The 72,089-nt window shown below is 43.6% G+C and overlaps 1 protein-coding gene, 1 long non-coding RNA gene and 1 pseudogene across 2 annotated transcripts; 2 read left to right on the forward strand and 1 right to left on the reverse strand.

Annotated features, from left to right (window-relative positions):
- The first annotated feature begins 502 nt into the window (after positions 1 to 502).
- LOC106006472 lies at positions 503 to 4,628 on the forward strand (annotated as a pseudogene).
- A 1,746-nt stretch (positions 4,629 to 6,374) lies between these two features.
- LOC106006473 lies at positions 6,375 to 31,088 on the reverse strand. The gene is made up of 3 exons (XR_001180525.2): positions 30,691 to 31,088; positions 23,986 to 25,047; positions 6,375 to 8,017 (listed from the first exon to the last, which is right to left on the reverse strand). It is a non-coding gene; the product is annotated as an uncharacterized LOC106006473 (long non-coding RNA).
- On the forward strand, positions 24,576 to 26,297 carry LOC101694231 (60S acidic ribosomal protein P1). The gene is made up of 4 exons (XM_004758593.3): positions 24,576 to 24,710; positions 25,541 to 25,615; positions 25,836 to 25,953; positions 26,179 to 26,297. The coding sequence occupies exons 1-4, from the start codon at positions 24,639 to 24,641 to the stop codon at positions 26,256 to 26,258; spliced, it is 345 nt and encodes a 114-aa protein (XP_004758650.1). The 5' UTR covers positions 24,576 to 24,638; the 3' UTR covers positions 26,259 to 26,297.
- Positions 31,089 to 72,089: the final 41,001 nt, after the last annotated feature.

Raw genomic sequence — 72,089 nt, forward strand, 5'->3', positions numbered from 1 at the left:
CTTTTCTAGGAATATCTCTCATAGATTTAGAAACCAAACTCTTGATTTCTTTCTTGACTTGTTTTCTGCTGCAGGCTGTCATGATTTGCTGAATAGCTATATACTGGTTAATAAAAGTTGATTTCACTGGTTATTTTGGAATTGGGGTAAACTTGGCCTGCGTGCTTTGTTTCCACTATTACGTTTAAAGCATTAAGAATTTGACAGTGCTGTTTTAAATAAAGAAAACTACATTCAAGGAAAACTGCATGAAAAAGAAAGGGTGATCTCAGGACAGAAATTGGAAATAGAATGACTGGAGAAGAAAAACAAAACTTGAGAGTATAAGGTTTGTTTTGGCATGATTTAGTGGATGTGCATGCTGGCTGGTTAGCACTGCTCTCTAACCTAGCTGTTCGCCCTCCCAGCCTTTCACTACTGCTTACTGGGGGAGAGGCAGCCCCAGCTCCCTACACCTCACCCTAGAAGAGAAGGGATGTGAGTGAAGAGCTTTAGAAGGGTAATGTACTCTTTAATTTTCAAAGGTAGGCTTTAGCAGTTGGAGAGAATGTTCTTGAACCAAACAAGTGAGTTTCTAGAGGGCTTTCATGAGTTTAGCTCTGGTTACAGCTTGCTTTTTGACTTAGGATGATAGGTTTGTTTTCTCTATATCCTTTAAAGGGTACCCATTCCTTCTGGACAGAAGCTCATTGCAACCAATATAGTGTTCTCTCTTCTGAAAACAGCCTAAAAAACAAAATTCAGGGCAAATTTTAGGGGAAAATCATTTTCACATGAAGTCAATTAAGTTTTGTCTTTTTCTGTGAGGCCCTTGTTTAGAAGTTCTCACTTCTAGGCATGGAAGTAGGAATTCAGATAACATTGTAGAGGGAACTGCTTTCTCCATGATTTTTCTTCCCACAGCTATACTTGTGAGCAAACCACCAAAGTAGTCAGTTCACAGCTACGTGCAGTGTTTACAAGCCAGATCCTGAACAGAGTGGTCTGCCTTCCCAGAATGATATTTTAGAGAAGACAACTACAATCTATGAAGACGACAAGCGTACTTTGCAACAGGAACTCGAGACTCAGAACCAGTAACTTTAGCAGCAGTTTTCTGACAAGCACAGACTAGAAGCCAGGCTACAAGCAAGGCATGGTGACAACCAACCATTAAGTGGGAGAAAGAATGCGTGAGTGTCACTCCTGCGGGACGGTGGCTGACTTCCACCCGAGCTGTTCCGAATCCATGTTCCTAGGCTTAGGGTTTTGGTGGTGGTGGTAGCAGGAGCCACCATTCAGTCCATTCTGTCTCCTTTCTCTGCCCTTAAAATGGCTGACCAGAGAGCTGACATGACAAGGTGTGCTTGACTCTGGGAAGACTGTCATTCTTAGGAAACGAGGCGGCTGTGTGGTCTGGGATGCTTGTTTGGTGTGACTGAATTAGCCGTGTGTTCCTCTTGTTAACCTAGGAGCACTGGGTGGCAGCCAAGCAGCTGGAGATGCAAAATAAACTCTGGGTCAAAGATGAGAAACTGAAACAACTGAAGGCTACTGTTACTGAACCCAAAGCCAAAAAGCCAGAGAGACCCTCCCAGGAGTGGGACCAGGGAAAAAGCCACTCAAAGAGCTGTCTCTCTGTCACCAGTACCTGTAAGTTTTTCATGGTGGGGTAGTCACTTGAACTAGAGAAAATGTGTTCAGATTAGGTAACTTTCTAGGATGCTCCATTTGTTTTATATTATTGTATTTCTCTAACTTCTATATTTAAATATTTCTGAATTTAGCATAAACACAAATTTATTGCAAATTCAGAATAAAACATGGAGTGACTCAGTAAAAATTATTCTAACGTGCTAAAATGATAGAAAAGCAGTGAATTGTTCCTGTGTTTCAGTCTTGCTTATTTCTCGTCCATTTTTTAGCTTTCTAGTAACTATACTGCTCAGCTTCCCACCAGCCAGCAGCTGCTGAACCAGCCACAGCTACATAGGCGCTCTAATTCTTGCAGCTGCATTTCTGTAGCCTCCTGTATTTTGGAATGGGAACAGAAAATTCCTCCGTATAACACACCTATCCATGTCGCTGCTATTGCAAGGCGTAGGCAGCAGGAGCCAGGACAAAGTAAAACTTGTGTCAGAAGGCAAGTGATGTACTGGACGGAAGGCAGGGAGGTGGTTCCCACATTCAGAAATGAGATAGAGCTAGAAGAGGACCACTGCTGCAGGGTCAGTGCCGGCATTCTCCTAAAGCCTGGTGGCCGTAGCGAATTGCGGGTTTGCTGGTGGTGGGGGCGGTTTGTGACTTGATTCATTCAGAAAGTTCAATAGAAAGATGGGTGAGCTCCAAATATAAACAAGGGCTAATTTTTCTGTTACTTACTGTGACAACTCACCCTGAGATTGAGGCCTAGCTCTTCATCTGAAAACACCTGGCCAATGTGTGCCCCAGAGTAATCTGGGCTTTCTTTTGCATAAGCTAAAAAGCAGCCACAAAATCAGCGAACAGTGTCTCAGAGCACATTTTCCATTTTTTTTCCTTCTTGTTTTTTTGCTGCTTCTGAACTTCTATTTTTTAAATTGTTTTCTCAAACTTATTTTGAATAGTTTCAAACTCAAAAGTTGAAAGAATGGTACAATATTTTTTCCCCTTACCTGGATTCACCAATTGTCATAGTCATTTTTTCCTTGAACTTCTGAAAGGAAGTCCCTATACTTTGTGACTTTTAGTCCTACTAAGGACACTGTCCTGTATAAACAGTCTATCAAACCTAAGAAAGTTAACATTAATTAAAATTAGCCTCTGTTTTTCATCTATGATCATAACAAAGTGAATGTGGTTATTCACAACGTGCATGTGGTTATTATGTGTCTTTAATCTCTTTTAATATAAAATAGTCCCCCCCCACTCTTTTTTTGATTATCATGACAGTGTTTTGCAATAGTCCAGGCCTATTGTTTTGTAACTACTGAAGGTTTGCCTGTCTAGTAAATTGCTTTTAATCTCAAGACCTTTATCTCAATTTATAAGGACTTGGCCTCAGTCAACAGTGTTTAAAGAAATTCGTGTTTAAATTTTCTTCTAAAAGATTAAGGTAAAGTTTTTCCTTTGACTCTGAATAAATGGACCAAGTTAATGTGGATTTATATTTAGTAAAATCTTACTATAGCTATTTTAGAATTTGTCTTTTAACAAATTAATCTAATAGTATTTTGCTTTGAATTTTCTTGTATAATTTAGGGTACAGATGAGTTTCATTTAGATGGCCCATACTTTTGCTTACTAAGGGATAGTGATGAATTGCAAGGTATTTACCAAGACAACAGATGACTCTAAAGATTAAGTTCTTTACAAATTTTGCTTGAAACCTACAAATTATGGTGACTGATTTTTCTGATCAACTCTGATAAATTCCCTTTATTTTTCATGAAACTTTAGAGAGTGAACACTATTCAAGGCTTGCTTATGCTTAGTTTAACTAATTCTGCTCTCAGATATTTAAGAGGATTTACTAGAGAGCCTTTAACTTCTCACTTGAAATCAAATCTCTTTAGAAGTGCAGCAAAGTTTAGGCTAGCATCTATGTACCCAGGTTTGTTGGCCAAAAATTATGTTAGGTGGGCTGAATTTATATTTCAGTGAAGATGAAAATATCTGATTTGGTAAATAGCAGATTGTAGTCATTTATCTTTCTGAAGCCAGTTTCATAATGTGCGTATTGCTAAATGTGTTCAGGAAAACTATCACCTTTGCTAAACAGTAGGTCACGAGAGCCTAACTTTGTTCAACATCAGGTCACTTTTTAAGAAGGGAAAATTTCCTGGGTTGCTGGCAGTGTGGGCATCTTTTGTGGCCAACTCTATGGCCCACGTTCTATAGTAACAATGACTTAGCACCAGCAGCTGTTGCTTGTGATTACATAGGGGAAATGCTTCAGTTCTCCAGACAGACTTCCTAAAGTTAGGATCTTTGTCCGTGACCAGGCTGGGAGGATTTGGCATGTGACAGACTTTAATTTGCTTTCAGCTACACAAACAGGAGACATCTCAACCAGTGAGTTGTCTTTGGAACTATGTCCTGTATGTGAAATGCATTTCCTTAGACTGAACATGCTAAATTTAACTTTCCCGGATTTACATGATAGTTGGCTGGAAGCAACAAGTTTTTAACTTGTTAAAGACTGATACAGACTGATTGATACTACATTTGGTTTGGTTCTTGGAATATTTATGAAATATTTGAGAAAAAAATAGTTGGCATGTTTTAGCCATTATTGTGTTTGAACTTGTCAAGAAGTTCTACTGGAGATTTTAAGATCTCAAAATAGAAGTATTTCATTTATAGTCAGTCTCTTAATCATTTTATACATAGGGTTCTTATTATATCTTATGTTCTTTAGCATTATGTACCATAAAGTCCATTAGTTTTTGCTTATTTATTGTCTTTGTATATGGAATGTTCTGTAGAAGTTTAGAGCTTTTACTGACCTCATCTGAAGTTTTTAGCATAGTTGTGGACCTAACAGATTACCTTAAAATAGGAGGCACAAATAATGGTTTTGATAGAGAATGTAAAACCACCTACACAAGAAAGCATAGCCAGTGGGGCGCCTGGGTGGCTCAGTGGGTTAAGCCTCTGCCTTCGGCTCAGGTCATGATCTCAGGGTCCTGGGATCGAGCCTCACATTGGGCTCTCTGCTCAGCAGGGAGCCTGCTTCCTCCTCTTTCTCTGCTGCCTCTCTGCCTACTTGTGATCTTTTTCTCTGTCAAATAAATAAATAAATAAAATCTTAAAAAAAAAAAAAAAACATAGCCAGAATTTTTTCTTACATTGTTTTTTTTTATTTTTTATTTTTTTATTTTTTTAAATTTTATTTTTTAAGATTTTATTTATTCATTTGACAGACGGAAATCACAAGTAGGTGGAGAAGTAGGCAGAGAGAGAGAGGAGGAAGCAGGCTCCCCGCCACACAGAGAGCCCAACGCGGGGCTTGATCCCAGGACCCTGGGACCATGACCCGAGCCGAAGGCAGAGGCCTCAACCCACTGAGCCACCCAGGCGCCCCATCTTACATTGTTTTGTTGAAAGGAGCGCTCCTTGGTAGAATGTATACTAAACAAGCAGTATTAAAAGATGTTTGTTGGTTGTGTGGTTAAATACAAAGAGAACATTTAAATTATCTGAATAACATATTTAGCTTTTGAAAAGGTTTATGCATTTGTTTTGATACTGTCATCAACTAATGTAGCCAAACCTGCTGACTTCTAATAATACCCTTAAATTAATTCTGGGTTATGCTTGTTTCTTGATTCCTCTTTCTGCCTGATCAGAACGCACCACCAGTTCACCTCTGCCACAGACGATCTCCCTCTGCAGGAGACAGATGGGTAGATCATAAGCCTGCCCCTAACGTGCAAACTGAGAGATTCATGCAGCCACAGGTCCGTCCTGCCATCACAGTATCTGCTGCAAATGAAAAGGCACTAGCTAAGTGTGAGAAGTACATGCTGACCCCCCAGGAACCAGTCTCCAACGAGGAGATTGAAACTAAACTAATCAAGGCAAAAACAAATCGACAGAGGACAAAAAACATACAGAAAGTCAGCTTTGCAAAAAAACCACTTACTCTTCTCCTCCTTTGATGACTCACAGGCAGTGTCAACAAAGATGAATGGGTATTGATAGAACCTTTTTGTCTGTTAGAAAACTAAAGGAACTGCTCAGGCTGTAAATCTGCTAAACTCTGACTAAGTCAGCTGCTCTCTAGTGAATGAGGCTCAGGTCCTCAGGATTCTGTTCAAGGAACTCCAAATCTATAACATACTGTAGAGTTAGTTTCAGCCACTACTTAAGAAGCAGATCCAAAGAAATACCATTTGTCAGTTCCAGATAAGAAGCCCAAGTTATGGGGTGCCTGGGTGGGTCAGTGGGTTAAAGCCTCTGCCTTCGGCTCAGGTCATGATCCCAGGGTTCTGGGATAGAGCCCACATCGGGCTCTCTGCTCAGCGGGGAGCCTGCTTCCTCCTCTCTCTCTGCCTGCTTCTCTGCCTACTTGTGATCTCTGTCAAATAAATAAATCTTTTAAAAAAAAGCCCACGTTAAAATGTGATCTATCAACATTTTATCACTGAGCTACCCAGATCCCTTTCCCTTCCCTAGCCTATAGAAAAATTACCCTTTGATCAGAGTCAGTGAATAATCAGAGAAAAGCCAATTAGAAAAAATTTAGAGGATGGTTCTTAATTATAACCAGAGTTACAAATAAGACTGTAAAATGAGCGGGGTGGTATATCCAGAGGAAAGTATAATGCCTTAGAACATTCAGAAATTTCTGGTAGATTTCTTAATCCTTGGTGTAGTTTTTAAATTATAGACTGAAAAAAAAGGAATACACATTTTTTTTGCAATTTGAGAATGTTACTGATTTTATTGCACTGGACTTCTTTTGTTTACTGAGAGATAATTTCTGAAGTACTTTAATAGGCACAGTCTGAAGCACTTGTGAATAGGACTTTCTTTACTGTTTCATGGAGAATCTTAAGTTCAGTTTGAAATACATGTTTATCATTCAGTTATATCAAAGTATAATGCTGATCTTTCCTGTCTGCTTCAGTGTGATGTCTATAAAACAAGAGGTGGTGGACAATCTGTTCAGGTTATGGATATTGAGACTTTAAAATAAGAATTGCCAACTGGGTGAGTGGCAGATGAATCTCTTCAGAGGGCTACAGACTTCTTTGCTGCTTCTTGCAGAACACAATATCCTATAAGATGTAGCATTAATTAACTGAAGGAATGTAGTGATGTCCTATTTCTAGTATTTTTCCTATTCTTAAATGCAAAAATAATTGTTGCATCATGTTTCCCCTTTTTCCACAGTCAAATGAAGAACTTCCATAGCAGCACATGCCCCACCAGATGGTAGAGTCTGAAGGGACTGATGTAGAAACCAGGGTAGGGGTAAAAATTAAATATGTCTGCTTCATAAAAGTTAAGGCAACCTATTTTAACCCTCCCGGCTCCAGCTTTTCCTGCTCTCAGAAGCAGCTGGGGTCTGATCTCACATTGCCAGTGCAGCCTATAGGCAGGCCTGTCTCCACAAACCTGCCGTGGTTCTCATGTTTGTTTGGGTCTGCTCCTTATAGGAGTTCTCTGGTTCAAGGTCCCTGGTTTCAGTGTAGAGGGAAAGGACCGGAGATTCAAGTCAGAGGGCATCACTGTAGAACAATTCACATCAAATTGGTGGGGATCTTCACAGAAGCTCAAGTTCCCTGTGGAACGGTTATTCAATGTTACTCTAGCTAAAGGGAGGCTCTTCTAGAGCAAGCGCAGGAAGGGTAAGTGGCATTAGAAAGCCAAGCTCTGACCACTAACCCTCTCAAGGAAATTACCTGCATGACCTCTAGAGACTTTTCCAGCTCACCATCTTTTGTGGCCTATGTCAAATAACCTGCACATACCTGTTAACATAGCTGTCTGTGCTGCACTAGAAAGCAATGTGGGATCCCACCATGGATGAACCCATCTGAGCACAACTGTGTTTACAGACTATAGAGGAGCTGATCTTTTCCTTTTCTGTAATTTTCTTATCCGTGTTCTGTGGCTGTGGAGATGAGAGCAGGATCTCATCTGGGACCTGGATATCAGCATCATGCACAACCCAAGTGAGTTCTGACTAACTGGGCCTTTCTGTGCGTGTGCTTCTTCCTCTAGTATTTCCAGTATCACCCCATCTCCCTAACATCCACTTTTAAGAGGACATACGTGGTTTTTGTTTACCCCTTGGAACAGCTGGGCCCTCTAGCAGACTGCAGCAGTGGGGCTGAGCATGTCAGAAGGCTCAGTGAGAGCAGTAATAGGAGTTAAGGGAGATTGCTCATGCTTATTCACACTTGGCTAGTGCTCCTACTGCTCTCAGAGGCTGACTGAGATCACCTGTAAGGAGGGAGGCTGGAGGCTTCAGTCAAGGATGACATCTCTTCGTGTAATTCATTTCTCCGAACTTGCCTCTTGATCTCGTTATAGTGGTAAATGTTCACTAAAATAAAACAGAATAGTGGAATTTATGGTAGGGGAAGGAATCTCACCTTTCCTTCTGTTAAGCACATACACAAGAGTCTGGTCTATTCCTTTTCCATATTAATTTACCCCTTTCAAATGTTTACCTATGCAAGTCTTTGTGTCCATTTTTAACACACATATTCCTTAGGCAAGTTGCAAAGTCACTGCAATAGGATGCAGGCAGGAATCCTGCTCTCTAAGTTTAATAGTGGATACCCATATTTTATAACTGTTACTTGCTTTCTCAGGATTTGAACTTTCCCACAATAAAACCTGAGTTCTCGTAAAGCCTTTCCTCAGAGATCCAATTGCTATGAATGCAAAAGTCAATACTAAATGTTGGTTTTCACATTGTAGGCACAAGAAACCATGACCTGACAGTCTCAGTAACCAAAGAGCATTTTCATTTATATTGGTGATTTCTCCAAAGACATGCCGGGAGTCTTCTGAGTCACCTCTCAGCTTTGTTGAATATCACAGACCTCAGATACATCATACACTGGTGCAGATCCTATTCCCCCTATGGTTCCAAAGATACCTAAGCTTCAGCACACTGTTTATATTCTATGCCCTGCCATGTGAACTTTTCCATAATGCTACTGTTTTGTATATATCTTGTATACTTAATAACTAATTTGCACAAGTGCTTTGTCCTGGGTGATTAAGGAAAAATATACGTAAATCACTTTTTTGTGTGACTTCTCCTGCTCTTTTCTGAATACTTTTTTTTTTTTATAACAAATGCTGCTGTAGATTAGCTTGCAAGAATGCACTTTAGACATATTTGACAATTCAAACTTTCAAACTGGCCAACAATAAAGCCATTTTAGGAAGTTGTTTTGAAATTTGTATGTATATATCTACTTTCTGACCTTTAGATATGCAAAAAGAACGGAAATAAACACTAAGAAATACAAAGTTGTGTGACAGTCATTTAACACATACTCCTAGCACCTTTGCATTGAGCTAATGTGCATTTGTTTCTCTCATGTTGGGGCTACCTGTATTAAAGCACACAAAGGAACCGTTTCAAAACAGGGACCCATTTATTCTCAGCAGCACAACTTTGCAGCTTTGAGGAGGGACCTCCTTGACTGGGGGGAGAGAGGAAAGGGGAACACACAAATAAAATTATCAAAGGACACTGAAGGAACATTCCCTGTCTGCTTTAGGATTTCCGTAGGAGGTCTGCACAAGGACCTCTGGGAGTACCCTGTTCCAGGTTTCTTCCCCCTAACAGCATGGAGGCAACCCCAAAGCACGATGCTAAGCCTACACTTCCTCTCACCCCCTACCTCTGTTGCCAGCTTCTGGATTAGCTTTTTTTATAGGCAGTCCTTAGTGCTGCTCCAGAACCAGCTCAACTGGGGAGAAGCCAAAACCTGAGCTATTGCACCACCTTCTGGAAAACAAAAGAAAGGTCTGCAATGGCCACTCTGTTGAACTATACCAAAGTAGACAACTGAGGACAGTGTGCTAATTGAGCACTATAAAAACCACAGTGATAAGGAATCACCAAACATTCCTCTCTGCTGAACCAAAGGTGCAAACTACTGTGATTTAACTGACAAGCAATTCAAAATAGCGATTATAAATCTGATGAGCCTATAAGAAAACTTATGTGATTCAATTTAGGAATAAAATGACTGAACAGGAGGTTTTGTTTTGTTTTGTTTTTTTAACCAAGGAATTTGAAATTTAAAAAAGCCAAATTCTAGAGCTGACAAATTCAGTGAATGAGATGAAGAAATGCATTAGAGAGCTTAAGAAATAGGACAGATCAGGGGCGCCTGGGTGGCTCAGTGGGTTAAAGCCTCTGTGTTCAGCTCAGGTCATGATCCCGGGGTCCTAGGATCGAGCCCTGCATCAGGCTCTCTGCTTAGCAGGGAGTCTGCTTCCCCACCCTGCTCTGCTTGCCTCTCAGCCTACTTGTGATCTCTCTCAAATAAATAAACAAAATCTTAAAAAAAAAAAAAAAAAAGAAAGAAATCGGGCAGATCAGATCAAAGAATAAATTAATGATTTAGAGGATAGGAATTAAGAAATGATTCAGGAGAAGAAAGCTAAGATTAAAAAACAAACACCTGCAAGAGCTAATCATGTATGATGAGAAAAACAGAACTACCAGAAGAAGGTGAAAAGGGAGGAGAGAGTGTATTTAGAGATAGAACAGAACTTCCCAAACCTACCTGGGGAAGGAAATAGAGAAGTCTAAGAAGCTAAGAGAACACTATTATCTCAATGCAAAAAGATGATCTCCAAGACACCTGTTTTATTAAAAAAAAAAAAAAAAAGTACCCAGGGAACAAAGAAAGTGACCTACAAAGGAATTTCCATTAGCTTACTGATGGGTTTCTCAGAAATTCTACACACCAGGAGGAAGTGGAATGGTGCACTGAAGTGCTGAAAAATAACTGCTAACCCAGAACACTTTATCTGAAAAAGATATGCTTCAGGTATGAAGGAGAAATAAAGGCTTTCCCTACTAAAACTGAGGGATCTCACTACTAGATCTGGCTTGCAAGAAATACCGAAAGGAGTCCTCCAAGCTGAAATGGAAAGATGCTAATTAGTGACATAAAAGCACATGAAATAACCTATTAGGGACAAAAGTAAACAACATTTAGAAAACTGTATATTAAAATAATGTGTTAACCAGTTAATTATAATATAAAGGCTTAAGAAAAAGAACAACAAAACTATCACTATAATTCCTCAATGAATCACTGCAAAAAAAGGTATGCTATGACATCGGAAATATAAATGGGGAGGAGTAAAAGGGTGGAACCTTTATATGAAGATAAAGTGCTATCAGGATAAAAAGGACTCTTAGATGTATTATATAAGTCACATGGCAATCACAAAGCAAAAGTCCATAAAAAGTTACAAAACAAAAAAGGGGAGGCTGATCAAATCATAGAAAACCACCACGTTATAAAGGCAGACAGAAACAGGGAAAAAGAAACAACCAGAAGGCTAAATAGAAGAGCAGTACTATTATGCCCAAAATATAAATACAAAATACAAATACAAATCAATACTCACTCAATATAAATGGACTGAATTCCTCAATCAAAAGGCACAGAGTAGCTTGATGGATAAAAACAAGACCCAGCCATATGCTGCCTACAAGAAACTCATCTCAACTTTTTAAGATACACACAGGCTCAAGGTGAAGGAATTAAGAGAATATTCCATGCAAGTGGAAACCAAATGAAAGTGGGCATAGCTTTACTTATAACAGACAAAATAGAGGTCAAGCCTAAAAACAGAGTCATTATGTAATGATACAACAGTCAATACATCAGGAAGGTATAACAATAGTAAACATATATGCATCCAACATTGGATCACTAAAATTTATTAAGCAAATACAGATCTAAAGGGAGAAACAGACAACAATACAGTAATAGTAGGGGACTTCAGTACTCCACTGTCAGCAATGAATAACTCATCCAGATATAAAGTCAACAAACTAAACCGAACTATAGAACAAAAGAACTTAACAGACCTATTAGAGCATTCTATCGAACAGAGGCAGAATACCCATACTTCTTCAGTGCACATGAAATATTTTCCAGGACAGATTACATGATAAGGCACAAATTTATGAAGACTGAAACCACATCACCTACCTTTTCAGACCATAATGGTATGAAACTAGGAAACAAGAAGAGGGAGACCAGAAAATTTACAAATATGTGGAAACTACACAACATACTTTTGAACAGCAAATATGTCAAAGAAGAAATCAAAAGGGAAATAAAGATTTACCTTGAAACAAATGAAAATGGAAACACAGCATATCAAATTTTACAGGATGTAGTAAAAGCAGTTCTGAAAGTTTATAGCAATAAACATGTTAAGGAATTAGAAAAATTACAAATAACCCCCCCCCAAAGAATAGAAAAACAAGCCCAAAATTAGCAAAAGGAAGGAAATTATAAAGATCAGAGTGGAAATAAGTGAAATAGGACCAGAAAAATGGAAAGGATCAATAAAACTAAAGGCTGGTCCTTTGAAATGGCAAACAAAATCTTTAGCCAGACTAAGGAAAAAAGACTCAATTAAGAAATGAAAAAGAATGCACTACAATTAATACTACAGAAATACATAGGACCATAAGAGAATACTATGAACAACTGTATGTCAACAAATTAGACAACCTAGAAGAAATTAATAAATTTCTAGAAAAACACAATCCATCAAGCTGAGTCAGGAAGAAATGGAATATCTGAAAGGATAAATAAAAAAGGGACTGACTCAGTAATCAAAACCTGCCCAACACAGAAAACCCCTGGACCAGATGGCTTCACAGGCAAATTCTACCAAACCTTTAAAGAAGAATTAACAACAGTCTTCTCAAACTCTTGCAAAAAATTGAGGAGGTAGGGATAGATCCAAACTCATTCTATAAGGCCAGATACCAAAGAGAGATGAGGAACCACAAAAAACAAAAACAAAAACAACAACAAAAAAACAGATCAGTATCCTTGATTAATATAAATGCAGAAATCCTCAACAAAATATTAGCAAACTGAATTCAAGAACACATAAAAAGAATTATACACCATGACCAAGAAGCAAGGATGGTTCAATATATGCCAATCAATAAATGTAATATATCACATTAATACAATGAAAGATAAAAATCACATGATTAGCTTAGTAGACCCAAAAAAGCAACTGACAAAATACAACGTACTTTCATGGTAAAAACCCTTGGTAAATAGGATATAAGTGGAACATAAAAAGGCCATATACAACAAACTCACAAGTAACATCATACCCAGTGGAGGGAAAAAAAAAAAAACAAAACGAAAGCTTTTCCTCTATGATCAGAAATAAGACTAGCATTTCCACTCTCAGCACTCTTATGCAACACAGTACTGCAAGTCCTTGCCTGATCAATTAGGCAAGACAAATAACTAAAATCCATCCAAATTGAGAAGAATGAAATAAAACTCACTATTTTTAGATGATAGGATTCTGTACATTGAAAATCCCAAGGCTCAACCAAGAAACTGATGGAGCCAACCAATGATTTTGATAAAGTTGCAGGATACAAAACCAACATACTTACATTGCATTTCTATACACTAGGTGTGAAACATGTGAAAAAGAAACAAACTTTTCCTGAGGGGATTTTGGGAAGATGGCAGAGGAGAATCCTGAGCTTACCCTGTTCCATGGACACACTGAGACAACAGCTAAATCTATATGACTAACTCCAAAAATGACCTGAAGACTGAGAGAACAGACCTTTCACAGCCCTGTCCACTAATGAAACCCACTGCTGCTGCAGAGGCCTCTCAACTCCCAGGATGCCACAGCAGGCAAGGCAGGTAACTGCATCCAGTGGGGCTGAAGGCAATCATGCATGACTCAGCCACAAGAGGGCACACCTGGTTCTAGTGACCCTGGGGAGAATGCACTACAGGGCCCCACAGGACCTCTTCTATACAAGGCCACTATTTTCAAGACCAGGATACAGTGACCTACCTAATACATAAAAACAGACAAAATGAGGAGACAAAGGAATATGCCCCAAATCAAAGAATAAGACAAAATCCCAGTAAAAGAGCTAAATGAAACAGATAATATGCTTGATAAAAAATTTAAAGTAATGGTCATAAAGATGCTCACTGGATCCAAGAAAAGGCATCATCAAGTATGACATTTCACATTATAGAGTGCCCAATGAGGAGAGAGAGAGGGCAGAATATCATTTGAAGCACTAAGAGTTGAGAATTTCCCCACTCTGGAGAAGGAAACAAACATCTGAGTCCAGGAAGCTAAGAGAGCCCCTAACAAGGTAAAACCAAGGAGGTCCAGACCAAAACACCAAAGAATTAAAATGCCAAGAAGTAATGATAAAGACACAAATTTAAAAGCAGCAAACCAAAACAAAACAAGATAAAAGGGGAAAACTCATAAAGCTATCAGCTGATTTTGCAACAGAAACCCAGCAGGCCAGAAGAACGTGACATGATATATTCAAAGGTCTAAAAGGGAAAAACTTAAACCAGAATAATTTACCCAGCAAGGTTATAACTCAGAAATGAAGGATAAAGTTTCCCAGACAAACAAAAGTTAAACTGGCCTTGTAAGTAATGTTAAGGTGGTTTCATTAATTGGGGGGAGGGAGGCATAACTAGAAGAAAATAATGAAAGGCAAAACTTTCAGATTAAAAACAAACCTACGGGGCACCTGGGTGGCTCAGTCATTAAGCCTCTGCCTCTGGCTCAGGTCATGATCCCAGGGTCCTCAGATGGAGCCCCACATCAGGCTCCCTGCTCAGAGGGAATCCTGCTTCTCCCTTTCCCACTCCCACTGCTTGTGTTCCCTCTCTCACTGTCTCTCTCTTTGTCAAATACATAAATAAAATCTCTAACAAACTACCTTTATGGAATTTTTACTTTTAATCACTTAAAAAGCCAATATGGAAGTTAAAACACAATTATTTCTATAAAAATTAGCAAAGCATATACAAAAGGATGTAAAATATGACATCATTATACATGAAACATGGAGAGAGGAGTAAAAATTTAGAGGTTTTAGAATGTGTTCAAACTCAACAGACCATCACCTTAATACAAACTGCTATATACATAAGATGTTGTACATGAACCCAATGGTAATCACAAATCAAAAACCTGTAACAGACAGGTGCCCTGTGTGGCTCCAGTCAGTTAAACAGCTGCCTTCAGCTCAGGTCATGGTCCCAGGGTCCTGGGATTGAGCCCCGGGTCCGGCTCCCTACACAGTGGGGAGGTCTGCTTCTCCCTCTCCGTTGCTCCCCCAAGCTTGTGCTTTCTCACTTGTGCTCTCCCTCTCAAATAAATAAAATCTTAAAACAAAACAAAGAAAAACAAAACAAAACCTGTAACATATACACAAAAATAAAGAGAAAAGATTCCAAGCATAACACCAAATAAAACCATCAGATCATAAGGGAAAAGAGGAAGAGAAGTAGAAAAAAGCAGAGAAAAGCCACAAAACAGCAAGAAAACAATTAACAAAATGGCAGTAGGCACATAACTATCAACAATTACTTTAAATGTAAATGAACGAAATGCTCTAATTAAAACACACAGGGTGACTCAGTGGGTTAAAAAAAACAAGACCCATTTATGTGCTGCTTACAAGAGGCTCACTTCAGACTAAAAGACATACAGACTGAAAGTGAAGGGATGGAAAAGCATATACCTTGCAAATGAAAGCAAAAAGCAAAAAAAAAAAAAAGCCATGGTCATATAAGACAAAACAAATTTCACTATTATTATTTTTCATGGTTCATTTATTTGAGAGAGAGAGAGCATGCACATGTGTGGGGGGAGGGGCAGAGGGAGAGGGAACCTCAAGCAGACTCCATGCAGAGCTCGACATGCGGCACACTCATGAACCTGAAATCACAACCTGAGCCGAATCCAAGTCTGACACTCAACTGACTCCACCACCCAGGTGCCCCTAGACAAAACAGGTGTTAACACAATGTAGCAAAGGACAAAGAAGAACATTACAAAATGATAAAGGGATCAATCCTACAAGAGAGTATGACAACTGTAAGTATCTATGCACCCAGCATGGAAAACCTAAACACATAAAAACAAATATTAATAGACATAAGGGGAGAAATTAATAGTAATACGATAATAATAGGGGATTTTACACCCTACTTACATCAATGGCTAGATCATACAGACAGAAAATCCATAAGGGAACAGTGGCTTTAAACAACAAATTACTAGGAATAAACTTAACCAAAGAGGTGAACAACATTTCCTCTGAAAACTATAAAAACACTGATGAAAGAAACTGATAAGGATAAAAACGGGAAGATACACCATGCTCATATATTAGAAAATTAATATTGTTAAAATGTCCATACTACCCAAAGCAATCTACAGATTCAATGTAATCCCTATCAAAATACCAATAGCATTTTTCACAGAACTGAAATGAGTAATCCTAAAATTTGTATGAAATCACAAAAGACCTCAAATAGCCAAAGCAACCTTGAGAAAGAAGAACAAAGCCGGATGTATCACAATTTCACATTTTAAGAATTACTCCAAAGCTATGGTAATCAAAACAGTACAGTGCTGGCATAAAAGCAGACACAGATCAGTGGAACACGACAGGGAACCCAGAAATAAATCCACACTCACACGGTCAATTAATCTATAACAAAGGAGACGAGAGTATACAATGAGGAAAAGATAGTTTTTCAATAAATGGTATTGGGAAAACTGGGCAGCTACATGTAAGAAAATGAAACTGGACAACTTCCTTACACCATACACAAAAATAAACTCAGAATGGATTAAAGATCTAAATGAGAGACTTGAAACCATGAAAATCTAAAAGAAAACATAGGCTGTAATCTCAGAATTTGTCCTTAGCAACATATATATGGATCTGCCAAGCAAGGGAAACAAAAACAAAAGTAAACTACTGGGACCACATTAAAATAAAAAGCTTCTGAGGTGCCTGGGTGGCTCAATCATTAAGCACCTGCCTTCCACTCAGGTCATGATCCCAGGGTCCTGGGCTTGAGCCCCACATAGGGCTCCCTGCTCAGCAGGAAGCCTGCTTCTCCCACTCCCTCTGCTGCTCCCCGTTTGTGTGCATGTTCTCTGTCAAATGAAATCTTAAAATAAAATAAAAAGCTTTTGCACAGTGAAAGAAACCATCAACAAAACAAAAAGGCAACCTAGTGAATGGGAGAAAATATTTACAAATGATATATCCAATAAGGGGTTAATATCCAAAATATGTAAAGAACTCATAAAGCTCAACACCAAAAAAAAAAAAAAAAAAAAAAAAAATCCAAATAATCTGATTTAAAGATGAGCAGAGGACCTGAGTAGACATTTTTCCAGAGAACCCATACAGATGGCCAACAGACACATGAAAAGATGCTTGACATCACTCATCAGAGAAACTAAAATCAAAACCAAAATGATGTATCACCTTACACCTATCAGAATGCCTAGTATCAAAAAGACAAGAAATAACAAGTTTTGGTGAGGAGGTGGGGGAAACAGAACCCTCATGCATTGCTGGTGAGAATAAAAACTGGTGCAGCCTCTGTGGAAAACAGTATGGAAAAACAGTATGGAAAACAGTATGGAGGTCCCTAAAATTAAAAATAGGACTACCATATGATCAAGTAATTCCACTACTGGATAGCCACCCCCCCCCCCCCAAAAAAAATGAACACTAATTTGAAAAGTCATATTCCCTCCTATGTTCACTGCAGCATCGCGTACAATAGCCAAGATATGGAAGCCACCCAAGTGTCCATCAGTGGATGAATAAAGTAGAGGTATACACACACACACACACACACACACAGAGGAAATGTTACTTGGCTATAAAAAAGAATGAGATCTTGCCATTTGCAACAACCTGGATGGACTGAGAGTGTATAATGCTAAGTGAAATAAGTTAGAGAAAGACAAATACCATATGATTTCACTTATACGTAGAATCTAAAAAACAAAACAGACTCAAGTACAGAGAACAAACTGGTGGTTGCTAGAAGGGAGGTGGGTGGAGGGATGGGCACAATAAGAGGGACTGGAGGTACAAACTTCCAGTTATGAAATACATAAGTCACAGCGATGAAAAGTACAGCATAGAAAATATAGTCAGTGATGTTGTAATAATGTCACTGTAGTGACAGTGACTACACTTATCATGGTGAGCAATGAGTAATGTGCAGAACTGTGGAATAAATCTGCTGTACACTTGAAACTAACAAAACATTGTATATCAATTACGTTTCAATGAAAGGATTGTCAAGTCTAAGAAAAAGATAATAATAGTCATACCCACACAGAAAAGAAGGGCTTTCCCAGTCACAGCTGCATCAAAAACAAAATACTAAGGAATAAATTTAATGTAGGAGGTAAAAGGTTTTTTTTTTTTTTAAGATTTTATTGATTTATTGGAGAGAGAGAGCAAAGGTGGGAGGGCAGGGAGCTGGGCAGAGGGACAAGCAGACTCCCCACGGAGCAGGGAGCCCGCATGGGGCTCGATCCCAGGACTCTGAGATCATGACCTGAGCTGAAGACAGATGCCCAGCTGACTGAGGCACCCAGGCACCCTGGAGGTGAAAGTTTTGTACAACAAAAACTACAAGACTGCTGAAATAAATAGAAAAAGATACAAATGGAAAGACAGCCTGTGTTCATGGATTCAAAGAATTATTATTATCAAAATGTATAAACTACTCAAAGCAATCTACAGAGTCAACACAATCCCCATTAAATACTAATGGCATTCTTCGCAGAAACAGAAAATAAACTGTAAAGTCTGTATGTAACCACAAAGGGCTCCGAAGAGCTAAAGCAATCCTGAGGAAAAAGAACAAAACTATAGGTATTGCACTTCCTGACTTCAAACTATACCACAAAGCTACAGTATTAAAAACAGTAAGGTGTTGGCACAAAAACAGACACACTGACAAACAGAACAGAGAGCCCAACATTAACCTCTGCTTATACATTAAACTAATATTCAACAAGGGGGCCAACAGCACCAAAGGGGGAAAAGACAGACTTCAACAAATTAGGCTGAGAAAACTGGATGAACACATGTAGAACACTGAAACTAGACACCTTATACCACTCACAAACATTCACATGAAAATGGATTACAGACTTGAACATAAGGACTCATACTATAAGACTCCTAGAAGAAAACATAGGGAAGAAACTCCCTGAGACTGATTTTGGCAATGATTTTTGGATATGACATCAAACAACAAAAGTAAAAATCAACAGAAGCGATTACATCAAATTCTTTTGTACAAAAGAATTAACAAAATTTAAAGGCAAGCTATAAAATGGGAGAGTTTTTGCAAATCATATGTCAGATAAGGGGTTAATATCCAAAATATAAAGAGAATTCATACAACGCAATAAGAAAGAAGCAATCCGATTTAAAAATGGGGAGAAAAACAGACATTTTTCCAAAGAGGACATCCAGAAGGCCACCAGGGACATGAAAAGATGTTCAAAATCACGTATCATCAGGAAAATGCAAATGAAACCACAGATGTTAGAATGCCTATCATTAAGAAGATAAGAGTAACAACTGTTGGCAGTGAATGTGGAGAGAAGCAAACCCTCGTGCACTGTTGCTGGGAATGTAAACTGGCATAGCCATTGTGGAAAACAGTGTACGCAGGTTCCTCAAAAAATTAAAATTACAACTATAATGTGATTCCACTTCTGGGTATTTACTTGAAGAAAGTCAAAACACTATCTTGAAAAGATGTCTGCACTCCCATGTTCACTGCAGCACTATTTCCAATAGCTGAGATACAGAAACGACTGAAGTGCCCGTCAGTACATGAAAGGATAAAAAATGTGGCGCACGTGCACATAAACACAGGAGTATTATTCAGCCGTGAGAAAGGTGGTTGTTCTGCCATTTGTCACAACATGGAGAGACCATGAACACACAATACTAGGTGAGGTGAGCCCGACAGAGAAAGACAAGTACTGTATGACATCACTTATGTGTGAATTTTAAAAAGTCAAACTTGTAAAAACCGAGAATAATGAATGGGGGGTGGGGAGACAAGGCAGATGTTTTTAAGGGTACAAACTTTTTTTTTAAAGATTTTATTTATTGGGGCGCCTGGGTGGCTCAGTGGGTTAAGCCGCTGCCTTCGGCTCGGGTCATGATCTCAGGGTCCTGGGATCGAGCCCCGCATCGGGCTCTCTGCTCGGCAGGGAGCCTGCTTCCTCCTCTCTCTCTCTGCCTGCCTCTCTGCCTACTTGTAATCTCTCTCTGTCAAATAAATAAATAAATCTTAAAAAAAAAAAAAAAGATTTTATTTATTTATTTGACAGAGAGATCATAGGGAGGTAGAGAGGCAGGCAGAGAGAGAAGGGGGCAGCAGGCTCCCCACTGAGCAGCGAGCCCGATGTGGGGCTTGATCTCAGGACCCCAAGACCATGCTCTGAGCCAAAGACAGAGGCTTAGCCCACTGAGCCACTTAAGGCACTTATGTTTTGTGCCTTAAGAAATTTTTCAAATACTCTTAATAGTAAATTCCTGTATTCCTCTAAAATTTTAGTTTTCCTTTTCACATTATGTATGATGAGGATGGAGTTAAAAACATACTTTCCACATTTCCATATAGACAGGAAATTAAGTGTCCCAGTAGTTTTGTTTTTTTTTTGAAAAGGCACTCTTCCCCCAACCACTACACTTCCCCATTTATAAAGTCATACCTCTGACTTACAAAGTTCCCATACGTATGACAGTGGGTTTCTAGGTTCTCTGTTCTATTGCTCTGTTTATCTACTTGCATGTCAATAACACAGCTTTAATTCATTCAGCATGTATTTAGTTGAATGCCCTCTATGTGCCAGGCACTGTTTTAGGCACAATGTGGCAAACCAAAGTGTATGCCCTCTATGGAACTGACATTTAAGGTAAACCTCTATTATTACTTTAAAACACTGACTTCCAGGCGCCTGGATGGCTCAGCTGGTTTAGCATCTGCCTTCTGCTTGGGTCATGATCCCAGGGTTCTGGGATCAAGCCCAATGCTCAGCTGGGGAGGCCCGCCTCTCCCTCTGTCTGCCACTCCCCCTGCTTGAGGTGTCTCTCTGTTAAATAAATAAATAAAATCTTTAAAATAATAAGTAAAACACTGCCTTCATTTTTACTGGTCCTTGATCCTTCCATGAAAATTTTAAGGACAACTGGTCAAAGTTCATCAAAAACCTTAATGGAATATTGATTGAAATGACATAATTTGAAGAGAATTACCCAGTTTAAGATCTTTTCATCTGGGAATATGCTATATCACTCTATTTAGGTTGCTTCTGATGTTCTTCCTTAAAATTTTACAATTTTAAAAATAATGATCATGTATAAACTGTTAGATTTACTCCTAGAAACTATATGATTTTTGTTGTTATTGTATTTTAGTGTAATTTTTAATACTACATCTTATAACTGACTTTTGCTGAACACAGAAGTGCTGCTGGCTTTTGTGTATTAATCTTGAATCTAGGTTGATTTGTTTGCTTATGGATTCTCTTGGAACTTCTGGGTAAATAAATAATCATATTATTTATGAATAGTGTTTACAACTTTCCAATTTAATACCTTTTTTCTTGTCCTATGGAGATGGCTAAACTGCAAAATTGTAATTGAAGTAGAAGCAGAGAAAGGACACAACTTTGTCCCTGATTTTAAAGAGCAGGTTTTAAAGTTTCACCATTAAGAACGATGTTTGTTGTAGATTTTTAGTAGATATCTTCTCAGGATATGAAAGTTATCTTTTCTTCCAATTTTGTAAGAGTCTATGTTAATAGTTACTTAATTTTATCAAGTCATTTTTCTGAATCTATAAGAATTTCAACGAGATTTTCTTCTTTGTTAATGGATTACTTTTAATAGATATTACATTGAACTATCCTTAGTCACGGTACACCATATGTTTATATACAGTACTGCATTCAGTTCATTAATCTTCTAGTTTCTCCAGTTTTACTGATATAATTGACATTCACATTTTAGATTTTTGTGTTTACATTTATAAGTGAGAAGTACTTATAATTTGCCTCTCTTATACCCTAAGGTTCAGGTTTTGCTATTATAGTTATAGAACAATTTGGGGAACAAAAGACTGATTTAAAAAGGTTTCTTCTTAGTATAGATTAAGACAGGCAATATTTTGTTTTGTGTTGATGTATCATATTTGCCAGATCAGTTTTTTGTTTTGTTTTGAAGTACACTGGGGGCAGGAAAGGCAGATGACTATGTTTTAGACTGATTCATTTTGGCTTTGGAAATGTTCAAATTTTTCAATAGCTTTACCTTTTCCCACACAATTACCAAAATTCCACTATGACTGTTTCTAAATTTGGAGGAAAACTCAAAACAAGTTTTATTTTTAGAAAGCTTGATAGTTTTTGAAAATTGTTTAAAAGTCTGGGATACTAAGGGGTGCCTTAGCATCTGACTCTTGGCTTAGGATCCTGGGATGGAGACCTGTGTCAGGCTCCCCACTCACCGGGGAGTCTGCTTGTCTCTCCCTATCTCTGAAATAAATCTTACACACACACACAGAGATCAATGGCACAGACATAAACCCATTCATATACGGTCAATTTATGATATAAGAATCAAGAATATATAATCAGGAAAGGACAGTCTCCTCAATGAATGGTGTTGGGAAAATTGGACAGCAACACATGAAAGAATGAAAATGGACCACTATCTTACACCATACACAAAAATTAATTCAAAACGGAATAAAGACTTGAATGTAAGACCTGGATCATAAAACTCCTAGAAGGAAACAAAGGTGGTAAGCTCCCTGACAGTGGTCTTGGCAAAGATTTTTGGAACTGATTCTGAAAACAAAGGCAACAAAGACAAAAGTAAACAAGTGGGATCACATCAAACTGAAAACTTGTGCACAACAAAGGAAATCATCAACAAAATGAAAAGGCAACCTACTGAATGGGAGAAATTTTTTGTAAATCATATCTGAAAAGGGGTTAATATCCACAATGAATAAAGAACTCCTACAACTCAGTATCAACAAAAATTCCATTAAAAATGAGCAAAAGATCTGAATAGACATTTTTCCAAAGACATACAGATGGCCAGCAGACACATGAAAAAGATGTTCAACATTACCAACCATCAGGGAAATCAAATTAAGACCACAGGGAGATACTGCCTCACACCTGTTAGAAGAGCTGTCATCAAGAAGACAAGAATAACATGTGGTGGCAAGGATGTGAAGAAAATAAACATCTGTGTACTGCTGCTGGGAATATAAACTGATGCAAACGCTGTGGAAAACAGTACAGAGGTCCCCCCCCAAAAAAAACAGAACTACCATATGATCAAGCCATTCCATTTGCAGATATTTATCAGAAGACAACAAAAACACTAATTTGAAAAGATATATTCATTCCCATGTTCACTGCAGCATTATTTACAATGGCCAAGACATACGGTTGTTTCCGTAAACAACCGAAGTGTCCATCAATGACTGAATGGATGAAGAAAATGTGACACATGCACACACACAGGAATATTATTCAGGTGTAAAAAAGTGTAACACCTTGCCATTTGAGACAACATGGATGGACCTTGAGGGCATTATACTAAGCAAAACAAATCAGAGAAAGACAAATACTGTATGATCTCACTTACATGTGGAATCCAAACAACAAACAAAAATAAATAAACCAAACTCCTAGATGCGGAAAACAACTATGAGGAGGGGTGGAAGAGTGAAGGGGGTCAAAAGTTACAAACCTGCAGTTATAAATCACTGAATGTAATGTACAACATGGTGACTGTAGTTAACGATACTGTGTTTCATATTTAAACCTTGCTGAGAGTAGAACTTAAAATGGTTGAAGTAGGTTTTGCGATACACACAAATATCGAATCATTATGCAATACACCAAAAATAAAAACGTCATGTCAGTTACACCTCAAAAAACAAAAACGCCCAACTCTCAATATGAATCCAATACCAACATTTATTAAGGTTCAAAAGAAAAAAAAAGATACAGGGGCACCTGGGTGGCTCAGTGGGTTAAGCCTCTGCCTTCAGTTCGGGTCATGATCTCAGGGTGCTAGAATCCCGCTCCGCATCGGGCTCTCTGCTCAGCGGGAAACCTGCTACCCACCCTCCGCTGCCTCTCTGCCTACCTGTGATCTCTCTCTGTCAAATAAATAAATAAAATCTTAAAAAAAAAAATACAAAATGGCAATGCAGCACCTAGACAGCGGGTGCTTCACGAAGTCTTGAACATCTTAAGGGCGGTTTCAAAACACTTCCACCCAAACACGGAGTGCCTTAGCTAACAAAAACTGAAAATGATTGGCAAGTTCGCCTCCGTTCCCAACAGATCTTTTATACTTAAAATAACAGTGCTTACCTCTTCTGCTGTGTGAGGATTAAATGAATCCTTGTAGAGTGTGACTCAGTGCCTACGACACAGTGGGCGCTCCAATGGTACTGCTATCGTCGCGCTGCAAGCTTCTCATTTCCTCCTCCACCGCTTAATTTACCCGAGACGCTGCGCTGAGCACAAGAAACCTTTAAGCTGAGATTTAGCTCCTGCGCTCCAGGGGGGCACAGCGCCGGGAGGCTGACGACGTCATTAAACGTCCAAAAAGTGTCACACGGGCTACAGTAGATAGGGGTGAAATCCATTTACTTTGATACCTTTTTCCTTAAAATATTCTTACTGTTCACGAGCCCTGAATTTTAGCCGAACTCAAGAAACTTGCAGTCTCAAGAGCCACCAACTTCATGAACTCGATTATGAGCGAGTCGCGCTTTATGCGCAGGCGCAACAGTGGTCGGGGCGCGCCGTCCTCGCTCCGCCTCTTCCGCCAGGCCCGGGCACCGATTGGTCCGCGTGATCCGTATAAGAAGCTGCGCGCAGGCGCGAAACGTCCTTTCCTCAGCTGCCGCTAAGGTGCTCGGTTCTTCCGAGGAAGCTAAGGCCGTGTTGGGGTGAGGCCCTCACTTCATCCGGCGACTAGCACCGCGCCCGGCAGCGTCCGCTCAGCACTCGCCAGCACCATGGCCTCCGTCTCGGAGCTCGCCTGCATTTACTCGGCCCTCATCTTGCATGACGATGAGGTGACGGTCACGGTGAGTGCGGGCCCAGATCGGCGGCGGGGTCGGCCTGCGGGCGGCCGTTTTTCTCTCCTGGCCGGGCCTCCCTGCCAGGCCCTCCGGGCGGAGCGGCAGCCATCAACATCGCCGGTGGAGGCGGGGGAGAAGGGGCCAGCAGCGGGGCCCAGGTGCAGCGCGCCCGGCGGCCTCTGCCACGTGCTCCAGCTTCCGGGGGGACTGGAGTACACTCGGGGTGCGCGCGGCGGCTTTGGATTTTACTTCAGCGAAACTTGGGCGGCGTGTAGGCATCCTACCGCACCTGGGACACTCCCTGCTTGGTGGCCTTGAATTCCGGTGCTCCTCTTAGTAGGCCCTGTTGGGGAGAGGACGTTAGCTTGCTTCACCTCCCGCGCTGACTCGTACCTTAAAATAGCGGCGTGACTTGGGCAAGTCGCCGCCTGCGAAATGGCAGCGAGGGGCCGAGTGCATTTCATTTGCTTGTGGTGATCTTAAGAGCGTAAGAAAGGTTCGTTTTGAGTAAACATACATGAGGGGCGCCTGGGTGGCTCAGGGGGTTAAAGCTCTGCTTTTGGCTCAGGTCATGATCCCAGAGTCCTGGGATCGAGCCCCATGTCGGGTTCTCTGCTCAGCAGGGAACCTGCTTTCTCTCTGCCTGCCTCTCTAGACTTGTGATCTCTGTCAAATAAATAAATACATTATTTAAAGAAATAAATAAGCATACATGAAATACAGATAGAATCTGTAAAGTGGTTAAACATAGTTTTGGAGACACGTTTTGAGTGACTTTCAGTGGCCGTGTTTTGAAGACGTTTACAAAAACTGCGCTTTGGTTTGCTGTTTTTTAGGAGGATAAGATCAATGCCCTCATTAAAGCAGCGGGTGTGAATGTTGAACCCTTCTGGCCCGGCTTGTTTGCAAAGGTAAGGTGATGGCAGCAAAGTGATGTGGAGAAGCAAATTTGGGGACATTACTTATTTATTAAGTAAATCTGGCAGAGTCCAGAGAAGGAAGAACAATATAGTGTTGGGAATTGGTTGTCACTTCAAGGAGAGGGGGTACTTTTGGAGGTGTGTGTCAGGGGAGAGTGCTCTAACAAAAAGCCAGAACTGAGTGCGATCTGTGTATGCATGTGTGTTGCAGGCCCTGGCCAACGTCAACATTGGGAGCCTCATCTGCAATGTAGGAGCTGGTGGACCCGCCCCAGCAGCTGGTGCTGCACCAGCAGGAGGTCCTGCTCCTTCCACCGCTGCTGCCCCAGGTAGACAATTTTTTTTTTTTAATTGGAGGGAGGAGTGGAGATAAAGAGCAGTGTTGCCTATAATACTTAATTTGTTAAGAGTAGATGATGTATAGAAACCCTAAAACCAGCGGCATGGTTGGAACCAAGGCAAGGGTATTTTTGACTCAGTAAGTTGAAGGGCCTGGAGCTCTTTGGAGTTTAAAATACTCAGCAGGTGTGTGAATCTCTGTTTCTGTTTTTTAGCTGAGGAGAAGAAAGTGGAAGCAAAGAAAGAAGAATCTGAAGAGTCTGATGATGACATGGGCTTTGGTCTTTTTGACTAAACCACTTGTATAAGCTGCTCAATAAAAAGCTGAACTCTTGGTTCCTGTTGGTTGCCAGTTTGGGGATGTGCAGTGTACAGACGATCTCCCTTCTGTAGCACTGGATGCCAGCCTTTTCTGGTATGACACCAGAGCTGGGTTTTCCCCCCCTGCCACCACTAACTCATGGTGAGAAGTAGTGCACCAGCCAGATGCTGTGCCAAGAATACCTAGTATTGCATCTGGAACTGCATGGAGAGGTTGGAGAGGGATCAGAGCAGGTCCCTTGTTGGAGTCACCTGTGTGAGTTCATGATCACACGGTTTGTCTCCTTGACAGGAGTAAGAGTCCATGGTTCTAGTATAATCAAGACCTCTTAAAATCCCAAGTAAAATCCTGGCTACAAGTTTTTTGAGCTGTGCCAAGTCGTCAGAGGTAGAATACTACTATATCCCTAGGCTTGTAATTCAATACTGAAGGAGTGGTGAAAATTCAGGTTTGTTGGGGCACCTGAGTGGCTCAGTTGGTTAAGCTTCTGCTGTGGGCTCAGGTTATGATCTTGGGGTCCTGGGCTTGAGCTCAGTGGGGAATCTGTTTCTCTTTTACTCTTGATTTCTTTCTCAAAAAAAAAAAAAAAAAGGAAATTCAGGTTTGAGTCCCCATTTACACAAAGGTTAAAACCAAAATTCAAATCTGTGTTTGACACTAACAAAGTAAGCTTTGAGGAAGGGGATGGCTGAGCACTGGTCTGGAGACTGGTTCACTTCAAAATGCAAGGGGACTCCTAAGATTTGGATTTATAAAACATGGTCACTTTGTCTTCAGCGCACCAATTAAGTGCCAAGCCCCTGAACATCTTGTCCTTTCCTCACTAATAGAGATCGAATTGGTGAAATGCAGGATGTCCTAGCCCCAACTGTCCACTGTCCAAAACAATTAGTGTTTAGAACCAGATGGGTAAGTGGCTGGTGTACCTTATAGAATTGAACACAATCCCGTAATTCTGCTTCTGTGTGTTATTACCCAAGAGAAACTATATAAGGACATGAGGATGCATGTTTGGGAACGTTTAAGCAGTACTTAAAAGAAAAACCTCAACTCCATCCGCCAGAAAATAAACTGATCCTCAATGATGAGCAGTGAAAATGAGCTGTGGATATACAGGAATTCTTAAGGTTAGATAAGAACAAGTCCTGATAAACTGCATACAGCACACTACCCTCTTCCTAAAGCTCAAAAGTAAGATGGATTAGGTAAGGTAAGGGATGGTCATTTTTAAGACCTTAAAGATGTGCAGTAAACCGTCGTACTTAGATGTTACTGTCATTAAAATTTTGTGCACGTGAAGAATGGGTCATAAAGTGTGGGGCACCTGGCTGGTTTGGTAGAGCATGGAGCTCTTTGGTCTTGGGGTTGTGAGTTCAAGTCCCATGGGTGAGAGCTTACCTCAAGATTGATCTACATACACTTAAGTGTGTTAACTCATCTTCATCAGCTAACAGTGCTGTGCTGATCTCCAGCATGTCCTGTCATCCTGCATAACAAGTCCATGGTAAGACCCATGTTACAGGTGGGTCAGTGGGAGCTCAGAGGTTAACAGGAGGTAAAGACTAGTAAACGGGTGGACGGATTCAGAAAATGCTCTACAAAGGCTGCTCTTAGCATCTTTCCCCATGTCCCCTGCTCCTTTACCCCTTCTGCCTCAGTTTACTCATCTATAATGATAGGGCCTGCCTCACTGGCTTCTGGAGACTTCCAAAATAATGAATTCCTTACATTCTGAGAGCACTTAAGTGTGAGGAGGGAATATGGACACTTCCCTTAGCCAAGGAAATCCTTGAATGGATTAAAGAGAACACTTAAGAAGATAAAGGAAGATAGAATCTAGAACAGCTGTAAATTAAATGGTAAACTGGGAAACAAATACTAAGTTCAGTTATCTGAACTACACAATGACAAATGTTCGCTATAGCAAGACTCAAGTGTAAACATGGCCTCATCGGTGGGCCCAGCTTTTGAAAAGAAATCTTTTAATGTAGTAAAACTAAATAGAGCTAAGAACCTTTCCAAAGAATGATCTGATGAAGTAGGAGGCCCACTTATTTGTGCAGAAATGCCAACCTTTTATTCATTTGACACTGAGTTTAAAAGTCTGCCCAGTTCCACTGCCTTTTTAGTTCTCCTGACCCTTAATTTCTTCTTTGCAAAATGGGAATAATACCTAGTTTATATTGGGGAATGAACTTGCCCATCAATGCTCAGTATGCAGATGCTATTTCCCTTCTGTGTAAGGTACAAAGAACACAGCTGGCATGCCTGATTCTCAGAATCCCTGCGTCTAGCCAGCCTAAGCCTTGTGCTCTTCAGACTCCTCCCTGCCAGTCCTCTACAATCAGCCAGCAGCTTTGGTTTCTCGTGACTGGTTTCATGCTACTGATTGTTCACCAAACATACTCTATACTTTGTTTAAAAAGTTCCATTGTTTTGTTCAACATTGATTCTGTTCAACTCTCTTCTGTGGCCCCTGAAAGCATACCCAGGTCCGTGGCTGCTCACTCACCCCCTTTATAATCTTGCATCAGCAAGGAGCCAGGATTAGGTGTAGGGGAGAATTTTAGGAACAGACTTGCTCACTGACAAACCATATAAGAACAACATTTAAAAAAAAAAAAAATTCATATGGTCATTGAATGTGTTGCACAATGGGATAAAAAAAATCCAAAGCTCCTGTCAACTGTTTTACTCCTTTTTTTCCCCTCTTTCTTCTAAAAATGATGAGCGAACCAAACAAATTCTAAAACCACCTTTTGGAAAAGAGAAACACTCTAATTAAAATGAAAATTCAAAATATTTATGCAACAAAACAACTTGGTATATTGCTACAAATTCAAATAAAATATATCAAATCCTTTCTCCCCATAATTTGAAGGAGCATATACAGTAAAATTCTCAGGGAACAAAGTGAAGGAGGTGTTTATGGGCTTGGTCGCATAGTGCTTTAGAGTTTAGAAATAACTTTCAATGGGTTTTCCCGTTCTGAACTTTACCATGTCAGGAGCAGTGAATTCACCCTCGTCACACACTGGACTGGTGCTCAGAGAATCTGAAAGCCTGCCAGGTTCACACAGCTAATGGCAGGCAAAGCAGGGTCTGCCACCTCCATTGTCTCCACTCATTCTACCAGGACATGGCGTCCCTTCCTCACATGTGCTTTTGTAAGGTATGGTGATGAGCCTTTGACTTTTTTCCCGTCATCGTAGAAGCCTCTTCTCCACCTTATCTTTGCAAACAAGTCTGGATAATTCAGCTAAAGGTAGAGACGGGCCAGTTTTAAGAGAGTGTTGGTATTTTTGGTTCTTCTGAAGCAGCCAAGAAAGGCCCCTCAGAGTCAGATCGCAGACACCCCACAGCCTGCATCACGAAACCAGAGCTGAGTCAACAATCCTTACAAACTGGGATACCTGGGTGGCACAGTGGGTTAAGCCTCTGCCTTCTGCTCAGGTCATGATCTCAGGGTCCTGGGATTGAGCCCCTTGGGCTCTCTGCTCAGCGGGGAGCCTGCTCACCCACACCCCAGCCACATCTCTGCCTACTTGTGATCTCTCTCTCTGTATCAAATAAATAAAGTCTTTAAAAAACAACAACAACAACAAAAACACAAAACAGACAAACAAAAAACAGAAAAAACAATCCTCCTGAACACTTATAGCAGGTCAGGGGATCAGGGCCATCCCATAGTTTCTTTCACAGGAATGCTCAAAGAGTTATGGGCTTCCAAAGAACCCTCCAACTTCTACTCAGTTTAACTCACCAGAGCTACCTCCTCTGGCTTGTATACTTTGAGGGTTATTAGGACATCCAATTACAATAGAAGAAAAATGCGCGTTCACCTTCCATATCTTTGCACTAGCTATCCTCCACTCTCACCAGGTCACTGACCACCTACCCCAGTTAATTCTAGTCCTCCAGGCCTTAGGAAGTCCGCCCCAGGCTATATTATATCCTCTGCTGAAAGTTCCCTGTCTTACCACTTCTAGTAGATGCATAATTACGTCTTTGTGATAGTTTGGTCAGTATCTTCCTCCTCCATACAGTGAGCTTGGGGACTGGGCTGTCTGCGTTGCTCACCTGTATCCTCAGTACTTATCACAGTGTCTAGCTCATTGTTCAATATGCATTCACCACATTATCCAACCCTCCCCTTCTACACACGAGGAATTCGGGGCCCAAGGAGATTCCCTTGCCCAGCAGCAGGGAATGGGACAGCAGAACTGGAACCCAAGTCTCTGGACCAGCGAATGCTCTTATCATCGTAGCAGCCTATAAAGGGGCACAAAACCAGGACTGCCCCCCCACGGCAAGCTTCCTCCCTTCCTCCCTCCTTTCCTTCCTTCCCCAATCTACATACACTTTTAAGTGTGTTAACTCATCTTCATCAGCTAACAGTACGCACCTTCCAGGTTGCCAAGTACAGGTGCGCACGGCCAGGCCCTCAGGTGGGAACCCGCGGGACCCGGCTCCGTGAACGGAAGGCAAGGGCGTCGGAGATTTCCCCAGGTGAGGCCCGAGCCAGGCTTCGGTGCTGAACCGGGAATTCTCAGCCAGTGAGGCAACAGAAGCAAAGGTGTGGCGCCCCGGAGGCCCGCAAACTGCCTTCCGGACACAGTGATCTGTCACGGCCCCTGTCACGTCCACGTCGTCTAGGATGACGGAGAAGGTGCACGAGCTTGGGGACCGAGGGCAGGCGGCGGGATGAAGAGAGTCCTCTGCCCGCCCTGGCTTCACGCGCCAAACGGGAGAAAGCCCTCAACCCGCACAGGTGCCTGACACTCGCGCGCCCCAGCTCGAGCTTTCATCGCTCGCTGCTCGCCAATCAAAGTCCGTGCTGGGAGGGCGGGACGAGAGGTGGGGCTAAAAGCTGAGGATGGCGGAGGAAAGCCGAACTTCTCAATTGCACCGAGGCCTATTGACCACTAGGGGCGCGCGCGGGTCCGCGGAGACTTTTGCGCATGCTCATTAACATCGCAATAGGTGTTTTGTTTTGTTTTGTTTTTTTAAAGTCTGTTTCAGTGGAGCTTCCGCGGGCTCGGGTGCTGGTTAGTAAACTAATTAGTCCGTTGTGAAACCCCTCTGCCGTGAATTCCAGCACTTTCGCCTAACCAGCAGGAATGGGATGGGGCATATTTGTAAACTGGGACTAATGACCCATTACTGCCCCAGAGCTGGTTTTCGAGGGAAGGGGTGGTTGGGCATTGATAGTTAATATCATTCCAACTAGTTCTCTGTATAAATAACTTCAGGCAAGTAGATACTGACTCTTCCCAGGACCTTCATTTCCAGAAAGCTTTTTCGCCCAGAAAAAGAAGTGATTTGTTCTGCTTTTGGCTACTCATCATCCAGCTGAGTCACATGGGCAGCTGTTAAAACAAAACGGAACAAAACAAAAAAAACACCCGAAAGAAACAAGCAGCAACAGCTATCCAGTTTCCTGGGTCCCTGCATGCTGCACGGGCTGAGGAACCCGGGGAGGCGGAAGGCGGTGGGAACTATGCATTTTTACCAGTCCCAGGAAGAGTCTGATGGTTAGCTTTGGAAATTCCTGGTTTAGGGCACGCTGTGCCTGACAAGTACAAGATGCATAATAAACATGCATCTTGTACATGTTTGAAATAATGAATTAATAACTATCTCCAAATACTGAAGGAAGGTTTAACAGTTGCATAATAAGCCATGTTGACCACATTCGGAAAATGGACTGTTGATGGGAGTGTAAATTACTACCACTTTTTAAGGAGTATGATTGGGTTCCATCTCTAAGAATTAAAAGTGCTCTTTCATCCGAAAATTTCACTTGCAGAAATACATAAAAAAATACATGTATAATTTCAATGAAGCATTTTTGTAAGAAAGAAGAAAATTGCCTGAGAGGAGGCTTTCATGTGACTATTAACAGGAGTGCTGCTATTGAACGGGGTCTAGAATACTTGGTTAAGTGAAACAAGCAAGCTGAAAACCAGTGTATGTAATACGACCCTTAAAAATTCACATGCATCTGTTTGTATGTGTAAAGGAAATTCTGGAAGGGTTAAAGGAAAACAAACAAACAAGTAAAAGGTAAAAGATGACCTCTGAGAAAGGTTGGAGAGGATGGGAGTGAGATTTTCCATTTCAGTTATCCATTCCATATTGCTTGGATTTAAAAAAACCACAGACATGTATTACTTTTAATAGCTTTTATGTCTGGTTTGGTAATGGCATTGTCCTCTCAGGCACTGGTTACCCAATTAAAGTCACTAATCTATTGTTAAACCTCTGCATCAGGAGATCCCAGCACTTGCTGTTCACCAGCAGGAATGGGATGGGGCACATCTGTAAACTGACTTGTTCCAGGCACAGGGCTGGGTTTTTTTGGGGGGGGGAGTGGGGGATGGTTGTTGGGGAGCAACAGTTAACACTATCGTTATTTTTTTTTAAATGAAGGGTCTTCAATATAGAAGAAAAACTGAATTTGGGGCATTTGGGTATCTCAGTCAGTTAAACATCTGCCTTTAGCTCAGGTTCCTGGGGCTGATGCTTGCATCAGGCTCCCTGCTCAGTGGGGAGCCTACTTCTCCCTCTCCCTCTGCCTGCTGCTCTTCCTGTTTGTGCTCTCTGTCAACCAAATAAATTAACAAATCTTTAAAAAAAATAGAAGAAAAAACTTATTTTATGTAGTTCTGGAGGGAAGAACTCTGACCAACTGGGAGACAATTTTAGCTCAAAATAAGGAAAGTAAGGAAAAACTTTGCTGGTTCTTAGCCTGAGGCTATGATGGGGAATACAATATCTGGTTCTGGGAGGAGTGCAGACTGAGATGCCACAGGTCTTTAAGGAGGTAGGTTAAATGCTCTCTGTCACACTACCTGGATTAACTCAAATCCCACTCTGCTGCAGAATAGGGCTGTGTGACTTTAGGTGAGTTGTCTAAACTCTGGGTGCCTCAGTTTCTTCACTTACACTATAGGGATAATAATGACACCAACCTAATCGAGTTCTTGCAGAATTACACGATATGGTACATGTCAGACACTCAGCATGGTTCCTGTTCAAAAAATGTTAGTATATCTTTGCTGTTTTTATATGATGGGTCGACCCTTTAAAAATTGCAAAGAGAATCACAGAAAACATTTCTGCTATTGGAGGGGCTATTTTATTTTTCCACCTTTAAATATTTGTGTAAACAGTCAAATGTGGGATTTTCAGGATGAATGGATTTAGTGGATTGTGAGACTTGCTTATATGCTGGACGGCTTTGCTCATTACAAAGCGAATTTTTTTTGGAAGTTTGTTTTCCGGATGCTGGCTCAGTGCTGCCTCATAGTGGCCAATCGTAGGAATGGCTACTTAAGTAAGTAGACCTTTTCTTACTAGAGCATACCTGGGCTGGGTGGGGTGTGTGAGTCAGGCAGGCTGGGAAGGTGGGCTGTTGACCCAGGAGTGAGCAAGTCAGTCCACACCTCAGGAAGGAGAGGCATGTTTGTATGCCCACCAGTGACTCTGCCAAGAGGAAACCAAGCGCACTTTATCTAATATGATCATGCTTCCTGTGTCATTTATTTAGAATGTTTGACTTTTCCTCTTCACATGCTCAAGTTCATTTCTTGTCGAAAAACAGAAAAGCACGTTACTGAGCTGCTGTGCTATCTGGCGTGCCCTTGGCTTTCCTCCAAGGTTGTTGGAAGAAACAGCCACATGGAAACCACTTCTGCTTTTGCCATAAAACTTGTGGAGGCTGTTTTGTTGTTACAAGTTCTCATGTGAAAATTCTTCTAAAATTTAGGGCCAAGAGAAAGTTTGTATTCTCTGAGAAATTGCTAGCCAGGCCTCTTTTATCACAACAAGCGTTCTGTGACTTACCAGGCTTGCCTCTCGGCTTTAGCCACTGACAAACAGAGCCAGGCTCAATGCCTATTCTCAGCAGTTAAATGGACCCAAGATGGGTGATATCTCCTCCTTGTTTTCTTGGTACTAATTAAAACACTTTAGATGTGTGTGTGCCTCTTTTAATGATTTTGCTGCATATTAGTACTTCAATCTACACTCCCATATTTTTTCAAGAAAGAGGCAAGGAATCAATAAATTAAATGAAAAGTGGAATACTTGAGGGTGTTTGTTTGTTTGTTTGTTTGTTTCTGGTGAAAAGATATTTGAAATAATTTTAAGTCAGTGGTTGCACTTGGGGTTTCAAGCCTAACAAGTTTATGGGTCAAAGATTTCAGACAGTAATGTGTCTTTACTTGGAAAATGAGACAGTCATGTAAATAAGGCCATGAAGGAAGTGGTAAGTTGTGGGCAAAAGATCAACAGCTACTAAGGTTCATTTCCTTATCCACTACCACCAAGGATAATACTGAATGAGTGTCGACAGAGACAGAAAGCTGGTGGCCTATTTGGACCAAAGACATTTTTCTGGCTGCTGTCTGATAAACCATCATGAAGGCTACATTTCATTGTAGTCGTGTTTAAAAATAAAAATGGTCCTGGGAAGGTCAAGACACGAGTTCCTGAAACCTCTGCGCAAAGCAGGTGCCTCTCTAAGTTCTCGTTTCAGTCTTGGTTTCTGCCTCCTTCCCTAGAGAGGTGGGATTCTCGTGGGAGCAGAGGCTGCTGGGGAGAGAGATCTGTTCTGCTTGAATGTTAGATAAGCCCCCTGACCTAACGGCCCCCCTCGAAGATGTCTCTACAGCCTCTGCCAACAGACTTACCTACTAGCCCTCGAGGTGCACCCAGCTCCTCGCTCTGTTTACTCTCAAGTAAAGCCTTCCTTCTGTTTACTCAGCAAAGATTTTTTTTTTAAGATTTTATTTATTGATTTGACAGAGAGAGATATCACAAGTAGGCAGAGGGGAGGGCGGGGGAGCAGGCTCCCTGCTGAGCAGAGAGCCTGATGCAGGGCTCAATCCCAGGACCCTGAGATCATGACCTAGCTGAAGGCAGAGGCTTTAACCCACCGAGCCACCCAGGTGCCCCGCAAAGATTCTTTTACAGTTTACTCTGCTAATAAGCTTTGGCGTTTATTGTGAGGACCTGTGTTGACATACTCTTGAGTCTTCATTGACAGTCACTGGGAAATGTCAGCGCAAACACAAAAAGGCATCCTGGGAGCCTGCAGTCCTGACAAAGCACTCTGGAAAGAGCCACCCTTCCTGTCTTGGTTAGAACCACCTTGAGAGTTAAAAAACCACAATAATATACCCACCACAAGAGATTCTAATGATCTCCTTTTAGTTTTCAGATTCAATATCTGAACCCTTTTGCTCAAGGTTTCTTGAAAGCTCCCTGTGTTGATTCTGGACAAGACTCTATCTGGGCCGGCAACTTGGTGGGCCCCCTGCCAAGAGCGCAATCCCAAGCATCCTGGGGACCAGGGCACAGCTACAGAGTACCTTCAGCTGCGGGTTCAAGGACAGCTCAGTCTCCACGTGGTTGCGTGATTTTGGGACAGTCATTTCTTCTCTCTGGCTCTGGTTTTCTTATTGGTAAGGTGAAGAGAAGTGGTCTCCGTATGCATCTCTGCAGCTAGACTGGGTCTCAGGCCTGAGCTCCAGGCCCTAGTAATGCTCAGAAATGTTTGTTTTGAATGAAGGGATGTATAAGTAAGTCATGCCAACTGATCTCTTGGGTCTTGCTCTGACGTCTTGTCCCTGAATGCTTCCAAAAGGCAGGCTCAGTTTGAGTCATAGTCTGACAAGCTCTGCTAAAAGGTCACTGTAGAGGGCCACAAACCTCCTGCATCTGGATCCAGCCCTTTGGCTGCCCAGTCATCTCACCTGCCTCTGGCTCTCGTCTTCCCCTGGCTCCCCATCCAAACTGATGATTGTAAAGGAAACATCTTTTTAGGTGAGGGGCCTGTGTATTTGGTTCATCTTTGTTGCCTGGAAACTGTTGACATCCCGAGACATTCTGTTGCCTTCACTGGGTAATGAAAAATTGATTACTTTTTTACTCTGTCAACAAACTCGAAGCCTGTTCACCTTGGCTGGGAATAGATGGGAAGCTGGCTCCTTGCTCCAAGGCTGTTTGCTCTCTTTCTCTTTCAAGCGCTTGGGTTTACTTTGCTTAGAGGTGGGATGGGGAGCTGGGGTGGGGAGGGAGCGGAGCTGAGACTGGAGGGGGAGGGGACAAGATGAGTGTGACTGTGTGTGGCTGCTAGCTAACGTGGAAAGAGCTGTTTTCACCTCCTTCCAGTGCTCCTTCAGTATCAGCAAATGCCTCTGCCCAGCAGATCCGCCACACCTCTGCCCTCCAGGGTGGCCCTATGCGCACCCCTCCCAGAAGGCTGGTCTAGTCTCCTTGGCCCTGGATCCTCCTTGTCCTCAAGAAGCCTTGGGGCCAGTCTGCAATGCACAACCAGCGAGTTTCCATCCCACTCCAGTTTCTCCTCCTGGCTGTGCCTTAGCCTTGCGGCACTCCCCACAACGCCCCCGCCAAGGACAGGCAGATCTTCCAGGACAAGATGTAGAAGGGATCTCAGAGACAATCTGAGCCCCTCATTTTTAATATTTGTGGAAGAGGAAGCTCAGGGAGGGGAGGTGATGAGGCTGACAAACTAGGGCATCCACCATCCTGGTCTCACATCAGGTTCAGACCTCCATCCCAGCTTGTTAGAGGATAGAGCTGTTTCCAGAGGCCTCCTTGGCTTGGGCAGCATCACCTTCCTTCTTACAGGTGAGGAGGGCAGAGCCTGGGGCCTGGCTTCTGGGCACCCTCTTGGGGACGCTGTCCCTGGGGCTCAGACCAAAGCTACTCCTTCTTTCCCAACTGCAGGTGCACAGCTGTCCCCCCTAGTTAGCAGCAGCCCCAAGTCTCCGAACAGCACAGGAACCCTTGCTGTTTGCTGAGGCGGCACCTCAGGGGATGGGTTCTTCTTAGCTAGCCATCGATTTCGGCCCAGCCTTTTGCTCAGTGGCCCTTTGGACCGGTGCTACTCAGACTGAGATCCCTGGGCCCATGCTGGCTCACAGACCATTGTCACCTGAAGACAGGCCCAGGAAATTCTTTTTTTTTTTTTTTAAGATTTTATTTATTTGTCAGAGATAGCGAGCGAGAGTGAGCACAGGCAGACAGAGTGGAAGGCAGAGTCAGACGGAGAAGCAGGCTCCCTGCGGAGCAAGGAGCCCGATATGGGACTCGATCCCAGGACGCTGGGATCATGACCTGAGCCGAAGGCAGCTGCTTAACCAACTGAGCCACCCAGGCGTCCCGAGGCCCAGGAAATTCTTACTGAGAACCTGAGAGTCACACTGAGAAGATTTTATAGCAATTTGACATGGCTGCGTGTAATATTTAAGCATTTCATTTTCCCCCTAATTCCATTTGTATTGCACCTTACAAAAAGTCTTCGTCTGCAACAGACTGGAAGTTAAAAAACAAAACAAAACAAAACAACAAAAAAACCCAGCCTGATCTTTCTTCACAAATGGCTTGGGAAGCCCTGCTCCCGACCTCCTTTGCCAGCCTGGGGGGTTGGGGGGGGAATATCCCCTATGCGGTGGTCCCATGAAGTTCTCTGTTGGGGCAGCAGGGGGCACCAGAGACATTGATAATCTGTCTTTCCCCAAGCAAGAACCATTCGTTCTGGGAGCATCCTCCATTTGACATCTTCTGGATGCTGGGACACAGAGAGAAAGAAAAGCTTTTTTCTTCTTCTTGATTTGCTTCAGCTGAAAGCAGTCACAAGGAGGAACGTCTAAGAAGGCTGTCCACACGGAGATGGAAGGTGAGTGAAGATTGCTGCTAGGGGCTTTCTTCCTAGGGAAAGTGTAGCTCTATGACTTGGGTGTGTAGCACAGGGCACGGAGTCAGGCTATCTGGGTTCAAATCCTGATTTCTTCTCTTGGTTGTTGTGAGGACTCGGGAAAGCCACTCAAAGTCTTGGAAAGCCCAGTTTCTTCAAGTGTAAAGGGGCCATATTAATGGTTCCTATCCCATAGGGCTCTTGGGGAATTAAAAAAGATAACCCACACAAAGCACTTAGCACTGTGCTTGGCCCATAGAGACACCCAGCTAATGTGTTCATTAGTGTGACAGCCCCCCTGTGCCTGTTGTCTCAAAGTTCCTGTGAAGTTGGGAAACTGCCCCCCACCCCATTCCAGACAGGCAGATGGAGTGCAGCCAGGCCCTTTTCCACCAGTCATACTGACCACTGGACCCTATAACACTGAGATTTGGCTCAGCCTCCACCTCCTCCAGGAAGTCTGCCAAAATGGATGGAAGTCCAGGTGTCTTCCTACTGCGGCATTATTCTTCAAATTACTAATTCTTCTAATTTCTTCCTCCTCCAGGTCTCCCAAGCCCCAGGCCGAGTCTGCACATTTCATAGTGTATAAGGCATCCGGCCACTGGAAGACACTGTGACATGGTGGTTATGAGCCTAACAGGTGGAGCTAGGCTGCTTGGTTTGGAATCCTGGCTCCATATATTGCCAGCTGTGGGACTTTGGGCAACTTACTTGACTCCTCTGAGCCTCGATTTCCTTATTCCACCTCGTGCATTACCGTGATGATTGAGTGAGGTAATGCAGGTGAAGGCCAGGTGCCCAAGAAACCTCAGGAGATGAGGAGGCTGAGGCTCAGGAATGGGAGGAACTCGGTATGAGGTGCTGGACCCCAGCCATACACCAGTAGGGAAGTGGGCGCTTTGGTCATCCATTGGCAGTTGAGGGAACCGAGATCGGTTTACACACATCTGCAGGAATGTGAAGAGCGGGAGTGGGGTCGCTGACCTCCAGTTTGTGCAGGTTCCTCTAGCCCGCTTCGTGACGGGAGGCTGGCAAACTAGAGGAATTTGGGGACCTCAGCACCCAGAAACATTCATATTTTCTCTCTGCTTTCTCCCGGCCCCAGGAGGACCTTTAAGAGGATAGGGTGTTCGTGAGGGAGTGGAGCTCCCATCTGGGGAACCCCCAGAACTTCTAACAGGCAGCCCTTGGGCAGTTAAGAGATCTTGCCAAAGAGTGTAGGAGTGAGCAGCAAGGGGCGCTGTGACACCGGGGGAGAGCCCAGGCCTCCACTGGGGGAACAGAGTAGGGATCTGACTGCTCCAAGAACCAAGCTCAGCCTGATGAAGCCGGCTAATGGGAGCAGTCTACCCATCCACTCCAACAAGGATCTTCAGCCGGAGAGCTGAGACCCTCGGAAAGTATGGCCATGATGAGCCCTGACTTTGGCGTTGGCATGCTTGGGTTTGAAAGCCTGTTCAGCTCTTATGATTCATGATCATGGGAAAGTCACTTAACCTTTGGGTATCCTCGTGGAAAACACTCATGGGGCTGCCGGGAGGATCTGTGTCATGTGCATGTACATTTCTTAGCATGGTACCTGGCGCTCAAGGAAGCACCAGGGAATGGTCGCTGTTACTGTTATTAAGACAACCAGATTGTGGGGTTGTCCCGAAGAGGCAAAGTGCCTACCTGCCAAGGGGTCATGTCCTGGTGCTGCTCTGGCCCCCCTGTGCTCTGTGAGGGGGCTCACCTTCTGGGACATGGACCTCCCTGTGTCTGATCTCCAAGCAAGCCACTCACGTCCCACAGGCCCTGCATGTTGCTGGAGACCCATGAACCTCATTCCAGCCAACATGCTCACTGGAGGTCAGCAGGGAGAGCAGGAGAGTGTGGTTCCTCCCCAGCTAGGGACTCACTGTGAGTGCCTTGCTGTAACTGGGCCTCCATTTCTCCAGCTGTAGGATTTCCTCAATTTCCCCAGCATAGTCCAGCATCACCCATCCAGGAATGCGTCCCCAACCTGCTGACATATTTACATTTTAGCCCGGCCCTTTGCTGTGAAACCCGAGCGTGGCCTGAGGTAATGAAGGGGTGGGTTCCCAGCTGAGGCCCATGGAGGACACAGCTTGGGGTGACTTCCCTCTGCAAAAGAGTGATCTTGGCCTTCCTCACTATCCAGCTTGCCCCTCTGGTGTCCCTTGCCCCATGTGATGTCCACTCAGGGCTCAGGGTCCTCACACCCTCAGCTTGGTTTGCTCTTCAAGAAAGGGCCAGAAGGGTCATTGCCTCTGAGGTATGGATGACTAGTAGGGTTGGTGCTGCCCGTTCTGGGGGACATTTTATTGGAACAGAGACAGAGGTTTTTTTAATCTGAAGAAATTAAACCCTGTTTATGAAATCCCAGCAAGAGGCTTTGAAATGCGAAGGGTGTGGCCCCCCCATTCAAATCCCAGCAGCCTCCATTCCCTGGCCTTGCACCGGGAGGTGGGGCTGCTGGCACAGCTGGTTCGAAGGTCCATGCCACGTGCAACTAAAGATAGAGAAGTACATTGGATTTCATCAAAATTTAAAACTTCAGTATTTCCGAAGGCATCATCAGGAAAGTGCAAAGGCAACCCATAGAATGGGACAAAATTTTGCAAATCATACATCTGATAAGGGACGTGTATCAGTAATATATAAAGAACTCTTACTATTCAACAAGAGGACAAATGACACAGTTAAAAATGAGCAATAGACTTGAACAGACTTGAACATCTACAAATAGCCACAAAGCACCTGGAAAGATCTGTTATGTCATTGGTCATTGGGGAAATGTAAACAAAACCCCCAATGGGATGTTACTTCACACCTATCAGGTTGGCTGTTATCCAAAACTTGTTGCCTTGTCAGGAACAAGTGTTGGTGAGGATATGGAGAAATTGGAACCCTCATACTTTGCAGGCGGGATTTTAAAATAGTGTAATCCCTTAAACAAACAAATAAACAAAAGGCAGGTCCTCAAAAATTTAAGTGTAGAATTACCATATGACCCACTAACAACTTGGTATGTACCCAAGAAAATTGAAAATGTATGACCACACAAAAAGTTATACACAAATGTTCATAGCAGCATTATTCATAATAGTAAAAAGTAGCCCTCATTCAACTGTCTATCAACAGATGAATTACCAATGAATGGTGGTCTATCCATATAATGAAATAGTATTCAGCCTTTCAACGGAATGAGGTACCAATCCATGCTACAGTGTGGGTGAACCTTGAAAACACTGTGTTAAGTGAAAAAGCCAGACCCAAAAGGCCATGGTGTTCTGTGATTCCATTTATGGAATGTCCACAGTGGGCAGGTCCACAGAGGTGGACCTTGGACTGGTGCTTGCCAGGGCATGGGGGAGGGGATAAGAGGTACAAGGACTTCTCTTTGGGCTGATAAAGATGTTTTGGAGTTAGTGGTGAGAGGTGTGCAACTTTGTGAATATACAAGAAACCACTTTCAATGGAAGAATTTTACAGTATGTGAATATTTCAATGAAAAAAAAATGCCCATGGAAAGAAGGGAGGGGTCCTTGAAGCCATCCCCATGCTCTGCCCTCACCCACCCTAGTGCATTTGGCCATTGCATTCTTTCAGATCATTTCATCATGAAGGTTGGAAAGCCCCAGGGGATTAAAATGCTGGGGGAGGGGTATTTCCGGTGGCCACAGTATTGACAGAGGTGCTGCCAGCACTGGGGAGCCTGGGAAGAGGCTGGATGCTAGATATTTTGCAGTGCCTGAGTCCATCTCACGATGAAGAATTGTCTTGCATTCCACGTGACTTTAGAACTGTCTCTCCAGACATTGATGGAGATGATTATCTGAGCTAAAAACTAAACTCTGATTTACATAATGAACACCAAATATATTTGCAAGGCTTTACTATACACTGCGTTTCCCCAGAATACTACTACCTACCATGCAAATGTGAAGAGTTCACAATACCTCCTGGCTAATGTCAGTAATTTGTCTCGGAGAATGAGCTGTTCCATGAAAATGCTTCTGGAACATCTTTCTTTTCCTTCTGTTTTTTCCTATTATTTTTGAAGGGGAAACATTTTATTCATACCTGTCAACCCCAATCCCAACCAACATCCTAGATCTAATTGTAAAATATGGTACAATGCTTCTATATGCAAGAAACAATCATGTGAGGTTGGCAAATGCTTCAGGGTCAGCTTCTTGGTTACCCTGTTATTTAATATGGACAGTCACAAGCAGTTGCTCCACATAGGAATCTGGCCTGTCTTGGGGCCAATGACAGCCAAGAGGCACCCCGACTTTGTTGCTGCTTTCATGTTTTTCTTTTTTTTTTAAAGATTTTTATTTATTTATTTGAGAGAGAATGAAAAAGAGAGAGAGAAAGAACACAAGCATGGGGAGCAACAGGCAGAGGGAGAAGCAGACTCCCTGCTGAGCAGGGAGCTGGAGTGGGGCCTGATTCCAAGACTCCAAGATCATGACCTGGGCCAAAGGCAGCTGCTCAACCAACTGAGACACCCAGGCACTCCAGCTGCTCTCATGTTTTTCAAAACACAACTTGATTTGGACCTTCTAGGTCTTGTATTTGGAGTGTGTTGATTCTTTTCCTACACCCTGTTTTGCTAAAAAATGTTGCATTGAATTTTGGGGACATACACGTAATTGCCACCTCCCACCTCCCATAAATCCCAGTCAGAAAGCAGAGTATTAAAGATACATGGCATTAAAAGTACTATAAAGGAGTGATCTACAGGGAGAACGTTAACTGGGTGGTGGTTTGTCAGGCAGACCTGAACTTGATTTTCTCTGGGTACTGAGCGGGGGCATAATCCTCTGACTGGGGCATGAAGGACCTTGGAGAATGTCCATCCTTCCTCAGTTCACAGGAAAGAGACAGAGAGGCCTGGGATTTGTGTAGGGTCACCTAGTACCTACCCATGGCCGAACTTGGGTGGGGGTGCCCAGGCAGTGGTTCTGTGCTCTACACCAGGACCTCAAGCTGCATTGGAGCAGCCCGTGAAAATACAGGCCACCAGATAGGTTTGGTGGAGTGGCCAGTTAGTCTTTGAGCAAGCAATTTCCAAACAAAAAGTAAATCATGTATCATGTTGTCCCTGCCATTGGAAAGTCATTCTTGGTAAACATGCCAGCTGGCTATGAACAGAAGTCAACATGGGGACCAGAGTGGGTGTTCAAATGTGATCAAGTCAGGGGAGTAGCAGCTGAGCAGAGAGGCTGGGGGTTTGGGACCCAGCCATCTGCAAAGCCCATCTGTGTGCGTGTTGTCGGATACAAGACAGATTTGCCTCTGTTCTGTCTCCTGCAGCCTTCTACAGAACCTCATGAGATGAGTCTCAGAACAGGCTGATGGACAAGAAGGGGTACAGCTTATTTAGCCCCCTCTGATCCAGGATTGCCCATGGATGTTCCTGTGTTGCACAAGGGGGTTCCTGTGGACATCTCACCATCCTGGTAGGACGGGAAGGGGAGAGCGGGGAGGACCCAAGCGGGACTCAGGCAGGCACACTTGCACAAAACTGAGCAAAGCTGGTGTGCATCTGGTGGCCGTGGGGCCAGCTGGCCTCAGAAAGGCAGCTGAGGGTCTGCAGTGATGCCCCGAGGTGATCAGTGTAAGTTGCGGAGAGGAATGAGCACAGGAGCAAATTAGCAGTGGTAGGAGACTATGAATTCAGGAATGCACACAAGGCCCAGACCGGTGTGCAGCGCAATGGCAGGAGGTGCAAGGAGGAACTCACTCCAGTTCCTGGATGGTGCTGTGTTCTGTCCGGCCCTGAGGTCTCCGCACAGGCTGTTCCTCGGGCCAGCTGTGCTCTTCCCCGCCCCACCTTCCTCAGCCCCTTGGTTCTGCTCACACTTGCCCTCAGATCCCAGACATCGCTGCCCTGACAAGCTGGTGCTCTCTGGGCTGGGCTTGGAAAGAGCCTTATTGAAATGGGATCTCTGCAGCACTATCAGTATTTAAAACATTGTATTTATTTATGGGTCTATTTCATAGGCATTTCCTTTCTGGGACTGTAATCTTTAAGCAAGATCCTAGCATGCCCCACAAAGGGGAAGTTTAATCCTTTGGCCAACGTGCTCTCGCAGGGCTCCCCCTTCATGCCTCCAGTGCCCCACCTTCTCAGTGCTCTGGGCCTTCACCCCTCTGTGTTTAGGCCAGTTTCCCTGAAGGGCCTTCTCCGCATAGCCCTAGGGCCATATCCTATTGATTTGGCAAGGTTTGGCCTAAATGTGATCTCCTTCAAAAGGCTTCCTTAGTGGGGCGCCTGGGTGGCTCAGTGGGTTAAAGCCTCTACCTTCAGCCCAGGTCATGATCCCAGGGTCCTGGGATGGAGCCACGCATCGGGCTCTCTGCTCAGTGCAGAGCCTGCTTCTCTCTCTCTCTGCCTGCCTGCCTCTCTGCCTACTTGTGTTCTCTGTCAAATAAATAAATAAAATCTTAAAAAAAAAAAAAAAAAAAAAAGAAGGCTTCCTTAAGTTGCTGTCGCCAGGTTGAAAAAAAATTTCACCTCTTTCCCTCTTCCTCTACCCCTGCGCCCTGCACAACCCCCCCATGCTCTCTCTGTCCCCACCCCCCAGAGCTTGCTGCCAGCTTGTCTTAACTGTGGACTTCTGCTGGGTGTACCATGAGGGCAGGAGACAGGCCACATCCAATTTTGTGCCCCCTCCCACCCCCACTGCCGTGTCTGGCGTGAACACATGTGACTCGGAAGGACGCCAGAGCCCCGGCCCCTGGAAACCTGAACAACACAGACTGAAACTCTCATTTCAGCCCCCAGGGGACACAAAGCCTCTAAGATACAAATTTCTGCAAATTGTCCCCACCCACTTTGGCTCCAGACTCCTGCCTCTGTGAGTGCTGCTTTTCCATTCGGCTGCTCCCTTATTTACTCCTTGGAGTCCACCCAAACTTCAGGCTAAGTCTTCCTCTTTGGTCTCCCACTCCAACGTCCCTGGGGCAGCAGGAACCTTACTGAAGATACAGTCGGTATCTCACTGGGCTTGGGGCAGTGAGAACCTCAGTTAAGGTTACAGGTTACACATTTTACTTTTTTGTTTAAAGTTCCTCCAGCCTTCTTGCTATTGGCTACTCCCCTCCGCCGCCTACCCTCTGGGCCCAGGCCCTCTCACTCTGGAGCAAATCCCCGTTGCTCCCATTCCAGGCTGGCTGTGCAAGGTCAAGGTCATATGGATGGTCAGCAAATCAGCAGTCTGTTAATGCAGCCCCACCTCAGATGAAATGGAGGCTTACATGGGACCCTGGAGGCCCCTCCATGGTCCTTTGGGGATTCTGAAAGCCCCAGTCCTGTTAGGTCTGGCCTCCTTCCCTCTCCCCGCCCGAGGGGCCTGGCGTGGCTTCATCCCGTGGCTTGCAGTCAGATCCCAAACAAACCGCCTTTCTGAGAGACAAATATCCTGGAAGCCACTGTCTCCTCCTCTAGCGGCATCATGTTGCTCCCTGCAATCTTAATCTCCCCAGCAGGCCAGGCTGTGCTGGAAAAAGCATCCAGGAGAAACCGGATCTTTCCAAACAAAGCCTGGGCTATCCCTGCCCCCCCACCACCCCTTTGTCCCCTGGGTGTGCCCTGGCAGGCCCAGCCTGCAGCCCCACCATGGAAAGCTCCCTGGAGCTCCAGTTCCAGGGACTTCCGTGAAGCGTCTCCCGTCTGTTCTGTTGACAAGAGGAGGTATGCAGAGGAGGAGGGAAGGACTGGGTTTTGAGAGCAGAGTAGCTGGGTTTGAACCCCCACTCCGTCAACAGGGTAGGTCATCACAAAGCTGGCTCTGTGACCTCCGGTGAGCCTTCCAACCATTCTGGGCCTCCGTGTGCTGTCTAGAACTTGGGCATAATGATAGTGCTGCAGCTTCACAAAGTATCCGGGACACTAAGTCAGAGCAGGTTTGGAAAACATTCTGTAAACTTCAAGTAAACCTTCAGTTGCTCATTGTTAATGGTCTAGACTTGCTGTGTGACCTTGGGAAAGTCATTCCCCTCTTTGGGCCTCCGTTTCCTGATGTATAAAGTGAAGGGGGCAGAAGGCTGAGCTCGAGGAGGGTAACTTTCATGTCAACTTTCTTAGGTCATACTCAATTAAGCTGTAACATATATAAGAAGATGCACCCATTCTGAAGAGCAATTAGTATCCAATAAAATGGGTTTTGACAACGTGTCCATCACAATCACAATTCCCATCCTTCTCCCCATAAAATTTTCTCATGCCCCTTCACAGTCACCTGCCCTTTGCTCCTGGAGCTAGAATGTCACATGATGGTATCCTACAGATGAACTCTGTTGTGTCTGGTTTCTTCCAAAAGCCAGTATGATGTCTGTGAGATTCAAGTGTGCTGTTGGGTGTACCCATTGTTTGTGCCTTTGTGATGCTAAGGAGGATTCCACAGTGGGGAAAGACCACAATTTGTTCATGCATTCACCTGCTCTTGGACATGTCGGCCATTTTTGGTTTTTTTCCAGTTTTTGGCTGTTATGAATAAAAGCTCCCCTGAGCATCTGTGTACAGGTTTTTGTTTGAACATAGGGCTTCACTTCTCTAGAATAAATACCAGGGAGGGCGACTACTGAGTCATGTGCAAAATACGCAGCCAAACTGTTTTCCTACCAGAAGTGCGTGAAGTTTCCAATTGCTCCAAGTTCCCCGCGGCGTCTGACACTCTGTCCGGGTTCCTTCCTCCTCCTGGCCTTGAGTCCCTGCCACTTCCCCGGGGCCCACGGGTGGCCCACACCCCTTGTCCTCCCCCGCTCCCACCTTCTCTGACCCATGCTCAGGCCTGGCACAGGCCACCAGCCTGCGGGGAGGGGGCTCCGGGGAGACAGAAGCTCTCCAGCTCCAAGGAGACCCGGCTGGAGGTGGGATTTCAGATGCAGCCTTTCCATGAAGCCAAGTAGGTAGACTGGGGCCTTTCAGGATCACTGGCTTCTGAGGGGCCGAGAATTTTGTTTTGCTCATTTGAATGGTTCCTTTCTATGGATTCAGGTTTAGGTTCCTGTATCACCTTCTTGGAGAGGGCTTTCCAGGTCACCAGGTCCAGAACCAGATTCTGTGGGGCCTGCCTGAAGCTTATTTAATTTGTGACAAAGAGAGACGAGATGCAGTTGCTGCCTGGTGGGGTCATACAGTGCCCGCGACTGCACTGAGTCTCAATTTCCACTTTCAATGAAGCACTTTTAATTTCATCTTTCCAACGAGAGCTATTTTTTGTAAACTGAGGTATCATGACATACATTATATTAGTTTCAGGTGTTGAAGGTGATTTAACATTAGTGATCTAAATGATCACAATAAGACTCGTTAACAACCATCACCATACATAGTTATAGAATTTCTTTTTCTTATGATGAGAACTTTTAAGATTTACTCTCGTAGCAGCTCTCACACATGCCACCCGGTGTTACTAGCGATTGTCTCCATGCTGGACATTACAATCCCAGGACTTGTTTATTTTATAGATGGAAGTTTGAACCTCTTGACCCCATTCGCCTACTTTGTTCCCCATGCCCTACCCCTGCCTCTGGTAATGGCAAATCTGTTCTCTGTATCTATGAGGTTGGTTTTTGTTTACTAACTTTTTTTTTAAATGAGAGCTTTGATACCAGCATGGGGCAATAGACTGGAGTTTGTTGAGAACAATTTGGCACTTTTTTTTTTTTTTTTTTTTTTACTAAGAGGCAAAATGTTTACAAAGGAAGTCCTTTTGATACTGATTTAACAAGTAGACTTCAAAAAATATGCATATAGTTTTAACTTATTATTATTTGAATTTGAAACACACATTAAAAATAGAGAAAATAGTATAATGAACCCCCTACGTATCCAGAAACTAATTTCAATGGTTATTAACATTTGGTCATTTCTTGAAGAAATGGATTCTTGGGGCTCCTGGATGGCTCAGTTGGCTAAGTAGCTGACTCATGATTTCGGCTTGGGTCATCATCTTAGGGTTGTGAAATTGAGGTCCAAGTTGGGCTCTGCTCTCAGTGGGGAGTCTGCTTAAGATTTTCTTTTTCTCTCTCTCTCTCTCTCCACTCCCCCCCAATAAATAAACAAATCTTAAAAAAAGAAGAAATAGATTGCTGAAGAGTGAAATAAATTAGACTTCTGCCAAACATTCAATGTCATTCATTGCATGCCTATTGTTTTTCTCTGATGAAAGAAGTAAGCACAATTTAGAAATCTATCCCGAGTTTACTGAAGAAGTTATAGAGACACACACAGCTTGCCTGCCTGTGGGGCTCTAAGGGTGTCTGGTAGATAATTCAGATTCTTAGGCTGTGGAGAATCTGGGCAGAAAAATATCTCACTAGTCCATCTCTCCCAGACCTGACGTCCTGTGGTTCTCTTATCTGTAGAGAGAAAAGGCCCATTTATAACTTCTCTGCTCGGGTCTTAAATGTGGTGGCAAACATTCAGGAATGTGTCTTCTTGGAGCTTATAGCCCTGGGAGATTCACTTAGAAAACAAGGCCTCCTTGTCTCCTGTTCTGACTCTGGGGACATGCTTTAATGAATTGCCCTCAGACCCGAATTGGCCTAACCCGCAAGCAGCTGCAGTACCCCGAGACCAAGCCCAAACCTGGTGGTGTGAAAAGTAACCCTTAGCTCTGCACCCATTAGCTGTGTGGTCTTGAGAAAGTTGCTATCCATTAGCTGTGTGGTCTTGAGAAAGTTGCTATCCCTCTCTGGGCCTTCACTGCTCCATCTGCAGATGGACTTTCACTGGGGTTAACTCTGTGGCCTCTGTAACCGAATGACCATGGGCTCTGGCCAGGTTCAGGGAGGGGGTGTTAAACACCACCTACGATGTGGTCAGTGCACTTGGGTGTACTCTGAAAAAGTGAATGGCTTTTTTGGTTTACTGGGTGGTATGCAGTTAACAAGAGCGATGCTGAAGGCACCTAAGATCTAGATCAATGAGTCATAGATCCCCATCCTGAAGCCTCACCACCTCTCCAAAGAATTCCATAGATCACTAAGGGACCCGATGCTCTCAAGGTGCAGATCCAGAAACCCTCTCGCTCTTTTACCCTTCCCCGTCCCCCCATGACCCATTGTTCGTTCTCCCCTCCTGAGAGAGATCCACACACATGAAGATCCAGGAATGTGCAGACTCTCCCATCCACCCAAGGGGGGGTCAGACCAAGCATCACTCAGCTGTGACTTAAAACCACTCTTAAGTATTTTCAAACTCTGCCTTGCTGCCTTGCTCCCAGCTGCCCAACCTTCCCCCACTGACCGGTTTCTCCTTTTCCTTTCCTTTTCTGATTCTCTCCCCCTCCATCCTCAGGGATATCCAAATGCTTTTCCTTCTGTTCCGCACAGCAGCACCCAGGAGCTCTGGCCCACAGGTGCACATGCTCAAACCTGCCAGCATGCTTGCCAGGTGGAGAGACTCCACTCCATAGCTTCAAACTTCCATTAAAAAATGTCATCATAAGGATTTTTGAAAAGCTTTACAAGGCTTCAGGCCTAGCTGCACCCTACCCTGCCCCGGCTACCCCGGCCAGGGGCAGGGAGATAGCACTGCCTCTGATTCATTCTGATTCATGGTCCACGAGGTTGAGCCCTGTGCTGTCTTTTGGACAAACTTGCCCATGAGAACATGCCTTTGATGCCATTCCTTCCTCCCTGGCTGTGTCCAGTCTTGCTCTCCCGGTGGTCTTCCTCCCTCTGCAATCCAGGCCCCTTCTCCTCTTTCTGGGCTGATGCTCAGGGCCACGTGTGTGAGAAAGAGGGAACATGCAGAGTTTGGCTTTGCGTGTCTGGGGCCTGGGCACCCCCTGGGGTGGGGCTGGGTGAGGTTCTCTCCTACAGAAGTTCTCCCAGGATGAGCCCAGCAGGCAGAGCTCCCGGATCTTGGGTCTCAACTGGTGCAGGTCCCAGGGTGAACTTGGTGCAGAGATACGGAGGAAGCAAAGAAGAAAACAGCTATGCACAGCGATGCAGCTTGTCAAGGCTGGGAAGGAACAGCAGTGTTGCGGCAGGAAAACTGGCCTCTGTACTTCATCCGGGGCTCTCCACAGGCACCGGCCTACATGGGAAGCTGGAAAGGAGATCAGTGCCGTTGCTCAGGGGTGAGCTTGGGCTCTGAGTGGGAAATGATTTGCTGTGGTTCCTACCACGAAGAGAACCTGGTCTTGTGCCTGACCGGTGGCCAGAGGAGTTACAGAAAACAGAGGAGTGGGGAATTGGGACTGTGGGTGTGTGGAGGCACAGGGATTCTTGAGCTGGGCTTTGAGTATGGACATTTGAAGACAGATGCCCTTCACCACGGGGATCAACGTGGGTGAGAAGGGGCTGAGGAAAGGAGAGAGCTCACTGCAGGCAGAGGGAGCAAGTCCTATGACCTATTACCAAGGTGGCTGAAAAGCTGGTCTGTGTGGGCAACGATGAATAATCCTGTGAGCCTGGATTGGAAAGGTGGGTGGGATGACCAGCGAGGATTCAGTGGTCTCGGCTCAGGTATTCGGGGCTTTTTTTGTAGCCCACGGTCATCAGAGGGTTTTAAGCAGTCAAGTGACAATGTCAAGGGTCTCTGGGTGGCTCAATCAGTTGAGCGTCTGCTTTTGGTTCAGGTCATGATCCCAGCATCCTGGGACTGAGCCCGATGTTGGGCTCCCTGCTCTACAGAGAGTCTGCTTCTCTCTCTGCTTCTACCCTCCCCATGTTCAAGCTCTCTCAAATAAATAAATAAAAATCTTAATTTAAAAAAGGGGGGGGTCGCCTGGGTGGCTCAGTGGGTTAAGCCTCTGCCTTCAGCTCAGGTCATGATCACAGAGTCCTGGGATGGAGGCCTGCATCGGGCTCTCTGCTCAGCAGGGAGCCTGTTTCCCACCCCCCTCTCTCTGCCTACTTGTGATCTCTGTCTGTCAAATAAATAAAATCTTAAAAAAAAAAAAATGTCAGGTGTGCCTTTGGCTGCTGGATGGCTCCCAGGGAGCAATGTGGATGGAGCAAGAAGGCCCATTAGGCATCCCCTGCCTCATCCAGGCGAGAAGATGGCATAGGGGACGAATGTGAGAGGTAGTACGTATGCATCTGGTCCATTGGAACTGCTGTGTAACATTTCCCCGTCTGGATAAACCACAGATCTCCATTCTCCCAATGATCTTCATTGCCACTTTCTCACCATCACAAATGGGACCGCAATGGACATTTTTGTACCCCTCTCCTTGTGTGCCTGAAACTTTTCAGAGTGGCTACCTAGAACTGGGTTTGCTGTATTGTGGGATTTGACCATCTTCAAATCTACTAGATAGTCTTAAATTCCTCCTTGAATGGACTGTACACACACAGTCTCTTGTCAAAAAGCATAAAAGGGCCGTGAGCTTATGAGCATTGTCAGTCTCACAAGATTTTGCTGATCTGATCAGTATGAAATAGAATCCTCTTGTTCCCATTTGTTGCCCTGATTATCAGGGAGATAATGCTTATTATTATTATTTTTTATTTGACAGACAGAGATCACAAGTAGGCAGAGAGGCAGGCAGAGAGAGGAGGAAGCAGGTTCCCCACCGAGCGGAGAGCCCGACGCAGGGCTCGATCCCAGGACCCTGAGATCATGATCCGAGTGGAAGACAGAGGCTTTAACCCACTGAGCCATCCAGACACCCCAGATAAAGCTTATTTTTATGTGATTATTCACCACCCTGTTTCCTTCTGTTCCTATGCCTTGCCCAAGTCTGTTGGGTTGTTTTTTCCTTACCGATTTGTTGAAGTTCTCTGTGTCTTCTGGATACTGATCCTTTGTTATTTAAAATAACTTTTGTGGGGCTGCCTGGGTGCTGCATTGGTTAAGTGTCCAACTCTTGATCTCACCTCAGGTCTTGATCTCAGAGTCGAGAGTTCAAGCCCTCATTGGGCTCCATGAGGCATGAAGCCTACTTTAAAAAATAATAATAATAAATGAATAAATAAATAAAACAAAATAGTTCTTCAATCTGTGACTTGTCTTTTCCATTTCATTTATAAAAGCCTTTGTCCGACAGAAATTTTAAATTTTAATATATTCCAAAATTAAAAATTTGATAATTTGTAGTTAATGTATCTTGATTAATTTTCTTCCCATACTGATGTTACATGGAAATTTTTTTTTCTCCTATTTCTTCTAGAAATGTTAATTTTTTTTTCACATTTAGATCTTTATTCACCTTGGATTGTGTTTGCATACAATGTGAAGAAAAGGCTCAATTTAATTTTTTCCCCTCAAACAATTAGTCATTTTCCCAGCACAATTAATAGAATAATTCATTCTTTTATTCATTACTTATCTTCATTGTTTATAGAATCCATTATGAGGATGTGTAATTCTACCTTTAGAACACATAAGCTGTGCTTACGGGTTTATGTCTGTGTGCTATAGATTCTATTGCATGGCTTGTTTATCTGTTCCTGGAGTAATACCACAGTTTTAATTATAGCAGATAGCTTTATAATAATTCCTTATTCACCAGGTTTGGATTTCAAAATTACCTTGGCTATTGCTGGCCCTCTTTCCTCCCATATTACTTTAGAATCATCTTTTTTTTTTAAAAGATTTATTCATTTATTTGACAGAGAGAGAACACAAGTAGGCAGAAAGGCAGGCAGAGAGAGGGGGAAGCAAGCTCCCTGCTGAGCAGAGAGCCCGATTTGGGGCTCGATCCCAGGACCCTGAGACCATGACCCAAGCCGAAGGCAGAGGCTTAACCCACTGAGCCACGCAGGTGCCCCACTTTAGAATCATCTTATCAAGTTCTATGAGAAAATCCTTTGGGATTTTCATTGGACTGGCACTGTACTTAACAGACATGGTTTAGGGGAGATCATTGTTTTAATGCTAAAGAGATATCCCTTCTATGGACGTGCCATATCACTCTATTAAAGTCTCTTTTTATGCCCTTCAATACACCTTTACATTTTTCTCCTATAAGTCTTGAGTATTTTGTTAGATTTAATTCTAGATAACATGATTTGTCATTTTAAAGAAAACATATCTGATGTTTTAACACTAAGCACCTTTGCTGCATACTTTTCAAGAACACCCTTTAAAAAAAAAATTTATTTATTTTAGAGAGAGTGAGCAAGCACACAAGCAGAGGGAGGGGCAGAGGGAGAGGGAGAGAATCTCAAGCGGATTCCCTGCAGAGCAAGGAGCCCGAACCCCGGCTCGATCTCACCTCCCTGAGATCATGACCTGAGCCAAAACCAAGAGTCAGATGCCTAACCAACTGAGCCACGCAGGCATCCCATCCAAATTTTCTTTTTTTAGATTTTTTTTAAAAAGATATATTTATTTGAGAGAGATATGTTTATCTTTAACATGTGCTTTGAATTAAACTATAAATAGGTTTGCATTTTACCACAATTTTTTCACATAGTTTTTCTTCACTTTCTCTGTTACTATGGTGAATTATATTAGTTACTTTTCTTGACATTAAACCTTCCTTGCATTTCCAGGATAAACAGCATGTGGCTAGGACAGATAGATGGATGGATGGAGAGAGAGAGAATCGTATTTGATCTGCAGGACTGTCTGGACCAGGGGTTGTAAGGGACAGGGCACAGTCTTAGGAGACAGGTGCATTTATAGGGGGAATGGTGCTCCCTAGGCTTCTGGAAGTCTAAAGCTGGCTCTTTCTCTGCTTGTAATGTTGTGGATTTCTCCTAGGCCCATCCACTCCATCAAGACCTCCAATTGCTAATCTTGTGGTGTGATGCCATCTTGACTCCGCTGGCCATTTGGTCCTCCTGGTCAGACCCTCTCTGTCTGGTCCTGTCTCCTGGAGAGCAGACATCTTTCCCCCTCAACCTCTTCACCATTGCCCTTGGTAAACGCCTGTTTCTTTGCCCCCCATCAGCAGAGTACCCCTAATGCAGCCCTTTCTCCTTACTCTCTCTCTGCTGCCGGGCAGCTCTCTGTGAACTTGCCTTTAGGATTTTCAGGTGTGGGCAAGCCTTTAGGACTCTCCCAGTTCTGGAAACCCCTACAACCCCCTGGAAGCCCCTCTCATTTGGTTGAGGTGAAGGGGAAGCACCTCCCTGCACACTTACCTCCAGAAATACCCTTCTTTCTTCCAGACCTCTCCTTTCAGCAGCCAGACCTGGGTGGAGGCCCATGCTGGCAGAACTGGTTTCACAAACCTTAGCTTGCCCCATTGGAGGCCAGGCAGTCTTTGGCATCTCGTTGAGGAATGGGGAAATGTTCAGCAACCACGTCTTACTCTTGGTCTCTGGAGCTTTAGCTGAGGAGGAGATGGAGAAAGTCCTATTTTATTTATTATTTACTTATTTTTAAAGATTTTATTTATTTATTTGCGAGAAGGAGAGAGAGAATGAGTGGGGAGAGGGACAGAGGGACAAGCAGACTCTCTTTGGAGCGGGGAGCCTGACATGGAACTTGATCCCAGGACCCCGGGATCATGACCTGAGCTGAAGGCAGATGCTTAACTGACTGCCACCTGGTGCCTGGAGAAAGGCCCATTTTACTACCCTGGTACAGTTTTCTAGGGCTTTACTTATTTAGTCTATTCTAAATTTATTGGCATAGAATTGGTCATAGTGTTCTCTTAAGAGTTTAAACCGTATCTATAGGTGTATGTATCCTCTTTTGCATTCTGAATATATGTGCCTTCCCTATTTTTTGGAATCAGTCTTGTCAGAGCTTTGATTATGTGCTAGTGCTTTTAGAGAACTCAAAATTCTATTGTTTCCTTGCATTCTATTTCATTAATTTATGCTCCCTTTCTTCTTTACCTTTTATTTTTTTAAAAGATGATTTATTTATTTATTTATTTGACAGACAGAGATCACAAGCAGGCAGAGAGGCAGGCAGAGAGACAGGGGGAAGCAGGCTCCCCGCCGAGCAGAGAGCCTGATGTGGGGCTCAATCCCAGGACCCTGGAATCATGACCTGAGCCGAAGGCAGAGGCTTAACCCGCTGAGCCACCCAGGCACCCCCACTTCTTTACCTTTTAATTGTGAAGTAAATCACACATACAAAAGAGTGCATACAAACTATGTGAATGCTTTTGGAATAATAATAAAATGAGCAACGGTGCATTCATGACTGAGTTTAAATAAAGGCAGTGCCAGGATCAGGGAGGGAAGTTCAGACATACCCCCCACCTTACCCCAGAGCAGCCACTATCCTAAATGCTCTGTTAATCACCCATTTACGGGTTTGGCATGTGTATGCATCACTAAAAAGTTTATTGCTCAGTTTAGCCTTTTAAAAGGGTTGGCTAATGGAACATAATAAAAAAACAGAAACAAATAACTATTTCCTGAAAAAAGGAAAAGAAAAGAAAAAGATCCCAAGTGACCAAGTGACCAGAATCAAATTAACCAAAATCCTTACTTTATTTTTTTTTAAAGATTTATTTATTTATTTATTTATTTGACAGAGAGAGAGAGAGAGAGCGCGAGATCACAAGTAGGCAGAGAGGCAGGCAGAGAGAGAGCGCGAGAGGAGGAAGCAGGCTCCCTGCTGAGCAGAGAGCCCGATGCAGGGCTCCATCCCAGGACCCTGGGACCATGACCTGAGCCAAAGGTAGAGGCTTAACCCACTGAGCCACCCAGGTGCCCCAAATCCTTACTTTATGATATAGTCTCATCTTAGACATATGTGTGACCCCCTCCGTTGTCCCCCGTATCTCCTCCACGCATCCTTCTCACCCTCCAACTCTCTTCCTCGCTTCCCCTCCCCTCCTCTTCCCTTCCCTTCTCTTCCTTCCATTTTATTTCTTTTAATGTAATAAGCCCCTGTACTCCCCTACCCAACAAAACACAGGACCTTCATCATAGCACATTTCAAGCCACGAGGTGACTCTTTCCCAGTCCAAGTAACCATCATCCTGAATTCATCATTCTCTTGTTTTTGTTTTTTGAAAGATTTTATTTTTTTAAAAAGATTTTTTAAAAAATTTATTTATTTGAGAGAGAGAGAGATTGAGAGTGTGAGAGCGAGCAGGAGAGCATGAGAAGGGGGAGGGTCAGAGGGAGAAGCAGACTCCCTGCTGACCAGGGAGCCTGATGCGGGACACAATCCTGGGACTCCAGGACCATGACCTGAGCTGACGGCAGACACTTCACCAACTGAGCTACCCAGGAGCCCCTAAAGATTTTATTTTTAAATAATCTCAATAAAAATCTTAAAAAAAGGGGGGGGCGCCTGAGTGGCTCAGTGGTTTAAGCCTCTGCCTTTGGCTCAGGTCATGATCTCAGGGTCCTGGGATCGAGCCCCGCATCGGGCTCTCTGCTCAGCGGGGAGCCTGCTTCCCCCTGCCTCTCTGCCTCCTTGTGATCTCTCTCTATCAAATAGATAAATAAAAATCTTTAAATAATCTCTACACCCAACATGGGGCTCGAACCCACAATGTCAAGATCAAGTCCCATGCTCCTCTGATTGAGCCAGCCAGGGGCCCCTCTTGCTTTCTTATTACACACTTTTATTATATTTATAGGTTTTCTCAAAAAGTATATTTTTAAATTTATGTTTTAACTTTATAAAGAGGACATGATGTTGCATGTCATCTTTGGACACTTCTTCCTTAATATTATCATCACTAAATTACATCCACATGACTGAGTTCACAGCAGTTAATTTGTTTTTTATTGTGGTAAAATATACATAACATAAAATGTAGCACTTGAACCATTTTCTGAGAGTACACTCCAGGGGCATTAAGTACATCCATACTGTTGTACCATGCTACTGCCCCTTGGAACAATGTGTTACTTAAACTATAACCCCTGGAGTATTTTACTAGTTACCAAGCACATTTAGATATGGCCTTAAGAAAAGCATATACTGGTAACAGGTCTTTGGGGAGACGGATGATATAGGACCGTGAAGCTGGGCAGCTGAGGATGCCCCACCTGCCCAGGGCAGACTGCTGCCTGCTTCTGGAAACCGAGCAGCCGGGAATGCCGGGTCATCTCAGGGTGGAAGGAAGTACTGCCTGCTTCCCTTTTCCGTTATCGCTCCTTTCTCTTCCCAGAAGTGCCCGTTGTTAGTTAGATAAGTCCTTCGAATGTGGTTGGTTAACTTTTTGTTGGTCCACAAGACCTGTGACTAACGTTTAACCGATGAAGTCAGTTCTTCTGTTCGCTTTTGTTTCTATCTAATAAAAGTGAGAGTGTGGAGTTCCTCGTGGCAGCAGTCTTTTTGACTGTTGTCCCCTGCTCCCAATCTCTTGCAGCTGACTTGTTTGTGCCTAATTCTTCTCTCATTCGCAGACTGGAAGCAGCAAGTGGTGCCCGAACAGGGACCAGACCAGACCTGATTTGATCAGAAACAAAACAGGAGAAGAAGCCCCAACATGAGTTCTACATGGTCATGCCTTTTTCCCCACTGGTGAGTTATGGGCCATTATCACAGGGTATGGGTGATCTAGAGAGCACAAATGAGTTTGTGCACAAATAAGTTTGTTATTGAGAAGGCTCCTAAAGGCGGGAGGAGCAAAAGTCAGCGAGGGCCAACTTACGGAGCTTTTAAAGGTAATTAAAGAACATTGCTCCTGGTTTCCTTAGGGACTTTAGATTTACAAACATGGGGAAAAGTAGGTCATGAGTTGAAAACTCTCGTATACTAAAGGAAAACCAATTCCAGTTATTATATGGCCTACTTGGACCCTCATTCGCACCGTTTTGGAGCCTTTACAAACCCCTGATTTGGAGAGCGATAATGAGTGTTCAGGAGAAACAAAAAGAGGAACCTGAACGTGCCATCCAGGAGAAGAAAGAAACTATTAAGGCCACCAGAAGGGAATACATAAAGGAGGAAACTCCTCCTCCTCCTCCTCCTCCAATAACAGAACAAAAGGTGCCCATGGCACTGTTGCCATTGGCTCCGCCGTTCTGTAAGAAGGCACCATTTAATGAAAAAGTTGAAAAGTGCATGCTATCAGCTATTCAAAAAGGCCTCCCTGAAGCACAGTGAGTGGGGGACCTAGATGCCTTAAATTTTAATTTCCCGGTTATTATTACAGAACATGTAGCTCCAAGACATGATCCTAACAACCCTAATGGTGTTTATGAGGCCAAGCAGGAGCAATTTCCCTTCAAATTATTGAAGGAACTAAAACAAGCAGTACAAAACCATGGAGCTAATTCTCCATTTACAACGGGAATCATGCAAGGCATCCCAGAAAGCAATTGACTTATTCCGACTGATCGGTCATTGCTAGCAAGAACAGTTTTATCTCCAAGTGAGTTCTTAAACTTTAAAACATGGTGGCAAGGTCATGCAGAAACAGCAGCTGCCCATAAGAGAGGTCATAATATTTCTGTCTCCATGGAACAGCTCATGCATCTTGGGCCATGGGCCCAGGTGCAAGACCAGGTACTAATGACCAGGTACTAATGAACGACAAAGCTATTGAGCAGCTCCAGCATTGCTGTTTGAGAGCCTGGGAGAGAACAGAATCTCAGATAAGTGCTCTTCTTCTCAAAAAGTGGTACAAGGTCCAAAAGAACCCTATACTGATTTTATTGCAAGATTACAAGAGGCTGTCAAAAGATAATCTTAAGGCTGCAGATACCATTATGCAACTGTTGGCTTATGAGAATGCTAATTCTGATTGTAAGAAATTGATAGCACTCCTTAAAGACAAGGGGACATTGACAGATTATATTAAGCTATGCCAGGGAGTAGGAACAGAAACCTATAAAGCTGATTTGTTAGCTCAAGCAAAGGCTGCCCTTAACACAAGAGAAATTACTTATTTTGCAAGCCTTAGTGGAGGAACAGATAGAAAAAGGACATACTGAAGAATCTCAGAGTCCTTGGAATTCACCAGTTTTTGTTATTAAAAAGAAATCAATCAATGGCGGTTATTGCATTGTTTGAAGACATTTCTTCATTTAATCTGCTGATTCTTTATAATACAGTATATGTTTTGCAGCATATCAAAACTACTACTGTTTCTACATCTGATGTAATATGATCACCCTCATCACTGTGGCTGCAAATCTTCCTGGATGTTAGGCACAAATAAACAACTTCACTTACTGGGCTTATATACCCAATCCTCCTCTGCTCCATCCAGTAGAGTAGGGAGAAGATACAATACCAATTTATTTGAATGCTTCAAAATGGGTACCTGGAATTTAAGATCCTGGATTGCTGCTATTGCCCTTAGAGGAGAGAACAAATGTTAATCTTAACCTTTGGATATCAAAATAGACCATTATGTATTGGCAATCATTCCAGTTGCCTTGTCCCTGATGATCAGAGATGGTTGGTGGACCTTCCTACTTGACTAAAGTTCAGTTAAATTTACTCTCCACTAAAGGATTCCTTGCCTATGAATATCGGGGTCCTAGCTCTAACCAACTATTCCCTATTCTTGAACGCAAACCAACACAAATATGGTCTGATGAGGGAATTCGCCCTTTATGGGAGGATTGTCGAGTTTTTCACCCCAGTATTGTTTTTAATGATTCCTATGGAATTGTATGGGACTGGTCCCCTAAGGGGATGGCAGTCACCAGTTGCACTGGGGAACCTTGCTCCTCTTATCAAAATTTAAAATGGCAAGTTTTTGATGATCCCAATTTACCACAAACCTTAACCTCAGGAGATGCACCTCTGGTCTGGCTTGGGCAAGGACTTTCTATGCCATCTCCTTTTATTATCATAGAGGACAAAAGAATTTATGGAAGGTCACCACTGCTTTAAATCAGGTAAGAGTTTGGAACGGCTCTTACATTCATCAGTCCAATAACTATGCATTTCCTTTTTTCCTTATGGATGAAGAATGGGTAAAAGCTTGTGTTAGAGATCCCTATGTTTTTGTTACTGGAAAAATGACTTTTGATCATAGCAGTAGAGAAATAGACTGTCTAAACTGTAAAGTGTTCACCTGTGTAGATAATGTTTAGACAGACAACTCTATCATTCTCATAGGTAGAAGAAGAACAGGCATTGGGTTACTGGTGAAACACCACCGTGTTTGGGAAAGCTTTCCAGATGCATATACTTCTAACAGTATTGAAGGACTGGGTCCATAGAACAAAAAGATTTCTTAGGTTGCTTCTAACAGCTATTTTAGGAATTATAGTCATTACTGCTACAGCTACCACTGCAGGAATAGCCTTGGCATCAAACTGTACAAACTACACAATTTGTACAAAAGTGGCACGGGGATGCTAGCAAAGCCTGGAATCAACAAATGATCATAGATCAAAAATAAGATGAACATATCTGATTTAGAAACAGCCATGATACATATAGGAGATGATCTTCAGAATATACAGCTTAGACTTCATGTTTTATGTGACTGGAATGTTTCTTCTATGTTACTCCCCATGCCTATAATGAAACAAATATCTTGGAGCAAAATTCGCTGGCTTATTACTAACCATTATGGTGATAATCTAACTTTAGATATCAAAACTTCAAGATACTATTCTAAGTATTACTCACTCATCATTACAATCAGTTCAGGAGTGAGTTTTACTCAATGATACCCTATCTGATTTAAACCCTTCTACTTGGATCAAACAAACCAGTCTCGGTGTTATAGGTGGAATGATTATTCTTATTATTGCTATAATCTTTTTATGCTTGGTCCTCAGAAGCATGCGAAAATCCCTCCCAACGACTGAAGAATCAAACTGCAAAATCAACTTTCCTACTTCTTCACAAACAAGGGGGAGATGCAACTGCCCCTCGGAACAATGTGTTCCTTAAACTAGAACCCCTGGAGGATTTTACTAGTTACCAAGAACATTTAGATAGGGCCTTAAGAAAAACATATACTGGCAACAGGTCTTTGGGGAGAAGGACAATATACGACCGGGAAGCCGAGCAGCCAGGAACGAGCAGCAGGGTGGAACGAAATACGGCCTGCTTCCCTTTTCCGTTATCGCTCCTTTCTCTTCCCAGAAGCGCCTGTTGTCAGATGAGTCCTTTGAATGTGCTTGGTTAACTATAAACTTTATCCTCCTCGTTTGCCCACAAGACATGTGACTAATGTTCGACCTTCATCGGTTCTTCTGTTGGCTTTTGTTTCTGTCTAATAAAAGTGAGACTGTGGAGTTGCTCGGGTGCAACAGTCTTTTCGACTGTTGTCCCCTGCTCCCAATCTCTTGAAACTGACTTGTTTTTGCCTAATTCTTCTCCCATTCGCTGACTGGAAGCGGCAGATGGGAACAAGAAGAACAACACTAAGGGGCAGTGGAGAGCCAAATCAGGGAAACAGGGTACCCTGACTAGGGTCACAGGAGAGGATTTGACAGGAATCGGCAACTGGCCAGATTGAGAGGACAGTGGAGAGAACTTTCCACAGAGAATACATATCATGAAGTGTTTCCTTTCTGGGGTCTCAATATCCAGCTCATCTGTTTCAATTTATGGATTTGGGGGGAAAGTTGTAGATCAAGAGGTGCTGGTTGAGCTCTCTAACCTCATGTGGGAGGTGGCCTCCCCTTGGAACTGTGCTCTGCATGTGAGCAGACAGGAGGGATAAGCTTCTAAGGGGAGAGGAAGAAAGCAACCTCTAATTCCTCTTTAATACCATGTTAGTAGGTTAACATTTTCAATATGTCACTATGTCTGCAGCTCCGGTCAGCGGGTCGCTATCATTTTTGAGCAATAAACAAAAGACTGCTTTTAGTTACCTCTGTAAAATTGGCTGACCCATGCATGATTAAATATTCATTGTGTAGAATAAGGCATTTTCTCTGTATATAGATCATATTATATTTAGCTGGCAACCTGCTGAACAGAACTAATGAATTTCTTGTAATGGCGTGCAGCTTTTCCTGATTGCTCCGTCTCTTTCCTCTCAATCCCTCTCTCCAGGTCCCTGTCACTGGCTTGGCCTCAATATACTATTTTTCCATCACTTTTTTAAAAATGGAGGTGACATTCAACATACGCTTACCTATTTTATTTTATTTATTTATTTTTAAAGATTTTATTTATTTATTTGACAGAGAGATATCACAAGTAGATGGAGAGGCAGGCAGAGAGAGAGAGAGAGAGGGAAGCAGGCTCCCTGCTGAGCAGAGAGCCCGATGCGGGACTCGATGCCAGGACCCTGAGATCATGACCTAAGCCGAAGGCAGCGGCTTAACCCACTGAGCCACCCAGGCGCCCCCGCTTACCTATTTTAATTTTTTAAAAAATGGAGGTGACATTCAACATACGCTTACCTATTTTAATGTGTACCATTCAGGGGGATTTTGTGCACTCACAGTGTGAGGCATCTCCCACTTCTCTGTGGTTTCCAAAGTTCTCTAGCCCCTCCTGTCCCCAGCAGAACACCCTGTTCCCAGGATGTCCTCCCTCCCTGCCCCTTTTCCCCCACCCCCCCTGCCCCCTTGGCGATCACTCATCCACTTTCTGTCCCTATGGATTTGCCTATTTGGGGTATTTCATATAAAAGGAATCAGATAATCTGTGCCCTGTCACGTCTGGCTTCTTTCACTTGCCATAATGTTTCTGAGATTCTTCCAAATTATCATCATTTCACTCCTGGTGACAGCGATGTCACAGTCTACTGTAAGGCTACCTATCAGTGGTTTATCAATTCATCTTCCGATGAGCATTTGGGTGGTTTCTACCTTGTGGCTATTGTGGCCAATGTTGCTATGAGCATTTGTGTACAAGTTACTATGTTTCCATTTCTCTTGGTCTACACTGAGGAGCTGAATCGCCGGATTGTGTAATTCTATGTTGAACTTGCTGAAGAAGTGCCAGACTGTTGTCCCCAGCTGCTGTGCCATTAAACATACCCTTTTCCCATCCCAGCAATGTTAGGAGAGGTCTTACTCCTCACATCTTCACTACACTTGTTATATACACATTATATATATATATAATAAAACACTATACATATATATGTATATATGTTAAACATAGAGTGTTTTTTTAGTTTGTATTGTATTGTTTTATTAGTTTATATATGTTAAACATACAATGTTTATTAGTTTCAGGCGTATAATATAGTGATTCAACACACCCATACGTCACTCGTCTGTCACCATGACAAGTGTAAGCCTTAATCCCCGCCCTTGTTATACTTTTGATTGTAGCCATCCTAGTGAGTGAAAAGTGGTATCTCATTGTGGTTTTGATTTGCCTTTTCTTAATGACCAATACTACTGAACATTTTTTCATGGGCTTATTGGCTACTTCTATACCTTTTTTTTTTTTTTAAGATTTCATTTGCTCCTGAGAGAGGGAGCACAAGCAGGGGAAGGAGCAGGCAGAGGGAGAAGCAGACTCCCTGCTAAGCCAGCAGTCCAATGAGGGCCTCAATCCCTGGACTCTGAGATCATGAACTTAGCCGAAGGCAGATGCTTAACCGACTGAGCCACCCAGGTGCCCCGATTTGTACACCGTTTTTGGAGAAATGTCTGTTCAAATCCTTTGACCTTTTATGAGGTGGGCTTTTCATCTTTTTGTTGTTGCGTTGTCAGAGTTCTTAATAGACTCTAGATACTTATCAGACATATGATTTGCAAATATTTTCTCCCATTCTGTAGGTTGTCTTTTTATCATTTTCTAATATTCTCCGATGCACAAAAGTTTTAATTTTTGTGGAGCCCAATTTATCAGTTTTTTTCTTTTGTTGTTTGTGCTTCTAGTGTGAAGCCCAAGAGCCCATTGGCAAATCTAATGTCATGAAGATTTACCCCTCTTTGTTCTTCTGCTAGTTTTATGAAGTTTGAGCTCTTATTTTTAGGTTCTGGACCCATTTGCATTAAGTTTTGAGCATGGAGGAAGGGAAGGGCCCACCCTCACTCTTCTCCACATGGATATCCAGTTGTCCTGGAAACATTTGTGGAAGAGACTCTTCTTTTCCCCGCTGAATGTTCTTGACACCCTTGTTAAAAAACCATAAGAGACTCTTAACTCTAGGAAACAAACTAAGGGTTGCTGGAGGGGAGAGAGGTGAGGGGAATGGGTTGACTGGGTGATAGGCACAGAGGAGGACCCTTGAGGGAATGAGCATTGGGTGTTCTACACAACTAATGAATCACTAAATTCTACCCCTGAAACTAATAACACACTGTATGTTAACTAACTTAATGTAACTAAAAAATTAAAAAAGATGTTGTGTTAGTCTTCGTCTCTTCCTATTTCCTTAACTTTCTGTCTCTCTCCCATAATCCCTCTCTTTACTTTTCCCACATGGTGCAGACTTAGGTTTTCTATCCGTAGCCTTACCTGTCACCTTGTGGTTCTAGCATTTTTTTTTTTTTGAAGATTTTATTTGTTTATTGGACAGAGAGAGAAATCACAAGTAGGCAGAGAGGCAGGCAGAGAGAGGGGGAAGCAGGCTCCCTGCTGAGCAGAGAGCCGGATGTGGGGCTTGATCCCAGGACCTTGAGATCATGACCTAAGCTAAAGGCAGAGGCTTAACCCACTGAGCCACGCAGGAGCCCCAGTTTTAGCATTTTACCCGGAAAGGGAATGGTGGAGTTTGGGTGTGGCCTGGGGGAAGTAATCAGCCAGATAAAGAGCGGCTAGGGAAGGGGTGAGCTTGAGATCACTTGTAAGCTAGAGATCACTTGTAAGCTAAATGCTTTGGCACAGAGAGGCAGAGGGGCTCAGGGCTGAAATGGCCATTGAGGGTGTCACTGGGCTTTCCTTTTGGACCAAATCAGGACTACCATAAATAGTTGTGCATTATTTTATTACATCTTGGGTCCACCTTTTGATTTTCCATTTCCTTTAGACCTTTTGGAAAATTAACTGTATTAAATCAATGGATGATTCAAATTTCTTAGTTTTTTTCTTTCTCTCTCCTTCTGTCTGTTTCCCCTTTCTCCTAACTGCCTCATTATCCAAGGGTGGACACACAGCCCTTTAGGCAGCTGACCTGGAATTCATTTTAATGGAGACCAGCGACACTATTTATTAGCCTAGCTAGGTGTGAGTCACACCCCCTCCATGGGATTCCATTTCCTCATTTGTAAACTGAGTCATGGATGTGACAGTCCTTTACATGCAGCAGAGTAAGGGGTTATTATTCTAATAATTTTAGTTCAAGTAATTTATCACTGCTTTAAAGCCACAAGGGTTGGAGAACAACGTGATGAGTTGCAGAAAATCATGGAGAGTTTCCTTAGCAAAGGCTCAGAGCCTCACTCCTGCCACAGTCACACTCTCTTTGCCTCCCTGACCTCTGACTTCCTCAAAGAGCCCTACAGATGATCAAGTCCTCCCTGCTTTATTTACAGGAGGAGATAGGCAAAGAGGCTGTGCAGGGTGCCTCAAGCATCACAGTGGAGCCTGTCCTCCACCCAGAGGACTGGCCTTTCAGTGCACCCTTTGCCCCTTCCAGAGGTTTCCACCAAGGGTGCCAAGACCGTTGAATGGGGGAAAACACAGTCTTTTTGACACACAACACTGTGTGTGTCACTGGGAAAACGGGATATCCACATGGACAAGAAAATGAAGTTGAGACTTTCCCATATACCATAGACAAAAATTAAAATAGATTAGAGACCTAAATGTAAAATTTAAAACTAAGAGATTCCAGGAAGAAAATAGAAGAAAAAACTTCAAGACATTGATTTGGCAAAGGTTTCTTGCATATGACACCAAAAATACAGGCAGGAGAGAAAAAAATACAGAAGGTGGCATCAAAATTAAAAAGTCTTACACATCAAAGGACATGATTGACAGAGTGAAAAGGCAATCCACAGAATGGGAAGAAATATTTGCAAATTATATATACCTGATTAAGGCTGATATCCGGAATATATAAAGAGTTTTGACAACTCAGCAACAATAGCAAAACACCCTGATTTAAAAATGGGCACAGGACTGGAATAGACATTTCTTCAAAGAAGATACACAAATGTCTGATAACCATATGAAAAGATACTTAACATCACTTATCAGTAGGAAAATGCAAGTGAAAACTATAATGAGATACTACTACGTATTCATTAGGATGGCTATTATAAAAAACAAAACAAAACACAAAAATCCCAGCAACCCAGAAAATAACAAGCATTGGCAAGGGGGTGGGGAAAGCAGAGACACTTTGCGTTGCTGGTGGGAATGTGAAATGGCGCAGCTGCTGAGGAAAGTGGTGTGGTAGCTCCTCAAAAAATCAAACATAGGGGTGCCTGGGTGGCTCAGTTGGTTAAAGCCTCTGCCTTCAGCTCAGGTCATGATCTCGGGGTCCTGGGATTGAGCCCCCATTGGGGCTCTCTGCTCAGCAGGGAGCCTGCTTCTTCCTCTCCCTCTCTCTACCTGCCTTTCCGCCTCCTTGTGATCTCTGTCAAAAAAATAAATAAAATCTTAAAAAAAAAATCAAACATGTAATTGCCATATGCAATTTCGCTCTGGGTATGGACCCCTAAAAAAGTGAAAGCCAGGTCTCAAAGAGATATTTGTATATTCACGTGTTTAGGAGCACTAGTCACAAGAGCCAAAGGTTAAACAACCCAAGGGTCCATGGATAAATGGATAAACAAAGCCTAGGCTATCAACAAAAGGAAATATTACTCAGCCTTGGAAAGGCAAGAAATTCAGACATATACTATGACATGGATGAATCTTGAAGACATCATATTAAGTCAAATAAATCAGGCTTGAAAAGAGTCCCACAAATATATGATTTTATCTGAATGAGGTACCTGGAAGACTTATATCCACAGAAACAGGAAGTAAGATGGCCGAGGCCAGGGGCTGATGGGGTAGGGGATGGGGAGCTGGTGTTTACTGGGGACAACATTTCCATTGCGGAAGGTGGAAGAGCTCTGGAGACAGATGGTGGGCATGGTAGGACAACATAATTACATTTAATGCCCCAGAACTGTACTCATGAATGTGGTTAAAATGGTAAATTTTGTGCTATGTGGGTTTTTTTTTTTAAGATTTTATTTATTTATTTGACAGAGAGAGATCACAAGTAGGCAGAGAGGCAGGCAGTGGGGGTGGGGGGGAAGCAGGCCCCCTGCTGAGCAGAGAGCCCGATGCAGGACTTGATCCCAGGACCCTGAGATCACCACCTGAGCGGAAGGCAGAGGCTTAACATTAACCCACTGAGCCACCCAGGCACCCTATGCTATGTGTTTTATCACAGGGATTTTTTTTCAAGATTTTATTTATTTATTTGAAAGAGAGATCGCAAGAGCAGGAGTGAGAGGAGTGAGAGCACGAGAGGAGAGGGAGAAGTGGACGCCCTACTGAAGAGGAAGCCCGATGTGGGACTCGATCCAAGGTCTCTAGGATCATGACCTGAGCCGAAGGCAGATGCCCAACTGACTGAGCTACCCGGGCACCCCATTTTATCAGTTTTTAAAGGCTGAAGGAAAAAAAGGGAACTAGATAAGCAGGGGACGAGCTCATTCTCTAAAATTAGTCTTTTCTACAAATATTCCCTGGGCACTGTGGACGTGAATGTTTCCTATGACAGCAGTACTCACTGGGGAAACTGAGCCCCAGGAAGGAGACCCTAGAGATTCCTGGAGAAGGGGTCAGAGGCCTCTGGGGATCTGTGGCCTCCCTAGTATCCATAGCACAGGCTCAGCTGGGCCTGCCTGGATCTGTCCTTCCACTCAACATGGGCCTATGAGGCTTGGCTGGACTTTAGTTCCTATCTTTGTGTCCCTGCGACAGCTTTCTGAAGCCTTCCCACTCTCGGACCATTATAGGAAGATATTTTGAGAGGGTCTCTGTTTCTTGCCAGCCAGACCAATTTTATTTAACTTTAATTTCTATTTAAAAACTGTTAGTCAATCCAATTATTGGAAAACTTTTTAAGCATGTTTGGAACAACTTGGCTATGTGAATTTACTTCTTCAACTATAAATTTTATGAAATCTAAATAAAGATCAAGGATTTCCAATATAAATTGAAAGTCAGAATTGAGATGCACAGAACATGTAAAGTATGCATGGAATTTTAAAGACTCAGTACAGAAAAGGGTGTGAAATAGCTCCTTAATAATTTTTTATATTGATAACATGCCAGTGTAATGTTTTGAATATAGTAGGGTAAAGAGAAATATGAGTCATACTGGTTTACATTTTACCTTTCCTTTAATGTGGTTGCTAGAAAAATTTTAAATTACATGTGTGGCTTGCATGAGATTTCTACTGGCTGGCTATGGACTGTAGTATCCTGGGAAAGCTCCAGTTAGCTGAGAAAATTGCACAGCTAATAAACGGCAGAACCAGAATTTCCACCCAGATCCCCAAAGCTGGAGCTCTTTCTTGTCAGTTAATTGGAAAATGTTGTTTTGATCTTGGACCTCCAATAAAACGTGCTTGGGAGGGAAGCAGCAGTTCTCCCCTAAACCAGACAGGGTCTCAGCATCTGTGGCCAGGGACTGCTCAAGGACAGGGGAGGGCATAGACATGGGAGGTTGCGAGGGTATTGCTGGACAAGCCATCTCTCTCCTTCTAGATGATCACCACCCAGCTCAACTAGAGAGCTTTGGTTTTAGTATTCCTTTTATATCCCGGGCATAGGATTTCATTTGGGGACACAGTTTCTACTTTCAAAAAAAGGTTAAAGAGTATTGTCGAAGAGGGAAGTCTTTGGACTCTGTACAGACTTTATCCTTAGGAACTTCTTGACCGTGGGCAAGTGAACTACTCTGACCCTCAGTTTCATCATCTGTAAAACGGGGATTGGTATTTCCTGCCTGAAAGATCATGACAACAATGAGATAATGAGAAGATGACTCATGACCCACAGCATGAATATGACCCCCTCTCCCTTCCCCTCAAGGCTGCCCTGGACACAGTTCTGTGTGTGTGTGTGTGTATGTGTGTGTAAGTGAGATAAAGTGGAGTGTTGTTGAATATGAAGAAAGTGGTGATCTTTTTATCCTTGGTTCTTTCTTGTCTCATATTTTCCTTTATCCCCAGAATAAAGGGTAGTGTTTTCTGTGGTAGTTCCACACCCATCTGGAGACGGCGAGGGACCTGAGAGCACGAGATAAAACTGGGGGTCTGTGTTTGCTGAGCACTGTGCATGGGAGTTGTACCTGCTCACACAGGTGTTTTCTTTGACTATTTGATAAGAATGAAGGCCTGCAGGGGGCAGCACATGGCCAGCACTTGGCCCACGAGGGCCTGGCTCAGGGCCTCTCTCCCTTTGCAGGAGGAGGGGGAGCATTGGGGATTTCTGCAAGGACCCTCAGTGTGGTATTGAGATACTCATTGTTATTCCCTATGAGATCATGATGCTGGTAAAAATTATGGTCCTTGGGCTTCCTGATCTTCTTGCCCCAGAAGGGTCCAGCCAACCTCTTCAGGACCCACTTGTAAAAACACCCAACTCCAGACCTAAATGGAGATCTACCCCAACACATCATTGTACCAAAGCGGGCGCAGCCACCGACCTCGCAAGCTAGCTATACGTGCATCCCCATCTTTGAGAACACAGGCTCAGAGGGGTGCAGTGACTTCCCCTTGGTCCCACAGAGAAGAAATGATAGATTCATTAAACTTCTTTTGTTTGCATGCAACAGAAAACGGCTAGTCGGCTAGTCAGCTTAAGCAAAGGAAAAGGACATGGACTCTCGGGGGCCTGTCAGGATGACAAGAGACTTGACCAGCTGGGCTCCGGCGGACAGGGCCCAAGGCCTTCTCCAGAAGCACCTGCAGGAACAAGCCCCAGCTCTCATCCCACGCCAGTCCTGGCTCTCTCTGGTCTCATGCTCAGATTCCCGGGAGAGGGGCTCTGGATGGACTCACCCGGATCACTGGGCAGTGGTCAGGAGTCAGGGTCACTGGCACAGATGGGGAGGGACCGTTTTGCATCCCGCAGAGAAGTCCAGACCTGTCTGTCTGTCTGTCTGTCTGTCCTGGTCTGCGGACTCCCCACTGGGGCCTTCCTCCTTGGTAGCTGTGGGCCAATCAGCCCCAGGGGAAACTGAAGGCATGATTTGCGTTTTAATTAAAGAGGTCCAGAGCCCAAAGGCCTTGGGTCCTACAGGGTCAGTTCCCCCAAATGCCAGAAAGAACATGCTCCGTAGCAGATGGGACACCCATGGTAAGCGGCCCACACTGGGTACCTCCCGACATACCGCCCCGGGGTGCCTCCAACTCCTGCCTTTGGCTTCCCTGTGTTCCCCCCAACTCCCTTCCATCTCCCTTCCAAGGATTTAGTAATATGTTGTCTAGACACTGCTGCTGCCATTTCTCCTCCATTAATCCATTTTAATTGGAAAGTTACCATAATGCAAACTCTCTTCGGTATTATCTGCGGCTTCATGTTATTAGAACTTCACTAACTCGCTTCCCCAGCAAAGTAAACTTGCTGTGGAAGCAATGAGACCAGCTGCTCACAGTAAATCAGGCTGCGCACTGTTAAGTGGGGCTGGGTGGGGATGCCGTCGCTGGAGGCATTGACAGTGGCACCACTGTTTCTAGGCTGGGGATTTGGTATCTGTGTCCGGTTCTTCTTGCTGTGCCAGAGCACCATGTGATGGAAATTAGATGGGCAGAACGGGAGGACAAAAAGCCTCTGGTGGGATCTGGCGTCACCCAAAACCTAGGGCAAGGGGCACAACGCAGAATGCTCAGAGATCATGGAGCGTGCTCAGTCAGTCCTGAGAACCCGGGAGGCAGGGGCTCCTTTCATCCAGAGCCCAAGACGGAGGCTCAGAGAGGGCGACTGGCCTTGCTCAGGATTGCAAAGGCAAGCCCCATGGTTGGGGCTGGCTGATCGGGGACAGCACGTCAGGACCCTGACTGGACCTGTGCCACCCCAAGGGACAAAACTCACATCACAGCGAGCAAACTCCTTCCTCAGGGCAGACCTTGGAAATGATTCACTTCAGGTGGATGGTATGAAAAGCAAGTAGTAGTGATCCAGGGTCCTGTGTGTGGATTATTCACTGTCTCAGGGTCTCCTTTTTCCTTCCTTTTTTGCTTCCTTCCCTGTTTTCCAATACGGTATTTGTGGTGTTTTTTGTTTGGTTGGTTTTGGTTTTGTTTTGTTTTTAAGATTTTATTTATTTGACAGAGAGAGAGAGAGAGAGAGAGAGAGCGATCACAAGTAGACAGGCAGGCAGAGAGAGAGGGGAAAGCAGGCTCCCCACTGAGCAGAGAGCCGGATGTGGGGCTCTATCCCAGGACCCTAAGATCATGACCTGAGCCGAAGGCAGAGCCTTAACCCACAGAATCACCCAGGAGCCCCTGTTTTTGTTTTGTTTTGTTTTTTAATGTCCACCAAGGCCTCAGGTTTCCTCCCGAAGGGGGAGCTTCCTATCTTCTCTCCTTGACTGTGGGCCTGATTCTAAGGAAGAGAATGTGACAGAAGTGAAGGGGTGTGCCTTTCAAAGATAGGTCAAAAAAAGGCATGCATCCTTCAGCTTTGTTCTCAGGGATGGCTCATGCTGGTGGAAGCCAGCCGCCATATTCTGAGGATACTCAAGCAGCTTGAGGAGGGACCCCCTGTGGGGAGGAACGGAGGCCTCCCACCAACAACCAGGCTGGACTTGTCCAGCATGTGACAGAGCTGCTCTAGAAACTCACTCCAGCCAAGCCTTTCAGATGACTGAAGCCCTGGCTGGCATGTTGACCTCAAGGCAAACCCCTTCGTGACAGACCTCACAGCAGAACCCCTTCCCCCAGCCCTCTGCTGCCAGGTTGCTCCAGAATTTCCAATCTATAGAAATGGTGTGAGATCCAAACTGTTTATGGTTGTTTTAAGCTGCTAAGTTTGGGGCTCATTTGTTACACAGCCATAGCTGATGAATACACAGTGGTTATATGGCCATCTTGGAACCATGAGATGACACTGGGATGCCTATTGAGATTTGTTGTTCCATGAGATAGTAAGAGCTCTTGATTCACTGTTAGGGATTTGGTTACTTGTTACGAAAGGAGGAAACCCACCAGCTGCTTGCTGCCTTTGCCTGGAAGAGATATGGATGTTTCTGGTCACATTTCACTGGCCAGCAGAGTTCCGATGAGAGGACTGAGGGGTAGCCCTGAGAAGCACATGAAGGTTTCTAGGAGGAGGTGGGAATTGAGGTGGGCATGAAGGATAGGTAGAAGCAAAGAAGCCCGGACAGCGGTCCCTGTGGCAGGTGGACTCAGAGAGAAGAGGGAGAGAGGGCACTTTCGAG

This window comes from Mustela putorius, unplaced genomic scaffold (genome assembly GCF_011764305.1).
Source record: "Mustela putorius furo isolate JIRA1106 unplaced genomic scaffold, ASM1176430v1.1 tig00003896_pilon_pilon_pilon, whole genome shotgun sequence".
Lineage (NCBI taxonomy): Eukaryota > Metazoa > Chordata > Mammalia > Carnivora > Mustelidae > Mustela > Mustela putorius.

Coding starts and splice junctions, on each gene's coding strand:
- LOC101694231 (XM_004758593.3), top strand. CDS start 24,639: ATGGCCTCCGTCTCGGAGCTCGCCTGCATTTACTCGGCCCTCATCTTG. Junction 24,711..25,540: donor ACGATGAGGTGACGGTCACG/GTGAGTGCGGGC, acceptor GCTGTTTTTTAG/GAGGATAAGATCAATGCCCT. Junction 25,954..26,178: donor TTCCACCGCTGCTGCCCCAG/GTAGACAATTTT, acceptor TCTGTTTTTTAG/CTGAGGAGAAGAAAGTGGAA.